The sequence below is a fragment of the Urocampus carinirostris genome, chromosome 7 (genome assembly GCF_059441175.1).
Source record: "Urocampus carinirostris isolate Australia breed hairy pipefish chromosome 7, RoL_Ucar_1.0, whole genome shotgun sequence".
Classification (NCBI taxonomy): domain Eukaryota; kingdom Metazoa; phylum Chordata; class Actinopteri; order Syngnathiformes; family Syngnathidae; genus Urocampus; species Urocampus carinirostris.
The window spans coordinates 13692817-13745410 of record NC_142355.1 but is presented as its reverse complement, the minus strand read 5'-3'; the positions used below and the strand labels follow the sequence as shown (position 1 = coordinate 13745410).

Here is a 52594-nt window from a genome sequence, read left to right as displayed (position 1 = left end):
AACAGAAATACTGTAGAAAATACTACTATAGATATACGACATAAATACTACGATAATACTAAAAAACACAACTACAGTAATACTACAACACTTAATATCAAATTTAGAGCCTGAAACAGGGACCTATTATATTATTTGTCTTTAGTTGTGAACGTTTCAAAATAATTTGACGAGACTAATCTTATTAAAAGGAAATACAACGTATAGATGTCTTCGTGTATATCTAAAGAAATTGATAGGTAAAAAATTTTACCCACTGCAGCCCCTCCACTCCCAAATAGTTGCCCACGATGGTAGCTGCCAGAAGATGGCAGCATTGTTGTCCCGTCGTGTCGGTGCGATTAGAAGAAGATTAAAAGCAACAACGAAGAAGATTATGAACCCAAAGCGCCAAACCTCAACTAAGGTAAACAGAAAGCAATCTAGTCAAAGTTTTGTAATAATTTGTGTGACATTTTCGTTAATTTTTAAATATATATACATATTTAATTTTACATGATAAAAACGTGGTGAGTTGTTCTTTTTTAACAACGAATAACAACGTAACTAGATAAAACGACAATTATTTCCGTCAGTGGTATGGTATTTTTTCCCTTTCCAACGTATTTGATTTTCGAAAAATACATTTTATATAGATCGTTGACATTGTCTTTACTTAGCTGTCATTGCACGTTTATTAACTAAAAAGTGAAAATGAGATTGTCTTAAATAGCTTAACTCAGAATCGTTATACCGTTTTTAAACTTCAAAGTTTGTCCTAACATGCTGTTATCTTCCATTTTATACCAATTACCTTACCACCTAAGATATGTATTTTTACTACGAATCTTACTCTGTCATTTTATAGCATATTAACAAACATCTATTTTTTAATGAAAACTACGATATTCAGGAAAACGAAGTACAGTACAGAACTGTACTGCTCAAAGTTGATCGTTCATTGGTTATTTATGTCACATTAGTGCCATCTGCTGGACACTTGCGGTAACACCAGGTTTGATGTGCGGTTGCAATAATGTCTAGAAATCTCCCAAAAATGTATCCACAAAAAATATCAAAAATGTTAACACGTTTTTCATAATTTAGCAGTGATTTTTTTGGGGCCTGTTAAATCTTTAAGTTTGATAAACATTCCCAATGTCTAAATGATGTACTTAAGAATCTCTCGCATTGAATTAAACATGTCATAATTATTAATATTTCGATTTGCTTTCTTTATTTTACTTGTTCAATGTATTCTCTGTATTTCTACAGCACTTTATGTTCCCTTGAACTGGCTTTGTATTATTTTTTAGCTGTTTCATACCGATTTTGTCTGGAATGATACAATGTTTTATAAAATGCGTGAAAAATGCAAAATAAAAAATAATTGTGCATAGCAAAAAATGTCGACTTAAAAAGTCTCAAAGGAAACGTGTGTATTCTTTATTGCCCCCATAATTACTCTACAACAGATAATAATGACTCCTAAAAAAGGAAAATAAATGAACTATTTTATATATATATATATATATATATATATATATATATATATATATATATATATATATATATATATGTGAATGTAAAGGTGCATTTTTTTAAGATTCTCATAGGTTGAGAAATTTCCCCTTGTTATATCCAACCTGAGCCTCACTTGGAGGGAGCTGACATTATTATCGGCCATTTTGCTGTTTAGTGCGACATGGAGCACATCAACCAGGACATTAATAAAAGAATTGCATCCATTCAGCGTACCTTGGATTTCTCACTTGCCGGTAAGATTGCTTGGTTGTGTGATTCCTCTGTCTCTCTCAGTCTCTCTCTCTCCCTCTGTCTATCTCTCGCTCTGTCTCTCTCTTTCCCTTTGTCTCTCTCTTTCTGTCACTTTCTGTCTCTCTCTTTTTCTCTCTGTCTCTCTCTTTTTCTCTCTGTCTCTCTCTCTTTCTATCTGTCATACATATATATTTATATTTTATATGCATATCGCCTAGAAATACCTCACAATAAGATGAAAAAACTTAAAGAAGAACTTGATGCAGTTGAGCGACTTTTAATGGAATTTGAACAAAACATTGGCCAACAGAAAGACCAACTAAATCACCTGAAGGTAAGCTGACAACGTCGACTTATCATTGCAACTCTAATACACATGTATTGTTAAAAAAACAAACAAAATAAAGCAGTTCACAGAATTTTCTAGATAATAAATGTCCGCCCCCTAAGAAAACACAAAAATAAAGGCACACCTCCATTAAATATTTCAACTACAAATTTGCTGCCTATATTGATACATGAGACCTCACTATATAAATAAGTGAATAACTAAAAGCAGTTTAAAAAAAATCAGGTGCTCTTTGAATCGTTAGGTAGCAGATTCTCTAAAATATTATCAGTAAATATGACCATCGTTTTAAAACTGTTAACACATATTGTATATCGAGCCAGCCTTTAAATTTCCAGTGTTTCGAACCTTTTGAAATAACATATTTTTGAAAGCGGCTGTAAAGAATTTAGACGCCAACTTTCATCGTTCGATTTCGTATAGTTGATGCGAGATGTTGAAAATACATATTTCAAGCCCCTAATTTTGGTCATTTTGAAATCATCCTAACTTTCAACATTTTGAGATGGGCTCAACCCTGGACATGCCAAGCTTTAACAATATAGGATACAGCGTTTTCATGAGGTCTTTGTGACTGATTGGGCCTTGTCTGTGTAGTCAGTGTTGGGTGTGTTACTGAAAACCAGTTATCGGTAACTAGTTGCTTCATTTAAAAACTAACTCCATTACCACCCAGATTTTTAGCACAAAAATTGGTGCTTTACTGTGAAAGTAGCTATCAAGTTACAAATGACCCTACATAGTCACAGATAGGAAGGTGCATAATAAAGTAAGTTGAAGAAAATGTCTACACCAGCCTTCTTATTTCTTGGCTTGTGCATTTGTGAGTGCTTGCAAACAAACACTAAGCCGAGACACTCCATGTGCATTTTGTCTCTGGGCTTCAAACCACTCGAATATCTCCTCCCTTTCTGGGTACTGTTTGTATGGTTGGCATTAGGTTTATTTTCAGTGATGTATCCTTTTTCCGTCATCTGACGTTTTCATCTAAATTAAACAATCTTTCTGCTTCCAGGTCACTTATTTCTTCAGCTGCCTTTATCGCTTTTAGCTTGGAGTCAGCAGCAAAAAAGTATAAATTAAAAGACCAAAACTAGGCACACTTATACCGTAAAATCAGTGCTCACGTTTGCCCCATTGATTTCCTGTTTGTTGTTCCTGTATAAGCAAACCCCTTCCCCAGGTTCTGCGTTCCATTCGCTACTGTTGACGCACGACCATGTATGCGCATATGAGCTAACCTAATTTCAATATTTTAATTTCTAGTTCTAAATTCATCTTTGATCCGAGTATATATGGTAGGGAGAATATCTCCATTAGGAGAAATTCTGTGTTCTCAACTCTGTGCTTGAGACGGCTTTGCCATAAATTCAAATGGAAAATGTTTATTGTCTGTATTCAGTTGTACTTTGTAGGTAAACATTAACGTGCGTACCCTTCACGTAACGGAGAGTTGTATGTGAGAACGCAATTACTAAAGGAGTAGCTGCCAATCACAGAAGACTGCAAGTAAAGATCTACATTTAATAATAAGCAGAGTTACGAACCTTGTACTATAGATAATAGTGGTATAAAATTGTATTTATAACGTGTTACAGTACTCGTTACGGAAGAAAGTAATCGTCTTCCAGTAACACGCTCCTTTGTAATATGTAGTCCTAGCACTGCCCCTCCCCCAGAAGGATTAACAATTACGAAAATTAATGAACTATAAATGCTTAATTTATATATTGTTGATTCTGATTTCTTTTTCAGGATCTTGAGGATTTGTTCCAGGATAATTTAGAGTGTCTTCAACATCTTCAGAACAACAAACCTTCTCTAATGCCTCTTAAGTCTTTGAATAAGTGAGGAAAACATGTTGTTATTTGCAGTTACACACAAAACCGCTCAATCTCACTGGTTTACCAAAAATACAACACTGGACTCATGCTCGAGTTGAAGAAGGCAAGAAATTAGTCATGTCCATCCCACCTGAAACGTCGCAGTTCTGACCTCAAGCAAATGCACAAAAAAACACATTTATTAGATAAGGTGGATTGTTTCAATCCCTGTTGTTGAAAGGAGAGTCTTAAAACTCGCTCTGATCCAATGTCGGACTATGTTGCTTTGCAGTTTAGTTATTGTGTTTTAACTTATTGAACAGTATCTCACATATAGGTACCGTTAAAACTTAAGATTTGAAAGCTCCAAAAGATTCAATTTAAATCATTTGTCTAGTTTAAATTTAGAAATCAATTCTCCCCCAATCACAAACTTTTTCTGGATTATCTTAGTTTCAAATTGTGACTTACATTCATAATGTAAGATGGTTTTATAACCTGTTTATCTTATTTTAGAGAACATGAAGAACCAATTATCAACCAAAACAAATCCCAAGATGTGGAACGCAACCAGCAAGAAATTGGCAAAAGCAAAATGAAAAGCTTTGAAAAGGAGATGCCGTTCATAACTCTGGCAGAATTTGAAAGTATCCCTCAGTAAGTACTTTATACCTTTAACTGTCCATCTTTGCATTGCACATCCAAATACAATATTTTCTTTCTCTGCTCTGTCCATTTTCAACCTTAGTTGTCCAAAACTGTCCTTTAGACATTTTAGTTAGAACACACAGTATTCTAATTCTAATAATTATTTTTCTTCTTTTTTCGTAAGAAATTGTTTGTCAGCTTTCTGCATGAGTTACTCTGGTGAGCTCTTGGGGGATATGGCGGATAATGTCTAATCGTAATAATTGTACCGATTATGAGCCATGTTCCTTGTATGACGTCAGCCAGTTACAGCCAGGCGTCTTAAAGATGTATGAGGTACACAACTTGCACAGTAATCCGCACAAACCCCGTGTAAGTTTTTGGCACGTGAAAGAGTTTATGATATGCATTTCTAAACTAACTCATGTTATTACTGTGCTGTTATTACCAGGTTGATTATTGAAAGTAGGGTTGAATAGACTCAGTCAACCACTACAAAATAATTTTGCTAGAAAATCACAATAACCCAGCACTGGTGAGCTATTTTCTGAGGACCTGTTCACACACATATTTTCACGGTTCTCGGATCCCTTTAGCGCCACTGTCGTCGGGGCACCGCCCCCTGTGGCGTGTCTTGGGCAAAGTACAGCCTGGCTGCGCCAATCCCTCTCCAGGCTGTTTTGCTCCCCCACATCAATCAGATAGTAACGGTGTCTATAGTTACTTGATCTGACTTGGATACAGCACCTTTATCATCTGGTCGCCGTTTGTTTTTTTCCCGACGTAAAGCTTCATCCAGCTCCTAGGAGATGTGCCGGACATCGGAATTGACGGGCAGCAGCGTGTGACAATACTGATAATATATCTTGAATCCATTTTTTTAATACACAATGTATCACTTGTGGCTTTCATATTACATGTTGAAATAATATGAATGTATTTTTTTCCTCAAATGACATAAAAACACCAATTTAGATCACACTTCCAGACTGAAGACTACTTTTGTGTTCTTCCTTTCTCAGGTACATGAGGGGAAGGGTGTCACATGACCAAGTCAACACAGCAGTGAAGAAATTTAATACAGCTCTTTCTGGTAAATATAAAATCCTTCACCAGTCTGTGAAAACACTGAACAACCATGGACGCAAGCTGTACCAGCGCTTCAAGGATGAAGAGACAAAAGACACCAAAGGTGAGGTTTTCAAAAGTCCTTTGAGCATTACTTAGTACCTGACAGGAATACACAAGAGGAGTATAAGAATGTTGGGAATGGACAATAATCTCATGACACACCTGTTAGAGTAGGTTTTTTTTAATGAATTTACCATTATGCGAACTGACATATTAAACATAATCTCTCCTCCAGTTTTCCCACCTGGGAATTAAAAAGACCTGATGCTTCAGCTTTTTGAAAGCAAATATATCATCAAATCATGGTGTTCACCAACTCAAAGCATTTTTGTTTAGTATTGCAAAAGAAATGCAACTGCTGTTTAATACAGTGCAGTCAAAAAGGAGACATTTCAATAAATATTACCACCATCTAAAAAAATCAGGACGAGATGTCTGTAAAAAATACATTTTATTTTTTTAGTTTGAAATGAAATCCACTTTTTAAGTGGACATTTTTATCCATTTTTGTGTTTTTTTCTGAATATTATTTATATCTTATTTGAGACATCTCAGTCTTGAGAAATTTGTTTTTTCTTTTTAAGATAGTGCTGCCATGTTACTTTTGTTTTTGTGTGACATGTTCAAAGTCCTAAAAGGTCCACTTCCTTCTCTTCTCATGCATTAAAAAAAAATCCCATTATAAATCATTTAACTGCTTTGGACCACCCAGCTGTCGTGCCGCCCTATACAAGTCGTATTCGTGATAAATAATCAAAACATCAACTAAATATGTGAGTAAGAAGATCATATTAACAGTTTAACAATTACACACTCCAGAAGGCCATCCGCATTGCAATTTAAGTAAAACATTTCGCATTTAGTTTGATTTACTTTCCAATTATGACAAATCGAGGGTTTGATTCGGATTCATGCTCAAAATCTAAGTGGCTTTCAGATGTGTACTTCTTCCTGACATTGACTTGAGCTGTCTCTGATTGTTTTATGTTCCAGGTCAATATTTTGTGGTGGATGAGGATTTTCGCGAATTTTCTCAGATGAAGGTGGACAAGAGATTTCAGGGAATCCTGAATATGTTGCGACACTGCCAGCGCCTGCGAGAGTTGCGGGGAGGAGGCCACACTCGTTATTTGTTATTATGAATGACACGTTTTTGTTGAAATTTGTTATTCCTACGTTTTCTTTGTACCTGTGTGTAGTGTTAGTGTTGTAGGGTAGTGAGTCAGAATGTTGCAGCCTTTTTATGTTTTTATCACTCAAGTCCGAGCTGAAGTTGAAAGAACGACTTTCAGATGTGAACAATTTCTTTCATGATTAAAGTCTTAAATCGTAAAAAGAAACGCTCACAAAATTAACAAAATACACGCATGAAAAACGTGTGAGGCTGTGTGGTCTACTGCGCAATATGACATATGAGGTAATAAGAGGGATTATTACACTATTTCCAGGCCTTTCCTAATCAGGGAACATTTACCTTATGAATAACGGGCACTTTACAGTACTTGCCACATGGTCATTCATTTGTATGTTTTAAGTGTTGGCTCCTATAAGCGCTTCGCGAGACATGACATGTTAATTCAATTAACTGTTGCTGTTTTCGTTTTATACACAAGATGGCAGCAAGCTTTTACCACCCTTCTCGTTTGAAAAGACTGCAATGTCCGTTTTTAATGGCTGCATGGTCAGAGAATGTATTTTGCGTGACAACTTTATTGCTTTGAGGCGATTCAGCGACTAGTGGACTAACGGAAGTGGGTTTTTTTTTTAATGCCCAACTGCCCACTATATGAAGACAGGCATACAATTGTAAAGCAAGCACCTTTTATGTGTAGTTTTGATCATAAAATTCAAACAATAGTTCTAAAAGAATTAAGACAGTTCTATTCTACATTTTTTTTAAAATCAATACTCAACTACCGAGTAGTAAGATAACTAGGTATCATTGCCACTAATATTTAAACTTTGCTTGGCTGATGTTTTAATAAAGAGAAACCAGTTAGTTGCTCATTTTAGTTGGTAGATCCAGCTTCAGGCCTCCATTGAGTGACTTAGTCGAATGGACAAGCTTCGTATTCTACGGCGAGCTCAAGTGGTGAGCGATTATAGAAGTCACTTTGAAAGTGCTCTATGGAATTGGACACCTTTCTACTGGCTGGTGCCATCTTTTGGCTTGAGTCATTATTGTGAATAAAATTATGACTCGCAACACGTGGTAAGATTTCTCTCCTGGCTTTGATCACCGGCAAAACATACATAAAATGCGACAGAAACAAAATGAAAATAAATCCAAACAGCTTGCCAACATCATTTTTGCCGTTCCATGTATTCTGTTACTCTCCAAGCATGCACAAAATTTAGTAATTTTATTCATATTTAGTTTATTTTGTCTTTCATTAGCATATTTGGTATTGGAGTAATCCAAAAGTAATTGAAAGTAATCCAGTTGAAGTAACCCTACCCAACCCTGCTCGTGAGTAATACCAGTATCCAGACGAGTGGTGTGTAATGATTTTACTCTCACAAACCTCCGTTTACAAAATGCGGAAGTACTTTTATTTTTACGTGTTTTTTTAAACGACTTCCGGTCGCACGTCATGTAATTAATTTGAACTTAGTGCAGCTCGCTGTCAGTGGCGAAAAGCAGCGTGCCTTTCCTCCGAGGATGAATTAACGTTACCACCGCGAAATTTCGTGTTCCGGGGATAAACAAGCCATTTGGAAGTTTTGTTTCAAAAAATAGCTTTATGAAAGTTGAAATTATTTTAAAATAAAATATAACATTTGATTTACCTCGTGTAGAAAGTAAAATTATCACTGGATAAGCGCGACGAAGTTGCAGGGTTATTTTTTTTCTCAACCAAGGTAAGATTTGTAAATGTCGTGTTTCTCGTGGTGTTGTTTAAGAATACTAGAGACATGTTGTATTTTCAAAACAACAAACGTTTTACAGATAAATGGCAATGTTTATATTTGTGAACATGTTTATTACGTCTGCGTACGCACGTGGGACCAATATTACATTCAATTTTCAAGTCAAACGTTTACTGACACCCCGTCGTATATATATTAATATGTGTTAGAAGGAAAATACTGCTATTGTGTAGATTCCAGCCAGTACCAACATGTTTATATAAAACGTATTTATCCATATTGTATTTGAAGACAAGTGCGGAGCTTCAAATTCTTACGTCCACAGTAAAACATTTGCAGTAGAAATAGAAGGGCAAATGGATAATGTGTTGCACCAAATACATTTTAGAATACAACAACATACAGTACTATTTATCAAGGGTTAGTTTTCAGCATCTGTCATGTTTATTGTATATTGGATTGTATGTGACCTTTTTTATCTTTTCATCCCACTGTTATGTTAATAATCCCTATTGCAGGGGGTTTTCAACCTTTTTGACTCAACCATTAAAGCAAAATATATGTATTTTTTTTTCCCACTCTCAAGCAGCTGAATTTGTGCAGGAATTTTAAATTAGTTTCCCATCTTCCCAACTGTAATTTCTAGAATGTTATGGGTCCTATGCCCTCACTGTGCATGCGAGAGCCACATTACATATTTTTAGACACATTTCAACCAAACCGCCAAAAATACTTTTCAGACAAGCGATAATTCTTAACCACATTTGATTTCACTGTGTGTTGTTCACTGAGGAAATTTATGAAATAATGATAATGCCAGAGCCTGTGTCCCATATGAACAAATACACCACCTTGTCCCCGTCCCTCTGTAACTTAACTCCATCAGTGCCTTAACTTATAAATATCATTCCCGAACAATTGTCCCTGAGTGTCAACACCTAACAATATATTTGTTGTTTTATTTAAAACAAATCTATATTACTGGCTTTGGTGCTACTGATCAGTAACTATTACGCCTCTGGGAATTGTTTCACTATTATAAATCGCCACTGAATGGCGTTCATCAGATTTATGTTCACACATCGAGGAGCCCCCACTTCTTGTTACTAAGCTTCCATTATCCAGCGATTGAGAGTGTAAAGGCAGCCTCCGAGTGACCAAAATCGTGTGATCAAAAAAAAGGTGCCTTGTGTTTATGGAAAGCATTGTGTATATTTTGGAGAACTGAAGTTAAAAGTTCTGCTTGAAATGCAACGTTTCACAAAAAGCCAGTGTTCTCCAAAGTTTCATTATGCATTCTTTTTATTTAAAACAAACTAAGCAATGTTCAATTGTTGTTTTATTCTGATGAAAGATAAGGATTCAAGCTTTCATCTGATATGACCTATGTCTATATTGCTGCAGAACTAAATTTGGTAGGCTTTAAAAAACGAGTCAAAGTAGCAATAATTGGCTGGCACCTGCACTTCCCATCTGAGAGAAACGTCTGGCATTGAATGAGTTAAGATTGTTTATGTTACATGCCGCAGAGGACGTTGGGCGAGTGTGTCCATAGATCCACCCACGTCTACCTCTTTCCCAATCAAATAGCTCTGGGTGCTTGGCTGGAGTTTTTGGCTTTTTGCAGTTTTTTCTGTGGGTTTTCATCACAAAGTGTCCCAACAGTAAACCTACATTGTTAAATGAGCTTCCATATACAGGATTCAACAGAGACATATAGCCAAAACCGAGTCGGTTGGTGTAACACCATGACTGTAAACTGTAGTTAGGACTTTTCCCTGTATATTCTGGACCAAACCTAACATTAGTCTAACACCTCCGCTTTGGATACACTACAATTGGAATGATATAAAGAATATTAACACGGCTCTTATTTTAACTCAGAGACAGACGTGTTAATGAAAAGGGGCATGTCTGGCTCGCGGAACACACGTTCAACGACCTCTGCCCTATTGTGTACTGTTAAGCCGTTAACCTCACTCTCATTCAAATGGGGGATATAGGGTTAGTGCAAGTATTTTTGTAAGGTGCATTTCTTCAGTGCTTCTGCTTATAAAAACACTACTTACTACCAGGGTGACATCACATAAGGAGGTTCATGTCGGTTATGACACATTCTGTAACCAAGCAACAAATAGCATCCTTTTGGCGGGCAGTACTGTGAACAGATCCACCCCGCGGAGATGACGTGATGGGTTGGTTGCAAGCTGAAGCCATTTATTTGGAAGAAAAAAGGTTTTTAAATAAAGCAAAAGTATCCTTTCTCTCCCCCACAATTTTTATTGGCTTTATTATTTTAGAGGCTTTGTCTTGGCCAGGTACAGCAGATTACGCATGTGACATATTGTTTACAAATAGCGACTCAGTCTCTAGATGGCTTCAGTGACCTCCACCAGGGTCGTGCTGCTTGGCCACATCTGTTTTTTGCGTGTGTGTGCATGTGTGTGTTTTTTTTCTTTATTCGTTTTGACTTTTTTATATAAAACTCTTCGATTGATTAAAAAAAAAGCGTACATTTAACTTGTATTTTAATTAGGTTTTTCAACTTCACTGGTAACACAATTTAATTCACAATGTCATATTTTGAGCTGTCATCTTTTTTGTATTGTGTCACATACATCACTTGTAATTTGATCTCCAACAAGCTCTCTTTTATAGCAAAGTATATGCGTAAAAACTGTAAAATGCATTTGTCCCGATAACTGATTAATAGTACTAAGAGGAGGCAGATAACTCATATTTGAAGCCAACATTCATTTGCTGTAAAAGCTTAAAAAATGGTGTAAGACATTTTTAATGATGCAAAAAGAAACAAAGAATATTTCTTTTAAACTCCCAAAAAACTTTAATAGCACTCGGAAACCTATTACAGTAAATAAATAAGAATTTCAACGTAACTAACATGACTAATCTTTTACCTAAAAACCAAAAACTAACAGTGCAGGAAATAAAATTAGGCTAAGCAGCAACTCGTATAAAGGTACCAAAAAACTTAAATATCTCCCTGATTTCTTTTAACAATAAATAGATAAAGAAATAAAAATGTCAATAAAACCTAGATGACTTAAATTAACTTAAAACAAAACGTGCAAAAGGCAATCAAAATTTGAGTGGAGCTGATTGAAAAATGTGGGCACTCCTGTTTTAGAGCCAGATTGACTAACTAAACTTTATGCTATCTCTTAAACACACACGTTTTTCTACCACAGACTTTTTAAAATCTCAATATTAGAAGCGGCTTGATTCACACTTAGACATAGATAGATAGATAGATACTTTATTCATCCCCATAGGGAAATTCACACTTCCAGCAGTCTACCCTGTTGTTTATTAACAGCTGAACATGATGCCCTAGGGGTGCTTGTAGCGAAGTGGATGACGTCACGCCAGTCCAAAATTTCGACATCCCTGCGGCAGATGGAAAACTTTTCTTTGTGAAAATCCAGGGATACACCACCTCGTGTTAGCAAGTCCGCCTCCTCTCCGATTCTCCCCGGTTTTCGTGTCTCTGTCATGTCGGACATGTCGGGAGTCAGCAGCATTAGAAGTCGAGAAAGCTTTTCCTTTAGTAGCTTATCCAATAAGAAGCTTGTTGCAGCCCTAATATGAACCAACACCTTGATTTGTGTAATCATTTTTTATGCGCAAGTTTCAACAAACCACGGCCCACAAAACTGGGCCATTCGGCTTCTTTTTTCATAAAGCTAAATGATTGAAATTGCATAGGTCGACGTGGTCTTTTTTTTTACTAATGTATTACCAAGGAATTGGATTCAAGACAGTATAGGAAGACACAAAATCAAATCAATCATATGTTTTTGTCCTGGTCCGGATAGGAAACAAGAACAATATGGATTTTGCGATACGGCTTATTTAATGACTGACCTACTTAAAAAAGTTTTGAATCCCGCCCGATATCAAAACAAATTTTTCTATTTGTGATCCTCAGGGTGATTAGTATCGCCAGGCGATGGCCTACACTTTAGGCTCGGCACCTGAAAGCCAATCGCGTGGCGTGGGACCACAGCGTTGTGTCACAAGGGTGGAGCTTTCGGTTACTGCTGCCAATCTTCTCGACCGTGACGTCGCCTCCAAGTCGGACCCGTTCTGTGTTCTATTCCATGAAGTAGATGGAAACTGGGTGGAGGTAAGACTGGGTGCTCACTGAAAGGGGGGAAATTCTTGCAGTGTTGGCCAGACTAGTTCTGAGCCAAGACATCTTCGATATACTCACACTATATGAATGGCACCAGATGGTATTACATACATTATGTACCTTCTGCTAGCTCATAAAAGGGCATTTGATTTTTCCTAGTGTTCACGCTGTAGAGCAGGGTGTCAAACTCATTTAGCTCGGGGGCTTCATGGCAGAAAAAAACGTGGGCCGGACTAGTGAATTAATGTCATAAAAGGTGTGCGTTGGCTGGAGGGCTCGGGGTCTTTTGGGAGGCTCAAAGTTCAATTATGATTCAGGGATGTAAGATTAGATTATAAACGATCAATCAGGTTGGTTTTTTTCTCGATATTCCTTAAATGAGATTTAATCTCTTGTAGTGTTTATCAACTCTGCATTTGTAAAGAAAAAATCCTAAATTTTTCAGTGAGTACTATAACTCATATACTCTCACATCCAAAATAAGCCATTATTTTATTATCACTGCATTCAGTAATCAAAGAACCAAACATAGATAACCTAAATTGGTTATAATTTACCTAAAAACATCATTAGCCTTCGTAGAATACCAACAGAATGTGCACTGCAAGAAAAAACATCTTTCTAAGAACATTTCTCATTTTTAGTCAAATAATACCAATGTGCCTAATTTTTGACAATATAACTTAAAAAAAGTAGTTAAAAACAGTAAGAATCTTCGGGAAAAATCTTCTCAAGGTTATGTTCCGTTGATGTTTTATCTACGCTGTTCCCAAGCCAACAAATAACAAGTTTTAGAACAACAAAAATAATTTTCTCTTAAAAGGTCATTGTGTATTATTGGTCAATAAATGTATCTTATTATGGCCGCACGTATTCAACAACTTTTGTCACTTACAATACTTGGTTTAAACACCAATTTTAACCAAATAATTAGAGGTACTCATTACGCACTTGTGTGCATCATACTTGAATAAATATTTTTTTCTTCTTTTAATTCCAGGTAGCAAAAAAGTAGGTCTTCAAAATAGAGTCTGAAAATAAATGAGCAGTTCCTTCAAAGGTATTATTATAGAACAAGGGCTGTAGAAATTCACCTGTGCAAAAACAAATGTGTTCTTAAAAAAATGTTTTTATACATCAACAGTGCCATCAAAAGGGCGTCCATAAGTTGATTGTAAATCTATTACATGGATAAACATTTAAAACTAAAGGAACACTTTAGGTAAAAAGAGTAATGTTTTACTTACGATAGTCTCGTCATGTTGCTTAACCCTTGCTTGAGGAAATCAAGTCAAGTCATGTTTATTTATATAGCTACTAAAAAAGTCACGTACCGTTGCACAGACCGCCATTACACCGTCCCCTGATCTGAAACCTACAAATGTATCTTTATATAATCAGTGTTAATTTGGTAACGGACGAAAGCTGCACAATGTAATCTTTCACTTCCGCACTATCACTCAGAAATGTGCTTGTTTACAAACATCATTTACATTTGTGTCCCCTTTAAGTGTTTGAGATCCCTTCCCTTCCCCTGATTGTTTATAATTGACCTAAATATTGAAGGAGTTATAAATGAAGGATTCTAAAGTCATGCCGTGATGAATAGGCACTTAATTACGGGACTATCATTACTAATTAATGCATACCTCGCCTTATACTGGAACAACGAAATAAACGGGGCAAACATGAGCACAGAATTTAGGGTAAAAGGGTGCTGAATTTTGTTTATGTTGACAATGAAACTAAAGACATATCAAATCTAAATATGGTATAAAGTGTCCCACCTTATCTAATTGTAGTCAAATTTCCATATACGTTTTTTTGTTTATTCAAGCAAGTCTACATGGGTCTGACCTCTTGGCTTGAATCAGACTCACTGACTAAGTTTTTTTGCATGCACGGGTCTCCCACCAAACCAGCAGCTACCATAATTTGGGAGTATAATCCCCAATATTATTTAGATGATAGATGCTTGTCTGTGGTTAGCAGTCTGTTAGTATCATTCTAATTTCTCTTTTTGCTTCTGAGGATAGGCACTGACCTTGGGGAAACTTTGACTCAAGTGAACAAATGTGGTCTGGCAAAACGGGGGAAGAACCCCATTACCCAACTAAGCCCTCCCTTCATTATTTTCTGCCCTTCTTAGAATGCTAAATTGATGAGGGTAGCATCACATTGCTCCATCTGCCTTTTACCTCTGCTAGTTTCCTGACTATTTGAGTCAGCTAGTAGTCGAAAATATGCGAAAATGGCCTAAGTTCTATGAACATTTATACTGAAAAGCACACACGCATACACGCACACAAACACACACACTAAAAAAAAGGAGCAATGATGCTATGAGAAAAACCAAAATAACCCAAAACAAAACCAAAAAAAACTGGAAGTTCTGCATGGCACCACATGGAAAGGACCCTCTTGAGTCTTCTGGAAAGCGGCGCTTTGAATAGAAATGACATGGAGTAAGCTATAAGAGGATTTCCAGCACCCTGCAGCATGACAAAGTAGCTTTTTGCACATCAGCCTCAAAGCTGAGACGCCAGAGTTGCACACTTGCATTGGTCCTCCCCCATCCCACATTCTACATCATTGTCCCCAAATCTAAATGTGGGTCTCATTAGGTGATTATATGTGACCTGCCATCTATAGAGCTCATTTTCTCACACAGAGCCACATATGGTAGGCAAAAGTTTATACGTGATCAAAAGCAGGAAGAACAGTGGGAAATTGATGGTGTTGAATGCTCAATGGAGATGACAATTGGTGATCACAAAGGGTTTTTTATTTCTATTTTAGATTCCTTTTATTTTTGACTCCATGTGCAAACAATTAGGAAGCATTAATTCTGTTGCCTGAGCTTTTATGATTTGCAGTAATCACACACTAGATTGTATGTTTGTTTCTGTTTGCGCCTGCCTGATCTTGCGTAGGTGTGAGACCTTAGTAGTAGCTAGCTTACGGTCAGCGGGGCATGTGGCTCTGATGAAAAATTGCCTTTGGTTGCTATGGTAACAGATGGAGAAACTAAATAAGCCGAGTGCCCCTAAATTGTAGTCCAAACCTTCTAATGGATGCTAGCCACAGAGCTCACAGTTTAACATATGCAGCGGTTCACACCCGTTAATCCCTACAGTCAGCTTCCGTTGTCTCCATTTTTTGCGCTAATTGTTTTCTTTGCCCGTTTGCTTCCCTTTTTACGAGTTGATCCATCTTTGTTTGTGAGTTGCAGCAGGAGTGAGACTCAGCCAAGTCCATTGGGGGAAAATAAATAGCTCCAAATGCAAAGAGTGTGAAAGCAAACTAAAAAAAGCAAGAAATGGTAAAGTGATGAATGTGTTGTGAAGCGAATACGAAGGATAAAAAGAGTGCAGTGTGAAAAGACTCAGGTGGTCAGCCCAATATGTGCGTAAATACCATTTGATATGAAGATGCTCAGTCTTAAAAGGTGGCAAATGGAACAATATTTTTATCCTCTTTACTGAAATAATACATATTTAAGGGAACTATGTAGTTTATCTACAGCACTTTGTTCTTTTTCTTTCAATGGTGTTCTTTTTCTTTCATGGTCACATTCCAAATAACTAAAATCTTGATTTTCCTCAATCAACCTGGACATTTAAGATTTCAAACCATTTTACAAGGAATGAATAAATTCCACTCAGCAATGAGTTAAAACAACTTTTCTCTCAGTCTGTACTTACGCCTGGACTGTGCAAGTCACTTTGAGCAGGATCTCACATGTTAATTTCACTTATGTCCGCTGATTCGCATAGATTAATATAATTTGACCACTCGGTATTGGGTTCATGGGTTCATCCAAACAGCAAACCTTAACACTCTCAACTGATATCAACTGTTTTGAAACACCCTGTAAGATAAGAGAAAATAATTGGAATTGCATATTTCAATTTTCCTGGAAAATGTTTGGAAAAATAATTTGATGGAATGCTACGCTTTTATTAAATATAGTTAAATCAAGTTATGTCAATATTTGTATTCAGCTATGGATTTTACATTTTTATTTTTGAACGCAATCTCCACAAAAGACAAGATGCTGACCTTTTCCGATGGTGCATAAACACATAATGCAACTTGACTCAGTTGTGAATGTTGCACAGTGAGGCTATGAGTCATGTAACGATGAGGGAAAATAACATGAGTCTTGAAAACACCCACGCACTTCTGTCTGTTTGGTTTTTAGATGGCATTTTTCGGCCCTTTAGTACTTGAAGCCCGAGACAAAATCAGCAGTGTTAATTTGCATTATGAAGTGTAAGCTGTTTTCTTCAATACCGTTTCATTGAGGAGTTGACCACTAAAAAATACAAATTGGATTAATTAGTTCTTTCACAAATCCCACCTTGTTATTACTGTTTTTTGTCTGTTTGAGGCTTTTCACTTAGGCACAGCTAAAAAAACATCAATGACTAATTAAAATAAAGAAACACATTTTACATAAACATAAACATAAAGGAAGTAGGATTAAGCTAAAGACTTTAAGTGCCTAACCCTATTCCATTTTCTCCTTGCAGGTAAGACATATTCAAAATTAAAACAAAAAAACAGAATCTTGTCCCACAAATGGGAAATTCGAAAACATTTCAGACCTACTATTGTATCACACACACTTACCTTTTGAAAATCCGTGTTTAAAATTAAAGAGAGTTCTCTTGTGTTTCAGCTTGGCCGGACGGAAACTGCAGTTAATAACTTGAACCCAGTTTTTGGAGTGAAGTTCCAGGTGGACTACCACTTTGAAGAAATTCAGAAGCTTCGCTTTGCCATGTTTGATGAAGACAAGTGTACCACACAGCTCTATGAGCACGATTTCTTGGGGGAATACGTTTGCACACTTGGCGTTGTAAGTATGATTCTTTTGTCTTTCAGACATCAAATTATTGTGTAATCATTCATGCTGCATTGTTGTTACACTTTCACTAGATTGTGTCCAATAAGAAACTTCATCGGCCGTTGATCTTAGCCAATGGGAAGCCTGCTGGTAAAGGATCCATAACTGTGAGAACTGCATTTGGTTTTCAATAGTGTTCAGTCTTTAGTGTGGGATGACTATCTTATTACCGTAAATTCCGGATTATAAGGCGCACCTGATTATAAGCCGCACCCCCCACATTTCGGAAGGAAAACCGATTTAGTACATACACAAGCCGCACCGGTATATTAGCCGCATGCACCCACATTACAAAAAGGGGTTATTTTTGATTGAACAATTTTAATGGGGGGGATTTTGTATAGATTTATTGTTTCTTTTTTCTTTACCAATTATCCATTATCCATTATATCATAATACACTTCAAAGCCAATAGGCCAAGACACTTGCTCTCAGCAAAGAGGCTGAGTCAAGGTCTTAGCCAAACTGGGGGGTTTTGGGGTTTTTAAGGGTTATTGTTCTATCTTCGTTATTCATTATCCATTATCCGTTATCGGTCAGTTCATAATACACATACCGACACAGTCCAAAACCCACAGCCGGCGAATTGATCGGAAAATGATACCGGTAGTTATCATTTGATGCAGACCTGCAAAGTCCGGGTACCCGTTGAAAGTAATCCATGGAAAAAAAAGTGTATATTTCCAAAGGTAAGGGTGGGAAAAATATACCGGTATATCCACTATTGTCTCCCGCGTCCACAATCACTCACCTTTACCCGTCCCCACTTTCCATCAGCCCGCGTTTGCTCCGCCATTTCTTTCTTATTTGCTCGTGAAAAACATCAGCAAGTGTCTCAAATAAATACAAATAAATACATTACAAAAATATACAGTTGCAAATACATATTATACATGGTTACACATATTTACAAAGAAAGACGGTACACCGAGAGAGTTTTCAAAGCTTTAATAATAATAATAATCTAATTTTCATCCCAAACCGTGCCTGTGAAAGGTACCAACGCGCTACTAATAACACGCTCGCAACGCGTCATGCGTATCTGTTAAAAAAAGCCATACCGTAATTGCGAAATTCACGGTTAACCGTCCTCATCTTTCTCCTTATAACTGCCGCCATCAAGGGCGACTTCCTCATTATCGGAAACAACCTTTGTCAGACTGACAATTCGTACGCAAACTAAGAGGATGCCGTCAACCTCGGCGCATATATTCCACCGGTCTAAATCTTACCTTTTGTACTCGAGTGCCGCTGGTGGCAGTTAGAAAAATTACATAAATTGGCCGCTTCACTGAATAAGCTGCAGGGCTGAACATTTGGGAAAAAAGTAGCGGCTTATAGTCTGGAATTTACGGTAGTTTGCAGTAATTGTTTGAAATACATCTTCTGTGTATGTTACCGTAAATCCCAGACCAGGAGCCGCTACTTTTTTTGCTACATTTTAAACACTGCAACTTTAAATACGGTGCGGTTTCTTATTCTTTTTCCCCGTGGTAGCACCCATAAAAACAGCGAGCTGGTCTTTTCCACAATGCATGCACTCTTAATACGCCTGGAAACATTTATGACGCCATTCGAGAGAAATTAGTTTATATTTTTGGCAGCACTGTTCGCAAAAATACATAATGGGATAAAACGGAAGGTTTGACAGTACATTATTCAATATTTACAACATACAATATTTCAACTTTTTCACCCAAAAACCAAGTCCTCAATTTATAAATCTGAATTGAACAGCAGTGGATTTTATCCATCAAAAATGCTATGCTTCTCCATCCGTTCATCCGCGTCAATGTCAGCTCGCTGAAGTTTCCTTTAATCCCCGAGGAACAATGACAGGTGAATGCAATTTGGTCCGGTACCGCAGAAACCACTAATGACAAAAACTCAATGGCACTATTTACCACTGTTTGGTTGCCCTGGCACTGTCGTCTAGAAATACAGGGCTCACATTTCATGCAACTCAGCCCTCCTTCGCATTTTCTCTCTGCACAGTAGTAAATATGTGCTCTTCTATGTAATAACAATCTTGAATGGTCACATTATCCGAAAAATGACCTAGGCAAATTCGGGCCGGAGAGGCAAACGGCGCAGCTGAAAACAGCAGTCCATTTTCATGGCTGTTTAAGCCTTCGTCTTAAAATCCGGTGTGGCTTTTACAAAGACAAAATTGCATTTCGTTATTAAAATAGAGCTTGCTGCTTTTAATCAGGTGCACTTTATACTCAAGGATTTACGGTATACTGTAATATTATTATAGGTTACAGCCCAGGAACTGTCTGACAACAGAATCATCACTTTGACACTGAGTGGGCGTAAACTGGACAAGAAGGTAGGTAGAGTCTTCTCATGCAAATGCAAACATGCTCATATTAAGAGTGCTACAGGAAAAACAAGACTAGATTTTACTCATAGAAATCAATTGAAACAGGATGGGGATAGTTTAAAATCCTCGTTACGTGAAGAGGAATAAATCACATTTACTTTCATTGTTGTGGTTTTTCAGAGTAGTGTAACATAATTCATTAGATTTGTACCAGAACATCTGAAGTGGTACACATGAATTTATATCCTTCATTTGCAAGCAGTCATGTTTTAAATACACAATGTTTTTCCGTGTGTGTGTGTGTGTGCCCGGTAAACCTAAAGGAGTCAGTCACATTATAATAAGCTCTCGTTTTCTCTTTAGTGAACCTCACGCTTTTACTCTTACCGTACAACATACCGTACAAGGCCAAGAACACAATAACTAATCTAACCATAGTGTAAAAGAAAACTACAATTTCCAGTGGTGCTCTGAAATTAACATCTAGGGTCAAAACCAAAAACTGATCATGTGTAATACTTGTGTGTGTGTATATATATATATATATATATATATATATATATATATATATATATATATAATTCCTTTTTTAAAATCTATTTTCATTCTTTTTACACCAGCAAAGTTGTCCACTGGTCAGTGACCGTCGGTACTCTGCATTTTGACACATAGGACGTTATCAAATAATTTAAAAGGGCGGCTTTTTAAACAGATGAGATCTACATGGTGGAGAAAGGACAGAATGCCAGACTGCAAACAAAATGCTCTAAATGTGGCCAACTTTATAGTGTGTGCTGATAGAGGTTTAATTAATATTGTTATGCTTCCCCTGTTGTCTGTTTAACACTTGGTTCCCATCTTTGTCTCTTTAGTCTCTTTTCTCCTTCTGCATGCTCTTGTTGCAACAAGAAAATTGGTAGCTACCAATGCAGTCGGAAACAAACTGAACAGACTAGTTTAAGAGTTTTTTTTCTTATGTTATTTTCAGTGGGATAAAATCACAGTAAACAATTAACCAGGGTAGCGGGTTGGTGAGACGCATCAGGCTATACTAAAGGAAACAGTTTAACCTTGAGTAGATTTTTCTTTTCAATCAGAACTTGCAATGCTATTAAAAGAAAGTAGCAAAGGTTTTCCCTGGAAAGGCTTGAAGAAAACAAGACTATTCACATTTTGTCTACCGATTTGTTTTGCATAAATACAGACGGGAGAAGAAAATCACATCAGAGCTAGATTTCATTCTTTTCAGTTTGCTGGTTTTGAACTGAAAAAAGGTGATGACTTGTTCTTACTGTTTTGCAGGACTTCTTTGGGAAGTCGGACCCTTATTTGGAATTTCACAAACAAGGAGAAGATGACAAATGGATGCTCGTGCACAGGACTGAGGCGAGTACTCGCATCAGTTTGCATTTGTTCATTGAAAAACTCAAAGTATTTACTGGTAAATGATTCTGTTGTGGGTGCTACTTGATACTGTTAAAAAAAATTCCTGCCCTGTATGTCTGTCACTCAAGGTCATCAAGAACACTTTAGACCCCTCATGGAAACAGTTTACCGTGCCTCTTGTTTCTCTCTGTAACGGTGATGTGAACAGAAGCATCAAGGTCAGTTTCATGTATTCTTCTTTCATTAAACATTGCACTGCATTTGCACGCATTGACAACCCAGACTTTCCATGAGGCACATCTAAATACAGAAAATAAACCTTTACTACTCTACTGTGCAAGATATTGATTGACTCAAAGTCCCAGTGTGTAAAGTATAGCAACCCCTAGTCGTGTAAAAATATTCCATTAATTTAAACAAAAGGGAATCGCACTTCCCAGTCTCCCTGGTAAGGTCTTTTCAGGGGTACTGGAAAGAAGGGTCCATCAGGAAGTTGAATGTCAGGATTCAGGAGGAGTAGTGTGGTTTTCGTCTGGGACGTGGAACAGTGGACCAGCTCTACACCCTCTGCAGGGTCCTCAAGGATGCATGCGAGATTGTCCATCCGGTCTACATGTGTTTTGCAGACTTGGAGAAGACATTCGAACATCTTTCTCGGGGGGCTTCCGGAGTACAGTACCGGACAGTCTTATCCAGGCTGTTTAGTCCCTTTATGACCGGTGCCACAGTTTGGTCGGATATGCTGGCAGTAAGTTGGATTCGTTTGATGTCAGCTTGCATATTTAACTTTGGAAATGAGATCCTAACCCAGGTGGAAGAGTACAAGTATCTCTAGGTCTTGTTCACGAGCGAGGGTAAGATTGATTGGGAGAGCAACCGGCAAATTGGTGCGAAGTCTGCAGTCTTGCGCACCCTGTACCGGTCTGTCGCGGTAAAGAAGGAGCTGAGCCCAAAGGCAAAGCTCTTGATTTACCCGAAGATCTACATTACCCTCTCCTTTGGTCACAAATTGTAGGTAATGACCAGAAGAACAAGAACCCGGGTACAACCAGCTGAAATGAGTTTCCTCTGCAGGGTGGCTGGGGTCTCCCTTAGAGATAGGGTGAGAAGCTTAGTCATCAGGGCCAGACTCAGTGGAGAGCTGCTGCTCCTCCACGTTGAAGGGAACCAGCTGTGAGGTGGCTCGGGCATCTGGTAAAGATGCCTCCTGGACTCCTTCCTCGTGCGGTCTTCTATGCATATCTTACCAGGGGGTGGCGCCGGGGACGACATAGGACACGCTGGCAGGACTACGTCTTTACCTTTAAAGGCCTCGGGATCCATTTGGATGAGATCGACAAAGTAGTTGGGAATAGGGAGTTCTGGGCTTCCCTGCTGAGCCTGCTGGCTCTGCAATCTGACATTAGCTGAAATGAAAACTAAGCACCTCTGCATGGATTACAATCAATGATGTATTTGTTCTGCACGATAACAGGTGCTGTGTTATGATTATGATAATGATGGTGGTCATGATTTCATTGGAGAATACCAAACAACTGTGGCCAAGATGAGTGAGGCTCAGAACTCAGTCCAGGTAATATTGTTTTTATTGTTTTATTGCAACGTAATTCCAAAACCATTATGTTTACATTTTTTATCTTTGATTGCAATGTTAGTTTATGTCAGTGAAATGATTCTTCAGATTTTTTATTTGTAAAAAGGTATTGAGGTATACATCTCGGGATGATGTTATCCGATTTTGGAAATGCGCTCTGGGGTAATTTTGAGTGCACTACAGTTTTCTGCACCTTAGTACGCTCTACACAATGGCCTGATCGCTAAAGAGTGCACTATATGGGGGACGAGTGTGCAGTTTCGGACACCGCTAATGTAACCTTTTCGGAATTTTCCTTTTTTTTTGTTTCCAACTGAATATGTCTTGACAGTTGCTCAGGGCTCAAGCAATCACGGCTCCCCTGTTTTGTTTTGATTTTAGGACGAGCTATGATTGGTTGTTACCAGAGTCGACAGTAACTGTATTGTTTATTTGATTCGACAGCAGGAAGCAAAATGACCAAAAGTACCTAAACCCTTTTTTTTCCCCCACAATTTTAAAAATATTGGTTAAATAACTGAGAAAAATCACACCTTAAATGAACAAACAATGTTCTATTTGCATATCAAACAATTTGGCTTATGTTTCCTTGCTTTTTTGTTGTAGAAAATTCAATTTAATTCATCATTTTAAAAATGACTAAGAAACTGGTAAATTGTGAATTGGAAAGTATTTACTTAGTGGTAAATTGCTTCTTCGTCGTATCGTAATTAGGTAATCCTTTGTTAACTTACACTTCCCCTGTCACAAAAAAAGGTTTTTCGTGCAAAGAAAAAATAATGTGATTAAAAAAACGCAGTAAAATGGAAGCTGATTGTCGGTGAAACAACAAGTTGTAATCTGAGGACAGTGGGACAATCGTGAGGCTCACAATCAAGTAATCAGACCATTGTGTGATAGCTTCTAATAATTAACAGTCTAATAATTAACAGTCACTCACACAAATTGAGAGTAGCACACTTTAACAAATCAAACAAAGTGAAACCCCTTGAAAATGTTCTGGTCACCGTGGCAACATGTTTTTAAGTTAGTTTGCAGTCCCAATGGCTTTCTGAATGTAAAATAAACACAATCTGCAATCACTTAATACACAAAATAAAATAGAGCTACAGTAAATGTGAATGTCCATGGACAGAACAATATTGTGTAAAACCCAAACCTCAAGGCTCTAGCATACATGGGTTTCCCGATTTGTTTCCTTCAATGGTCATGTTCATGACACTCTTTCGTTTATCTACATTAAAAGTGAAATGTAAAAAATGATAAATTGCTGTTTTGCAGTAAGGGTGCAACCAATAATTATTTGAATAATTGATGAATTGTTTGACTCTTTTCCTGAAAGATCAAACCGTATTAAAAAAAAATCTTTGTTTTCTCCTCCACTCAATTTTTGAAATGTCAAACGGAATATTCTATAATTTAAAACAATGAAATAAATCACAGTGTTTGAATCTAGACACCTGCAAATATGCTAAATATTTTTTGTATAAAGTGCAAAAAAAGAAAGGCTTTTTAAAAAAAAAAAATCTTTTATGCTGTGCATGAATAAAAAGCCACAAAAAAACTCCAAATTAGGGGTTGCTTGCATTTATATCAAAATTGCATCTCTTTAAAGATGTTTTCTTAACTCCTGGCTATACAGGCAACTTATTGTACATTGAATGTTTTTATACTTTCATTTGCATTTTGGTGGCAGAAAGGTTTTATAAAAATACATTTGGATTTGGATCAAGATGACCTAGTGCGTTAAAGTACGGTCTAGGAGCGCTCTCTGCCCGACTAAAGTGCTACTGCAAGTTTGTTGCCAGATCAAGACCAAAGTCAATGCACTCCCTTATTTGCATTGATTAAAATCACGCGCCACAAAAAGTCAATGAGGAAATTTGTTTCCAAAGCGATTCTAATTGATTTTATCAATCACTATTGCAGCCTTAGTTTGCAGTACATTTCATTTTTGTAGTGTTTTATAATCTTGTGCATTGTGTCTTATACTGTTATCGTGCCAGTAATAACTTATTTAAGGATTACTGCCAATAATGCTTCCTGTCCTCAGTGAAGCACACCTAACTTTACTCATTAAAGTCAGTTCCGTTTTCATACCAGCTCAAATGTTCAGCCAGCTCTCTGGCGCTGCATATCGCAATGGACGAGTCTCCGCCATCTGTCTCAATTTCTTTTGTACGTACCCAGCTTTGTTCTTTATCACTTTTTTTCCTCCGTTCCCATCCGCCATGTTAAGTCTCTGGGTCTTTTTGATCTTCCAGTTGCCATGACGGACTGATTTTGGCTGTTTGTTGGTGTTGACGAATGTCTTTCCCCTTAGCGAGTTCATTGGTTCTGGATACAGAAAAGGCAGGTTTTCAAATAGAGGCTGAAAACATAATAGCAGTTCCTTCGAAGGTTTTATTTTCAGAAAATGTTTTGTGCATAAATGAGCTGGCAGACAATGGCTCTAGCAATTTATTTGTGCAAAGACTGTGTTTTACCATTATTCTTATATAGAAAGGACAGTCCGTGAGCTGATTGAAAATCTATTGCAGAACTAAACATAGTTGAATGGAGCACTAATCTACTGATGACCGCCTGGTTATCTTAGGAGGAATGGTACTCAAGCTTAACCCTTAATGAAGATATCAGTTGTAATTTGTTAAGATGGACAAAAGCTAAACTTTGCTTGGTGTAAGCTTCTCAAAAATGTGCTTGTTTAAACATCTCCCCAGGAACTGGAGTAAATGTTTCCTGTCTTTCATTGTGTGTGTGCAAAAGGAAGTAAGGGGATATAATACAAAACAGAAATGAAGGAACATAATTGCGAAAAAAATAAATGAAGAAGTTTTAAACGAAAATATCATGATTAAATATGGGCAGTAACATATTTAAATATTACAACAATGGCCATTCAGTTGTGATTTTATGATACGAAAATTGACAAACCTTAATCTTATCTCAACAAATATATATGTTTTTTTTTTCCGACTAAAATATTCAGCTGATTCTTGGAAAGCAGTATTCACATTTTACATATAATTAGCATAATTATGCATAGTTGAGTGCACAATATCGTGAGTTTTAAATGTTAATGTTTTATTCAACGTCAACATTATTCAACCATCCCTTTCTAATACCACTTCATGGTTGTGGATGGCTTAAACATTTAAAAATATATTGATGATAATGATGTCTGGGCTAATGTTAAAAACAGTATTTCATTCAAGCCGATGATTACTATTAATGTGTGTGGATTTTTTTATCGTGTGGGTTTGAAATCTGTGCTAAGATGTTGAATTTGCCATTCATGCTTTATTTCAAGATAACGTTAAAATTACCATCCTCTGTGTGTACGTGCCTTTGTTTGTGTATGAGCATGTGCAGCAGAGGGACAACGTGACTTGTTATCCCACTGAGCATGTTCACACTTGCCAATGGTGTGTGTCTAAAAAGAGCTCACGAGAGAAGACAGACTACATGAGCGATGGAGAGGACTAAGGTCCACTGACTCCCTTTGAGTCTTTTTAGTGTGTTGTTTAGATGCATTTTGAAAAAAAAAATCCTCTGTTAATGTATAGTATTCCTATTTGACATCCTCAGCACATCGTGGGTATTTTCCATTAATTGGTTTCATGGATAAACACATACTTCACAGAAATACGGAATCCCTTTACAATTGCCAGTTCACTCAAACCAATTGAAAAGCGGCCTTTTGTATCCTAGGTGCTAATTGGCAGTTGGAAAGCAGCATCCTTCAGTGTTGGATGTTTTTTTGCTAGTATTGACTACGTTTACATACAGGGAATAGTCCAACTGGAATCAGAATTCGGTTATTTTGTAGCTTACATGGCATTTAACAAAATATCCGTCTTGGGGATGTTACTGAAAAATTAGTTACAGTTCTTTGTACCGTATTGCACTGTGATTAGATGCTGTTTGTAGTACATCGACCTGTGGAAGCAGTGAACTGTTCATATTTCTCGGCGTGTTAACTCTTGAGCGCTTGCAAACTGACACTTAACAGACACTCCATATCAGTTTTGTCTCTGGGCTTCAAACCACTTGAATATCTCGACTGACTAAGACGTTCTCTTTATTTTTCTCCAGGCATGGCTTGTTGCAATGATTAAAAGACCAAAATTCCACACACGTTTACCGTAACTTCTGTGCTTACCTTTGCCTGATTGATTTCCAGTTGGTTTATTGTTCATTTATAGGCTATGCTCCCTTCCCCACGCGCTGGCTACCATTCGCTATTGGTGATACACAGCCAAATATGTGCATTTAAGCATGTACCACCCTATTTTAAGCATTTCATTTTATAGTTATAAATGTTGGATCGAGTATTTACAGTAGGTAGAATATCTCGGGAAATCCAGTGTTCTCATGCTCTGCTTGAGAGTGAGTTACCATTACTGTATTCAGTTTTACCTTGTATGTGAACATCTACACACACACACCTTTCAGGCACCATTGACATCATTACACAAATTGACTACTTTTTGCATTTAACAAAGGATGATTCCATTCATGTGACTCACCAAAATCAAGGAGGTACAATACTTGTCTTGTTTCGTTGCTACGTCCTTTTTGTGTACAAGTTGTAGAAGTACAAGTGCCTTTCCAGAAGCATGGACTTTATATTGATGGATACAACTGCCATTTCCACTGTGAGGGCAGAAGATGAAATGGAAATGCCCCAGAGAAATCAACCAATAAACATGATGCTTTTAGCGAGTAAGCCAGAGTTTGCATGTATAATTCGGTTCTGTACAAGCCCACCGTGCTTTGCAAAGTGTTTATGAATCAGATCTCCTTTAATTTTTGCACCTGTGCATTGACATAATGTTAAATCAGCTGTATGGAAATTTCTTATGTTGCAGGTTGAAGTATATGTGCATTTCTTAGATTATCTTTCTTTATCTTTCTTCGGGTTTGGGTTGGTGTTTGTTGTTCTTACTTTAACCATTTTTTTACTACACCTACAAATAGAAAGAGAAAAAAGTGTAGGGAGCAGCATGAAGTTACTATCCACCACACCCCAGTGGCCACCAGTTCATTCTACCTTATCTGTTCTGCCTTGAACAGCTTTGCTAAAAGTAATATAAAGGCAGATAGGCGTGGTGGGAAAAAAAATTGTAAGGGCTCTTTGAACTCAGTTGGGAATCGTTTTCACATACTTAATAGAGAAAATATTTAACTTTCAATGTTTTTTATGGACACCTCAAACAACATACCCCACCTTTAAGAATTTTCAATATGTCTTTAAATATTTTCCAGGTGGAATTCGAATGCATCAACCCAAAGAAACAAAAGAAAAAGAAGAATTATAAAAACTCTGGCGTTATTATCCTCAAATCCTGTAAGGTAAGACTATGATAGCTTATTATTTCTCACTATCAATAAAGTTACAGCAATTAAAGAGTCTAAAATAAAATAACAAAACAACTTTGAGCATTAATGTTTTTGGTTAACAGGAATTCCCCGACTAAAAGCAGCTACTTTTTTGCTACATTTTGAACACAACGCGGCTTACTTTTTGGGTCTTCGTGGTGGCGCAGCGGAAAATGTTGAGCTGCTCTTTTTCACAATACATTAGCTCTAAATTCAAAAACCCTGCGGTGATGTCTGGAAACAGTTATGACGCCTTTAGAGAAAAATGAGTGTCATGTTGTTGCAATCATTATTTATATAATACATATCAGGAGCAAAACGGGATGCTTGACAATACTTTGTTCAATATTTTCAACATACTCATGATATTTTAACGTTTTCACCCACAGTTCAAGTAATCAATTCATACATCCGAACTGAAGAGCAGTGGAGGTTATCCATCAAAAACGCGTCCCTTCTCTTTCCGTATCATTGCTGTCAATGTCGCTGAAGTGTCCTTTAATCCTTGAAGACGATAACAAGTGAACTTGGTCCATAACTGCAGAAAAGACCAATGACATCACAAAAAGAGATGTCTGTGTTGCAATCTGCCACTATTCTCCACAGCATTGTTTCCCTGATGCTGTTGCCTGGAAATATAGGGCTCACATTTTACGTGACGCGCACCTTTTTCGTGTTTTCTTTCGGTGCAGGAGAAAATATGTGGTTGTCTTTGTACTTGTTATCTTGAATGGTCACAATTTTTAAAAACACGTGAGGTAAACAACTCAAAGCAGAACTAAAAACTGCATCAGGTGTGCGGGGGCAAACCCCCCTTGCCTTTTTGCTGCCAAAAGCGTTGACGCCAAATTCCGCACACCATTGACGTAAGATGTGCACCATGCCAAAATGTAAGAAATTAACACGTATTGGTCCATTTTTATGGCTGTTTAATGCACATGCAAGATTACAGAACATATGTAGATCGCAGTTATATTTGTGGATCTGCAAAAGACATGATTCACACAAGGTTACTTCTTTTAATGGTACTGGAGAATTAAAAAATTATCTTTGAAAGTCCTTAAAAAGTGCTTGAATTTGGTTGCAAAAAAGATGTATGTATATTGTCATCAAACAATAATATGTACAAATGAATACATTAAATGTAGAAAATATTCTATTTTATTTTGTGAATGGTTTACTACAGTATATGACTTTTGTGTCTCTAGATAACAAGGGACTACACGTTCCTGGATTACATCCTTGGAGGATGCCAACTGATGTTTACTGTGAGTTTCATTGCAATGCCTTTGACGTATTGTAACGAGTCGACAAGTAATGGTCATGAGTCAGGATCATTCAACAATTTACAATGAACGATAAGAAAGAGCTTTCTCACAGACACCTAACTTGAAATATACTGTATCTACTCGCATATAAGCCGACCCCCTGAAATTACTTTAAAATATCTGCAAAAAGAGACAAAAAAAACCTGTACCTGTGGAAGTGGTGAACTCTTCATATTTCTGGGCTGGCACAATCTTGAGAGCTTTCAAACAAACTTAACAGAGACAGTCTATATCCATTTTGTCACACTTTCCTTCACCTATTCTGGGTTCTGTCCAGGATGTTTTTTACTTTTCTCCGGGCATAGTGTATTGCAAAAACAATTATACAAATAAAAAGACCTCTTACTGTAAATTCTGGGCTCAGGTTTCCCGCATTGATTTAGTTGTTTCTGTATAAAGCACGCCCCTTCCCACACGCTGCTTGCTATATGCTACCAGTGACACAGAACCAAATACGCGCATTTAAACTGACCCCCTGATTTCAGTGTTTTATTTTGGAGTGGTAAATACGGCTTAGATGCGAGTATATGCGGTACGGAGGATATCTCCTTGAGGAGAATTTCTGCGTCCCTATACTCCCTGCTTGAGACAGCGCAACTGTATAAGTAACACTTTGTTTTTAGATTTGAACACGCACACCCTTCTCAAGTGTTGTTGGCAGATTAAGGGTTGTATGTTGCATCAGGAACAGTTTGTGATCGGAGGAAGTCGTCAGTCACAATTTGCTTTTAATATGTAACGGAGCAACGCACCATGTTGTAATATTTCAGTATGTCACAAAACTGAGTACACCCCTCACATTTCTGCAGAGATTTCATTGTTAAGTTCATTGGAACATCACTGAAGAAACAAACGTAGCATTGATACAACAAAAAGAAGCCTGTCAACAAAGGTCATGGCTTACTGAAAAGATGTACTCTGGTCTGATAAAAAAGGATTAATTTATTTAGCTCAGATGGTGTGAAGCATGTGTGGTGGCAACCAAGTGAGGAGTACAAACTTGTTTGTGTCGTGCCTAAAGTCAAGCATGGTGTTGGGAATGTCATAGTTTGGGCTGCATGAGCGCAACTGGAGTTGGGGAGTTGCATTCCATTTAGGAAAACAGCCTGACAATGACCCCAAATACACGTCTAAGATAACCTAGGCTTTTCTAAAGGAGCTAAGGGGAAAGGCGATGGACTTGCCAAGCATGTCTCCAGATTTAAACCCAATAGAACATCTTTGGGGCATCCTCAAGCGAAAGATGGAGAAGCACAAAATCTCAAACATCCACCAGCTCTGTCATGGAGGAGTGGAAGAGCATTCCTGTGGTAATTTCTAAGGCTCTGGCGATGTCCATGGCTTGGAGGATTAAAGTGGTTCTGCAAATCATTTTGGCCACACACAATTTTGAACTTCAGGGTGTACTCACTTTTGTTACCAGGGGTTTAGCTACTAATGGCTATATTTTGAGGCAAAAAAATTTTTTACACTGCAATATAAGTTTTAGAAAGACTATCTTTTATTGTGTCACAGCAATGTTTTATACAGTATTGTTCAGTTAAACATTATGAGAAAATCTCTGCAAAATGTATTAACGTGTTACAGTACTCTTTACCTAGAGACGTAATTGCGTTCCAGAAACACATTCCTTTGTAACGCGTTAGTCCCAACTCTGGTCATGGGTTATATCAGATTTTTTTCTGATTACAAACAATCAATCTAGATAGTTATCATCCTTAAAGAATATTACTTTAAAAAAAAAAAAAAAAAAAAAACCTTTTGAAGGCAGAGCAAGGAGTTATAAACCCTGTCCTCATCTTTTATTTTTTGTCACACAGCTTTAAAGGGTTGCATTTACTTGTTTGCATGCTGTATTCTCCTTACTAAACCATCCACAAATGCAGATAATCTATTTTACACCGCATTTCTTCTGCAGCAGTATAAACACTTTACAAACATCCAGCTCACCCGCGAAATATGATTTTCCCATCAGCCGGCAATACACACATTTATTGATTTTAAACTAAAGACTGCCATTACATTTTGAATATTTTCACACTTTCCTCACCAAATCACACTTAGACACGCTGGGATTCCTGCTGAATCTTATTATCACTTCATCATATTCTGTAGAATATGCGTTCATAGATGTCGCTAACGCACGAGGAGACAAAGACGCGCACACATGCTGTAGGCACGCACATACAGATTGAGCTGTTCTGTGGTGTTCAATCATACTTAGAATGACTCTAATCCTAATCTTCAGGATGGAAAACACCCCTTTTCCCCATGCCTGCAGGGCTTTAGGGAACGGCAACATTTCTTGGTAACATTCCAAAAGTTTACCCTATGGATTGCCTTTTTGGAATAGGAACGTCCTACTTTTGGCATACAATATTTTTTTTACAGTTACCCTTAAATTCTGATCTACCAACTGCTACTTTTATGCTTCATTTTAAACACTGTAGCTTTAACGACAGTGTGGTTTATTCTTTATTTTTTTAACGGGAAATATATTTTGCCCAGGAACAGTAGTCCAATAAAAAAATGATTAGTTCAGAGTCCAATTATATTGCATGGTAAATCACAACTTTCTTTGTAAAGCAGTTGTTTGTGCTAACGCATCAATATCAACATGGACAATACTTGAAGGAAAGTAAATGATGGGGTGTTATAGTTAAAAGCCATCACCCTGTCAGTTGAAGAAGCAAAACAGAAACAAAACGGGGTGTTTGACGGTATATAATTAAATATTGACTATGTGTTAACTTTTTCACCCACATATCAAGTCTTCAATTGTATACAATTTTTACATCTGAATAATTTTGTCTAATACCGAGGAAACCACCAATAATGATAACAATACAAAACCATGTCTGTGTTGCAATCTGGCACCATTCTTTACAGTATGGGTACCCTGGCACTGTCATCTAGAAAAATACGACTCACATTTAATGCGACGCAGCTTTCATTCGCAGTTTCTTTTGGCGTAGTTGGCTGTGTTTGTTTTTGTAAGCACTTTGGTAGTCTCCATCTTGAATGGTGACTTGATATGAAAACACATCATGTAAACAACTTATAGTATAGCTGAAAACAGCGTCAGGTGTGCTGGGGCATGGTACTGTTGGGGAACTGCATCAATGCAAAATTTCCCACGCAGTTGGCTCCAGGTGCGCGCCGGGATTAAAATGTAAAAAATGTATTCTTTTTTTATGTCCGTTTAAGCCTGCAGGTTAAAATCCGGTGCGGTCAAACCAAATTGAGTTTAGTTCTTAAATTTGAGCGTCTAGCAGTTGACTTAAGCATCATAGTGTACCATAAATTCCGGACTACAGAGCGCACATGATTAAAAGCCGCACGACTGAATTTGGGAAACAAAGTCAATTTTGTCTTCGTAAGACCTGCACCGGATTTTAAGACGCCGGCTTAAAAAGCCATAAAAGTGAAATAATACACGTCCATTTCTTTTTCATTTGAGTAGATACCCAAAATATGAATATAAGACATTATTGGATTTTGAACTTCCAAGGAGGACAGGCAGAGAAGCCTTCAACCAGTCCTAAAACCCCATTCCCTGAGCTCTTTCTTTTGCAGTGAATCTCCTTGGTTACAAAAACAGATCCGCCCCAAACGGAGTGGAAATCAAAGAACAGCAACAAGATTGGCCGATAGTGACAACGATTTAAACGGTTCATAATAGTCAAAACAACAAACTGACATCCCATTAAATCTTCTTTGCAGGTTGTCACTATTAAAAACAGAAAAAACTAGGACATTTCAATGTTCCAACATGAGAAAATACAGGACTATCTAAAACAAATACAACAAACATTGTGAATTTATTTCAAACCAACTGAAATATTGCTAGCCTTATATTGTTTTATTATTGCTGATTATGTGTTAATACCTACCAGTGTACAAATTCATGATATTTTATTATTCTTACTTTTGAGATGGGATATTTGAGTTTTTGCCATAATCATCAATATTTAGATAATATAACACTTGCAATATTTTAGTTGATTTGTAAAAATCCAGAATGTATAACATTTTTGTTTTTTAATGTCATCATAGAAAATAAAGAATTACATCACTATATTTACATTTTCAGAGAGAGTCCTGTATACTTATTATTAAAGCAGTAAATATTTCCTTATGTACTGCCAGCGCAGCTTTAGGACTGTTCCACAATTAGAACTCTAAAGTAGTTTTCAACACTATTGCTTGAAGAAGGAAGTGATTGTGCGCCATGCTATGTTTAGCGTATTTTGTGCTAACAATTACAAATAGCTTGAGGCTATAAACGGGTTGGAAACAGAATGTTGTGATCGCCCACTGGCACACTCATCAAAGTAATAAAAGAGATAACTGATGGAAGGAAAATACTATAATTGCTCGTGCGATGCAATGTACGGCAACTGAGTTCACCAGATGGCGTAAAAGTATCCAGGCATATACACAAAAGGCAATTTAGCTAATGTTCAATTGTCTGGGTTGCATTCATATTTTTAACCACCGATGCGTTCACATTTAACAATCATTTTATTTAGATGTATTTATTTAGAACAGATTCTAAATGGCACATTTTGGGAATTCCGTTATTTAATGATTAGGACATTTCCTAGGAAAAACCCGATCAGGATTGATCGATCCTATTGCGTATTTAGTTGGATTTAATCAATACCAATCTACCCAGTATCGCCCACCCCTACAGAGAATATAACGTCAGTTTTTCAAAATACTACGCACGTTAGCTGCAGTGACTTAGATGTGCCACTAGATGACACTGAGAAGATATCATTTAACCGAATAATTATTCTATATACAGTAATCCCACTCTGTGTCTGTGCTTTGTCATTTCATTGTATTTATTGTCATTGATATCAATGTATTGTGCATTGTGTTCTGCAGCTGACAGTACACAGCAAATGCTATCATGGAGGTAGATTGTGTGCTTGCAAAATTTGGGTTGGCTTGGCATTCCACCTACATTGCAAGACAAAACGCTTTTCTAATATGAGGGTTGAATGATTTAAAACAATTGTAAGAATGCGTGTTTTTTGTTTTTCGCCTGAAATAATAAACATTTTCTAGGTTGGGAAGGTTAAGTTAAAACCTTTGCAAACTAAATTGACTACTAGATTTAAGAGGAATTAACCACACCACATCCTTATCAGAAATGTATAGAAAATAACAATATACTGGCAACTACAGTTATTCTTACTCTCCCGATGACTGAAAAACTGCTCAGATACTTGACAACAACAAACATCTTGCAGATAATTATCAATTTATTGTCACAATGGTTAAAAAACACTGGATTAGACAAGCTCGCACTTGCGCAGACTGTTGATTAAACCTGACAGGAGTTCCAAATGAGCCTGCTTCATGAAAATGATCTTAACAATGTATGGTATTGTTGTTCTTTTCATGTTTTATCCCTTAGGTCGGTATAGATTTCACAGCATCTAATGGGGACCCAAGGGAGCCTTCTTCGCTCCACTACATTAACCCACTGGGAAGTAATGAGTATCTTGCCGCTATTTTAGCTGTTGGACAAATTATACAGGACTATGACACGTAAGTATTTCCTAAGGAGATGTTAATCACATGGCTGGTAGTATGTAGGTTTTGTGTGTTTACGATAGAAAAGATTGATTACTCAGTGCTACCAAATACTACGATCTCCCGTGTTTTAGTTACCGTAGTGACGGCGCAAGTAGTCAGAAGACATTTTGGCAATCCTGGCCAACACAAGTTAAAAAGCTTTGTATTACAGTGTTTGTACGGGTGTTTGAAATCCTAGGAAATGCTTGAATTTTAATGTTGCGTTTGTAAGGTTTGAAAACTGCTTGAATTTTGGGTGAAATGCTTGTAAATGCTTGAAATTGTTGCCATGTTTCTCTGCAGTCAGACTTAAGGGTCAGATCTGGCCTAAAAAAAATGAACCCGACCCAGCCTTACCCAGACCAACTAACTTAATTTGCTGGACTGAACCTGAGGTCGTGAGAAGTTATTTATGTTAACAAGTTAAAGCCTGTCTTTTGTATCGAAATCTACGTTAGACAAGACTGTATAAACATTTACATCTTTTATAATTGTTTGTCTACATTAATGGGAAATATTCCATCATTGATGGATTTTTTTAAGAGCTGACAAGAAGGCAGTTTGTCATAAAGAGGTTTTATTTTATTTTATTTATTTTATATACACATGGTTTTAGTATACATTTTTTGTAAACATATATTTATAAAAAAAAAAAATGTCAGCAAGGAAAAAGCCCAGCCTGCCCCGGATATAATGATTGACATTTTAGGCCCAATCTGGGCCAAAATTCAAGTTTGCTTGGACTCACACTTGAGATCTTACCTCGGTAATGAAAGTCCTTAAAACGTGCTTGAATGTGCCCATGAAACATGTATACAAACCCTGGTATAAATATTAAATAATTAGCACAATTGTGCTTGTCATAAATGTGAAAAAAAACAAAAAACTGTCAGGACCAGAAGGGAATCAGGACCCAATTGCGTAACGTTTACCACAAGTTTTATTGAAGGAAAGTGGAAGGGCTGCGCGCACGATCTGGTGTTTGGTGGACACGGGAAGCAAGTCGTTCTCGCACTCGGATTGTGAATCGAAGACGGAAGTGGATCTTCCGTAGTGAGCGATGGCGATGTCAGGGTTGGAAAAACAGGTCGGTAGCCGGGACAGGGAGAGCAAAAGCGCGTTCGGAGATGGAAACGAGTCGTAAGCCAGGACGGGAGAGTAGAAGTAGTCGGGATCAAAACAGGTCGTAGCCGGAGATAAACGGGAGCAAAAACGGGACAGGCGGGAGTCAAAAAAGGCTTGCCTTGAATAAACAGGTTCGCAGACGGACTGGCAACAGGAGATTGACGGGACTGGGTTTAAATAGGGACAGGGAGCCAATCAGAGCCTGCAGCGGTTGGCTGGCACAGGTGAGTAATCATGACACATACTGACCTGGAAGAATGCCAATGAACAATAATAGCAGATGAGCTTAGTGTATCTCTACACAAACGCACACACACATACACACAAAATACCTGAAATTGGGTGTTAAATGTAAAATAAATATGCATAATAAATAACTCAGTTTAACATGTATTTGCTAATATGTTGTTATGGTTTCCTCCTCAGTGACAAAATGTTTCCTGCTCTGGGTTTCGGAGCCCAGCTCCCACCTGACTGGAAGGTAGATGTCAATTTTTGGTAAAAAAACAAATGGTTTATCAGGATTGCCATCATAGTCGAATAGCAGTGTGCGAGGATATGCACAAACACACATAAATCGATTGAAAGGTAGATGTGAATTTCTGATGAAAAAAAGATCATTTATGATGATCGCCTTCATACTCTAATAGCGGTGGACGATGATGTGCACAAACACATAAAACTGTTATACTTGCATATTCACATCACCCGTCTGTGTTGCCATGGCACTGCTCTGATGAAAAGGACGAAGAAGAGAAGAGCTTGAATGGGCACAAACACAGTGGGAAGTGCTACTACTTGAGAAATAAAGCCAAGTTTTACCCCTGAAGGAAAAAATTGCAGTACAAGCTTGAGTTTTTCTCTTTGTGTGTTTTTAGGTATCGCATGAATTTGCCATCAACTTTAACCCAACGAACCCTTTCTGCTCAGGTATGTTAAAAACGCTGTTCTTTCATGAATTGAAACGTCGGTGAGACATTATGTATCTGTGTAAGTTTGTCTTTTGCAAAAGAGATAGACCCTGACATGAAAAGCAATTCTCCTTCTAATGCCGATCCAATACTGAAGTTTCCTGGTCTATCCTCCTTAGGTGTGGAAGGCATTGCTCAGGCTTACTCTGCTTGTCTCCCCCACATCCGTTTTTACGGGCCAACCAACTTTGCTCCAATTATCAACCATGTTGCCCGTTTTGCAGCCCAGGCCCTGGAACAAGAAAAAGCAGCGGTATGTAACTACAGCAAATTCCTTTTACGACCATACAGAACCGTAATTCTGAACAGAACGAATGTTAAATTGTTCAATTTTGGTTTGACTTTCAAAATGTTTACTTGCAGCGAATTGTCAAAATATTGCCATTACAACGATATCTCGGTTATCGTGGTTAATGGGGACCAGAAGTATCCGCAGAAAGTGAAAATTTGTGAAGTAGCGTTGCACTTACATAAATCCCCTGAAGGGTCAAATTGACTTGAGATTATATCCCTACCGACTGAGAGCATACGACTGTAAAAAAATAACAACTATAGATGTACAAATAAAAGCACAGAACACAGAATTGCAGTTGAATGAATTATCTTTATTGTCATTATACAAAAGTACAACAAAATTGGAGGGCTTTTCCTTTCAGAGTAAGGAAGAGATTTAGAGAGCGGCTGGCTAGCTGCAGGCTAGCATCGGTTATCTTCGAGTAGAGCCAGGTCCCCGCGCTGATTAAAATATGACTATCGGGAATGTAGCGGTTTCCGAAAAGTTGTAGCTCCAGGTCATCCGTGTTACGGCTTATGAATTTGCCGTTGGTAAGATACAGGCTCGGCAGGTTGTTACATAGCCTAGCTGCAGTAGGCCGGATCTGCAACCTCTTTATGGCCTCCTCCCCTGACGCCACCTTAGTCGCTTCCCGAACCTGATAATAATCCACGGAGCACCCGCTGGTGATCAACATTTCTTTGCGCTGTTATGACTTTCCTCAGAAATCGATTTAATTGATACATTTATTTTCAATGTAACGCGCCGTTTAAAACTAGACGTCGCCACGTTTCTCAGTTTGATTTGGTTGCCACATTGACTTGCGCGCCCGCCCGGCTGTTCAACTGCCACCATAAAGCGGCCCCTCACAGTCACGCACACAGGTTGTCACGCCCACTCAACACATACACATATAATCTGCCCCCTTGATAAGATTTTCCGAGTGTTGTCTGCCACAGAACACAATGCACGATATGTTGATATCAACGACACTAAAGACAATTTAATTCAAAATCTGCAAAGCGGTAAACCAGAAAAAAGTGCAGAGTAAAACAATAATAATGATAACACAATCATCTCTTGTCACTGTTAGTATCAACAGATTTTGCTGCGCGGTCTGAAAAAAAACAAACAAATTCTGATCTCTATCGAATTCATGTTAAGTCTAAAATTGAGTGCCTGGATTAGAGAAAAATGATATATGGCCTCTTGAGTATTTGTTTTGATTAGTTTTCTTTCAGTAAGGGTAAATGGATGCGTATTTAAAGTAAAAGGCATCCGTCATAGCAATTGAATCTCAAATCTTGTTTCTAAGGGAGGGGACAGAACATAACATTTCCAATTTTCCCAGTGAACCTGTGATTGTTTGTATTCACAGAAATTAATTGTTTAATGATTAAATAAATGACAAATGGTGTTGTAAGTATACGCACTAGGACAGTATTTAGTACGTGGTGTGACTCTTTCACTTAAGCACCATCAGGAAAAATATGGCACATGCTTAAAAAGGCCAAAATGTGTTTCCTGTGCCTCAATCTGTGTTTCCATAGCAACTACATAGGCATCTTGTAGGAAAAACACAACGGCAATGAGAACTGCCATGTATCGATGCGTGTGAGGGTGTTGTTGTAAGGTCATGAGCTAGCAGCCACACACAAAGTAAGACAACACACTACCGAGCAAATACATCTGCTGACGGGCTCTTACCAACAAAATAACAATTCTAAAATTGTCTCAACAAAATAGTGATATTTTTCATCTACATTTTCAAAGACTGTAGTGATAAAATTACAGTTTGTCCAAAAGTGGTTGGTGTCAGGCGAATGAGGGGAGCCGAATCGATTTTCTAGAAATCGGGGGTCAAATCAACAAGTGCAGAATCTAAACCTTATACAGAAAAACACTGCGTTTTCATTTCCAGGACCACCGATTTGAGTCCGTTAAATCAAGTGTGTAGTATTATCTGTCTCACCGTCTCTCTCGAAAAGACCGCATGAATGGAGTAGCGATTTGACGAGTCACCATGGCAACGGTGTAGCTGAGGGACGCATTTTTGACTCCTCCTGGACTAGAAAGCCTGCTTATAAGGAGCCCTGGATGCGACTTGAAAAAATAAGAAAGCAAAATAGATCACAACAGGGTGTACAATATAATCTTGCTTGTGTACAATCCTGCTCACAGATGATAAAGTCTTCTTGTTTTTCACAGCACATAAATTCTGGATGGAATTGACAGAAGTATTCAGCATCCTTTTTTACATTTTTAATGGAAAAATCCGAACAAGTTAACATTTTATTGACTAAAAATTTCGCACTACAAGCTGCTCCCGTTTTGCTCAATTTTAAACAATGAGGCTTATTTTTTTTTAGCAGCACCAATGAAAACACCTAGCTGCTCTTTTCCATAACACATGCGCTTTAGAAAAAAAACACTGCGCTCACGTCTAGAAATATTTGGAATTAGTCAAGATTAATCATATAATACATAACAGAAGCAAAATGGAAGCTTAGACAGTACTTTTTTCAATATTTACAATATACGATATTACAACTTTTTTGTCCACACATCAAGTCCTCAATTTATATATTCTGATTGAACATCAGTGGAAGTCATCTATCAAAAACGCTACACTTCTCTTTCCGTATCATCGGCGTATATGTCAGGTTGTTGAAGTGTCCTTTAATCCTCGAGGAACACGAACAAGCAAATGCAATTTAGTCCATTACTGCAGCAACCACAAGTGACAACATCACAAAAAGTCATGTCTGTGTTGCTATCTGGCACTATTCTCCACAGTATGGTTGCAATGGCACTGTGAGCTACAAATATAGGGCTCACATTTTACCCGACGCATACCTCGTTTGCGTTTTCTTTCAGCGCAGTAGTAAATATGTGCTTGTTTTTGTATTTGGCATCTTAAATGGTAACATGATCGGAAAACGTGACGTAAACCACTCTGAGCAAACTAAGTGACAAACTATTCATAAATAGCAGACAAATGATTATATATCATTTAAACTAGTCTGAAGATTTAGAATCAACATATTGACACTTTATATTTATTTATTTTTGTGCGTGAATAGGTTTTGGTTGTGTTTCCATTATGTATAGTTGTATCCTCTAAATCAGTGGTAGGAAAACTTGTATGTAAACTATACTGTGGACCATTTCATGGTTTGACAATATTTTCAAAGCCCGGCCCGAGGGCTGCATTATACATGTTAGTACTTTTTCCTAAAACAATAATAATGATAATAATAACATCAATTATAACATTAATATTCTTAACAACATTAATAATAAGAGTGTAAATCCACTGTGTTGTCATGTGAAACATTTAGATTTCAAATCAAAATCAAAATAATTCATTTTCCAATCAGATTATCCTAACGAGGGTCGCTGTGGTGCTTAGCCCATCCCAGCCATGTTTTTGGAATGGGGGAAAAAAACGGAGTGCCTGAGGGCACTGGGAGAACATGCAAACTCCACACAAGGAGGCTGGTAGCTGGAAATGAACCCGGGACCTCTGAACTGTGAGGCAGACGTGCTAACATCAACACACTCTGGTTGCTGTCAAAACGTTTAACGCAAAATATCTCGTCGATCTGTGTGCCAGGTAATTAATTTTAACTTTGCTGGGTTCAAAATTAAAATTAAAAACACACTAAATGGACCAACCACGGGAAAAGCGTGTTGATATTATGTGGTTTATGATTCGTGTTCTTGACTTGGGGTTCAATGCATCCTTTAACTTTATTTCCAAAAGGTTTTTCCATAGTGGCAAGCCCCTGTTCAAGTTAGGTCTGAAATTTAGCAGTGTCAGTAAAACAACAACAGATAAAAAATAATGGAACCTGAGGTAAGTTTGGGCTAAAAAAAATCCAACCCCTAGCCGAACCAGCCAGCGGGTGGTACAGCCCAGCCAGAGTCCGATTAAAAACACTTGATTTGCGTGATTTAGCCCGAAGCAAACTCGAATTCTTATGTTTTATCTGTGAGGACACAGGAGGATGAAGTGTGATTTGGGCCGGGCACACAGAATCAGATTGTCCACAATGAAAAAGAAACGGATCAATGACGGGTGTTTCATGATTCACCGATTAATGAAAAAGGAACACTTGTTTATTTTTGAATTCAGGGAAGAACCAAAATGGCATTGGATACAACTGTATTTCAATAACATTTTGTCACTTCCGTAAACAAGCAGTGGCACTTAGGGCCCCGGTGCTGTGGAATGCTATGCCCCCTGAGATCCGATCTGCAACCTCAGTGGAACTGTTTAAATCTAGGCTTAAACACACTTCTATTCTATAGCTTATGAATGACCTTAATTTAACCTTGACAATATCTGTGTATAGCAAACATCCATTGCAGCCTGGTCATTCAGAAAGAGGGATTAGCTCATGTGCAGTCCCTTCTCAAGGTTTCTTCATTTTCCTAATGTTGAGGTTTTTGAGTTTGTCCTTGCCCTCATGTAGGTTTTAGATCAGGGGATGTGTAATAATAGCCTGTAGTTTGCGATAATCTTTGGTCTGTGCAGCCCTTTGAGACTTCTTGTGATTAAGGCCATCACAAATAAACATGACTTGACTTTTTAAAGTGATAGCTACATCTAGTGGTAGTTAACAATACTGTACCTACCTTGAATCGCACCACAAGAAGGATAATTAAAAAAGAAAAAAAAAGTCAGCAACAGAGAAATGCGGCCCGAAACTGAACTTGATGATTTCTGGCCTTAGCTCTAAATGGAACTTATTTTTCTTCCTGTTTGGCCCGGTAACAAATTACCCACAGTCCACTACTGTTCCATGGCCCACTGGTTGCTGACCACTGCTCTAAATGTTCATTTGAAGCCAACTAATGCAAATGTCTGAATAATCTTACTTCTCAAATGAGATTTTAGCCCCGTTTTTGTAAAAATACACCCATGATAAATACAATACAATAACCGATGAGGTCTTGTTTCTTTACTGCAAGCTAGATTTAGTAAACCAAAAAAAAAACAGACATACAAAATCCTTTTTTTAATGTTTAGTGTTTGTTTACAATTACTATAACATTTAACAGATTCTGTTAAGATGTCTCCAAAAAGTAGTGTTGGAAACTGTTAAAGTCAATCATTATTATGACTATTTAGTGGCTATATTTGCACAGATACAATACATGTATATAGTTTAAACTTACATGATGGTGGAAGCAAAAAACTCACGCCCTACTTGGCTGACGTCCCGAACAGAGAGAGGGGAGTGTTTATTCACGTCAGAGGAAACAGTTGACAAGAACACGATTTCAAAATAAAAGAATACAAGATTGATAAAAGTACAAGAGATATAATTACACTCATTGTTGAAACGTTACTTTATGTGTGTGTTTGTATGAGAAACATTGTTTTTATATTTAGTAATATAAAAACAAGCTAATTACCTTGAGACAGAAAATCAAGAGATTTACATTGAAAACCTGACAGAAACAAATTTCTCCTCTAGAAGGGCGTCATAAGTGTTTCAGACGTCACCATGGGGTTTTGTATTTAGAACACATGCGCTGTGGAATAGGGCAGCTTGCCATTTTCCGCACACTTGAGGAACTTGGCAAAAGAGCACCAAAATGATCAAACACTTGATATCCGGCGCTGCGCCGTTTCCCTCCATGAAGTGCCTGCACACAGCTGACGCCAAAAGCAAAATACCGATCGACAACAGTTGGCGTCAGGTGTGCGCAGGAAATAACAAACTCGAGTGATTCTGTGGAAAGGATGCGTCAATCAGAAGTTTCAATGTGTAACTCGAGTGTTTCCTTTTGTCTGTAAATCATCTTTTGAGCGTGCAGCAGTACTTCACCCTCCTCATCATAACGGACGGCGTCATCAGCGACATGGACGAAACGCGCCATTCCGTGGTTCAAGCCTCTAAGCTGCCCATGTCCATCATTATCATCGGCGTGGGGAACGCCGACTTTGCCGCCATGGAGTTTTTAGACGGGGATGCCAGCGTCTTGCGCTCAGACACGGGCGAAGAGGCCGTTCGAGACATCGTGCAGTTCGTCCCCTTCAGAGACTTTCGCAATGTGAGTATGGCAATCCCTCACTGTATCGCGGTTTAGATACTTTGAAGATTTTCACTCTGCATTGTGTTCTGCTGCAGACAACATATAACAAATGATATCACAGTGGTAGGTTGCGCAGGGCTTTGTGTGCGTGAGTGTGTGTTGTGAGCACTGTTCCCTCTAAGCTGCGCACCTGCGCAATCGCGCACTGCTCGCACATTCTCAACGCACAAGAAAATCTAGCCAGCGCACAAAAATGAGGGCTCAAAATGACTAAGAAGCGACTTAAGTCAAAGTTACAGTGCATAAAGGTAAAATTACAAGGGTTCCCCTGACGATGTATCCTAAATGCTGTATTTTGAAGTCGAGTCGAAGTAGAACAAAGTTGAGTAAAGTTAGTAGAGTTTGTCGAGAACCGGCTTCTTCGGCTCGGCTCACTAAAAGGAACCGGCTATTTCGGGTCCTAAATGGCTCTTCAGGTTGTTTTTGCTTCTTTAATCCCAACATGACCAAATATTATGTAAAATTATGCACAAAATGACTTAAAGGAAGGGGGGAATGGAATAAAAAAGAAAAAAATACCAAAATGAAAAAGTAGTGAAAAGCTGAGAAAAAGAGAAACAAAAGGAAGAGAAAAAAGAAGGAAAATTTTAGAAAAAAGCCAGAAAAAAAGAAAAGAAAGAAATGTAGGAAAAAAGTAAATAGAGAACAAAAAGAAAAAAGTAACAGCCCGGAAAAAATAAACAATGAGATTTAAAGGAATTTTAAAAAAGTAGAAAAAAAACATGGAAAAAAGAAGAAAAAGTTTGTGTTGCATTCAAATAATTTCCAATTATATCAAGTGAATCTTGTTGCCAACATTGTACTTCTACTAAAAAATGTTATTAAGTACAGTTCTGTATCTTACAACCAAGTAAATAAGCCCCCAAAAATGTTAATATTATGTGACAAAAGATATCAGAAAATAAAAAGAAATGGCTATCTTGTGAATGAATTGTAAGAACAAACAACGTTTCTAGGCCGTACAACCTTTGCAATAGTACATGAGTCAATTCGTTCAAAAGAGAAAAATAATTTTGCATTGCCGGAAACTCAGCAAAATGTAACTTGATGTCAAGTTTGGGACATGTTTGATAATGATTTAGTTGCCACACTTGGGATTGCTGTTGCTCACTGTTGTTTCAAGCGTTGTTCACCGACTTTGTGTGAACGCTCAGACCCGTGGAAAATTAGAGGGAACATTGGTTGTGAGTGAGTGTGACTGCGTGCGTAACTGTGATAGGCTGATATATAGCGTCAGTCAAAAAGCGGGGAGGGCGATTGATTCAATGTGTCGACCAAAACAAACCGCCAAGCACAGGGGCAGCTAGTATTTTAATGGCTCGTTAAATTGAGAAAGAAATTCATCAATGAAATCGTACTCTGGGGGAAGTCAGAAGAACGCAAGGAAATTCTGATCACTAGCAGGTGCTACATGGATTTTTATTGGGTCTGAGATCCAATTGCGGCGGTGCTGGGAGAGAAAGCAAAAGCGAGGCTAGAGGTCCGGCTACGTAACAACTCAGATAAGCCAGCCCTGTCAAGCCTGTATCTCACCAACACCAAATCCATTACCGATGAAACGGATGACCTGGAGCTACAACTCATTGAAAACCGACTGTTTTATTTTAACCAGCACTTGACTAAATTCGAGGATCCCGGGTGCTAGCGTGCAGCTAACCGGACGCTCACTACGTTGCTTTCTCATATTGAAAGGAAAAGCCCTCCAATTTCTATGCACTATTGTATAAAGACAGTAAAGACTATTTATTCTTGTTCTGCGTTTATTTTTGTTGATTTCCGGTTGTAATTTTGTTACAGTCTTATATATTATGAGATACAGATATCTATCCATCCATCCATCCATCCATTATCTCCACCGCTTATCCTCAGTAAGGTCGCGGAGATGCTGGAGCCCATTCCAGCTATCTTTGGGCAGTGGGTAGGGGACACTTTGAACGGGTTGCCAGCCGGTCGCAGGGCACACAGGGATAGACAATTAGCTCGCTCATTCACACCTAGGGACAATTTGGCCCGGCCAATTAACCTAACATACATGTTTTTGGAATGTGGGAGCAAACGCACGCAAGCACGGGGAGAACATGCAAACTCCATAAAGGGGGTTCGATCTCATGACCTCAGAACTGTGCCGCACACGCTCTAACCACTGTGCCGCCGTGCTGCTACAGCTATATAATGAAAAAATAAATATTTCTACTTTGCGGGTTTTGACTATCGCAGGACTTATTTGGAACGCATGACGGAATATAATTGAGAAGTACTGCGCAAGTGAATTTCCCTTCGGGGACGAATAAAGTATCTATCTATCTATCTATCTATCTATCTAAAGGAAGGTAAAAGCCACATTTTTGCTTTCCAATACTGCCCACAAGATGGCGACCAAATATTTGTGGATAGTTTTGGTCGTACAGTAATTTGTGAATAAAAAACACTAGAGTACAGTACATTTATTTGTTAAACAAACGCTTGAGCATGTAAATAAGGCTTGTTATTTGGATATAATGTATAAATAATATAGTACTCAATAAATAAATAAATGCTTTCACCCGTATCTTAGCCTCCATCTTGTGTCCACAACAGCTGACGGTGTGCCGTGTCCTCATGCTCCCCCCCTCGCCTGATTTATTCTTCCTGTTTAGTCAATCTGTGCTGTCCCATTTTATTGTGATATAGTGCGTTTTTTTGCTCTTTTCCCCATAATAATGGGTCCCAATAAAACGAATGATAAGAAAAAATGGAAAACGGTAAGAACAACTATGGAAACAAAGGAGATGATTGCACAGTACGAGAAGTGTCCGAGTGTCTGCCATCAAAGCACTGTTTGAATCAGAGTTGGGCAACCCAAGTCCTTGGGGGCCGCATGTCCTGTATGTTTCTCTTTTTCAACTCAGGTGATGAAAATTCTCAGTTCGTTAACAAGCTGGCAGGAGCTATCTTCTCTACACTACCATAGCAATCACATTTTTTTTTTACTACCGGGCAGCATTTAAAGACACATAAAGAACACCACAGTAGACATCACTATAGGGTGACGTCTAACCATCCCAAGAACTTTTTGTCGTATTGATACATTTCAGGCTTCAAACTTAAAGCTAAGAAAATGAAAATATTTTCTAAAAATCACCAAAAAGAGACCTGAGGATGGGGTGAGATCCTAAACCTAAAGCAAAATCTATAATGGAATGGTTTAAAACTAACAATAAAAAAGGTGTGAGATAGGCCAAACCAAAGTCCAGACATCAATCGGATAGAGCAGGGGCTAATTGCGGCCCGTGGGGTGATAGATTGAGGCCCCAGCCTTAATATGAAAGGGGACAGTGTGTATTACCAAGCGGATTCTGGTGGGAGAAATATAATTTGTTAAAGAAAACAAATGCTGATTTAAAAAAATAAGCAAATATCAATGAACTATGAAGTAAAGGTCCACGTTTTAAAATACTTTTAGGTAGAGAAACCACGTTGATGGCGCTGACATATTTGTCGGTCATCTTGCTGCTACGGGTACACCAAAAATAAAAGTATTTTTTCCTTTTCTTTTTTTCTTGTTTTTGTCTGGCTTCCCTTTTTTTCCGTTTTTATTCATTTTCTTTTTTTTTTCTTATTTGTCTTGTTTAATCTTCTATCTTTTTTCTTTATTTTTTCACTTTTTTGTCTTTTATTTCCTATTTTCTTATTTATTTTTGTTCTATCTTTTTAAACGGCTCTGCAGTAACAAAGAATGTTGTGGTTTGGTCACCTTATGTCTCTGTATTTTGTCTACTTTCTTTTAAGCACTCAGTTTTGATTGCACGGCACAATAAAGCAACATCTAGTGGTCAAATAATACACACTGTACCACGCAAATTATAGAATAATTTATTACTCACAGTAATTATTGATATGTTATGTTTTTTTTAGATCTTATTTTGTGTAGGATTGAAAAACAGATGCAGACGCTGCCCTACTTGCGAACGATCGTTCGTCAGTTGAATTTGTTCGTAAGTTGCTTCAGTGCTATATTTTGTATGTGTAAGGTTTATAAAAGTATATTTAAGGCTTGTATAAGTAACCTGTATTGTTTTGAAACAGAAAAATAAACATTTCATAAAATAATATGTTCTATAAAGATATACAAGTTGAGTTTAACTTACTTTTGGAAGATGCGCTTCAAGAGGTCCTCCTCCGTGGTAAAGAGTGGCCTAAAAAAAACAAGCCAACCATTTTCTCTACCGCATCAACCTTTCTTATTACACTTTAATTTAAAAAAAAAAAAAAAACGCTCACCTTTCCTTTACACTTTACACCAACTATATTGAATGGATGCATGAGATATCAAACAGTAAAAACGTCAAAGTTCTTAGTGTGCTGGAGATACAGTATAGACAGTATAGAATGTTTACACACGAACCAGGAAGTAGAAGCTTCTTCGGGGTGGATGCTGGGTGAGCTCTTCCAGCGCCACACGGCTGAAAGAAGCACTACCATAATGTGCTGTACTCGGAAAAATGTGCACTCAATACACAATCTAACTCACAGCAATGTCCGGATATTTTTCGACATCCTGAAAAAAATGTTCGTATCTACTGTTTTAGGGAAGCGTCTGTATTTGAGAACAGTGATTTTCTTTTTCTTTTTTAAATCAGAAGTTTTCTTGTGGAAAACTCATTTTGGCCCAACCTCACCTACACCCTAGCTCCGACGCCCCCTTCTTAAAAGTATTAGATATTGTCTGGAGAGCGGGTTATGCGGTTTTGCTTCATTTTTCCCTAAAATATATGGTATGGCTATATCAAAATATTGTGCTATTATGGCTCTTTGTGTCAAAAAGGTTCACGACCCCTTCTAAAGAGCATTAGTGGAAATATCTGAAAAATGCTGTGCACAAACGATCACTAAACCCTAAGGAACTTGAGCTCTTTTGTAAGGAAGAATGGGCAAATGTTTCTGTTTCAAGATGTGTAAAACCTATAGACATACCAGAAAAGACTTGTGGCTGTGATCGTGGTAAAATGAGTTTGTACAAAGTCTTACCTCAAAGGGGCCAATATTTTTGCATCACTTACTTTTTAACACAATTTAAAATGTTTAATCCATTTAGTTTCTTTATTATAGTGTCTCACATGTTGATTGTTGAAAAACTTTTTTTCTATAAGTTGGAAGCTCATTCACACCTAGGGACAATTTGGACCGGCCAATCCACCTGAAATGCATGTCTTTGGAATGTGGGAGGAAACCGGAGTGCCCGGAGGAAACCCACGCAAGCACGGGGCTCCAGCACCCCCGCGACCCTACTGAGGATAAGCGGTGCAGCTAATGAGATGAGAAGTTTGAAGCTTGAAATACGAGAATATGTCAAAAAGTTCTCAGGGGCCAATACTTTTGCAAGGCACTGTATGTGCATTGAAAATCCTTACATTAAAGCATCTAAGTCAAACAATCAACAGCACTATTTTTATCTGTCCTTTTCATTCAGGCACCCAAGGAGACCCTCGCCAAGTCTGTCCTAGCAGAGCTGCCTCAGCAGGTCACTCAGTACTTTAAACAGCGGAACCTCCCGCCTGCTAACCCGGCCCCAGAGTGAGACGACTGAGAGAGAAGATGGCAGCTCGCACTGTAAAATAGTTTTTTCCGTTCCTGACAGCCTGTGCCGATTCGAAACGCGCGAGTGGCCGCCGGCGCTTGCCTCGAGTGGGGACGGATCCTCGTCATCATTCCGGTCGTTTTTTTTTCTCTTAAAGGAGGTTTGTGAATTTTGAGAGAACAAGCGAGGGTTTTGTTTCCTGGGGTTTTCAGGTGGAGTGACGGAAAACCTGCAACCTTTTTTAAAGAAGGAAGCGTTTTGGTTTTTTTTTTTGCTGAGGACGTCTCGTGATTGATGTGCTTTGTATGGAGTGGTTGTGCAGTGCAGTTGGGGCAGAAGGCGACATTTGTGCTGGAGCCGGCTGACTCCCTCCCCGACGTGTCGTGAGAAGTTTGACCCTCGTGTTGTGTTAGGAACCGGTACCACTAATCGTTTTGACTCGTGGTCTAACCGGCCCTCATCACAAAAAACGTCATTCAATATCGTTTATTGAACATCCTAACAAACAGGGTTGGGTAGGGTTACTTTAACCTGATTACTCTCAATTACTTTTAGATTACTCCAATACCTAATATGCTAATAAATAACGGAATACATGGAACAACAAAAAAAGCTGTTAGGATTTATTTTCATTTTGTTTTTGTCGCATTATATGTTAGTTTTGCCGGAGATCAAAGAGATCAAAGCCAGGAGAGAAAGCTTACCACGTGTTGTGAGTCATAATTTCATTCATATTTAGTTTCTTTTGTCTTTTATTAGCTTATTTGGTATTGGAGTAATCCAAAAGTAATTGAAAGTAATCAAGTTAAAGTAACCCTACCCAACCCTGCTAACAAACATATGCATCCGTAAATGTATATTCCCGATTTAATGGCCCCTGAGATGCTAGATTAGGCCTCTCAAATATTAGATAGAAGACTTGGCTGACCCACTAGGTTGCTCCGACTTTTCTTGCTTTGGCGTCTTGCATTCATTATCCAGTTTTAACCAGTTAAAAAACATTGAGTCTCACATAGTGACATGGAAGCCAAGACAGTATAAGACTAGGCACCATCTTAAATGAGACAGACGTCTTCCGCGTCATGCTAAAAAAGGATTCACAGCTGTGTACTCAATCTTTCTGGCAACCAGTATATAGATAAAAGAGAATATGATTATTTCTTCTTGGATTTAAGAACATTTCCAAGAAACATCAGTTATTATATTTTTTCACTTTAATAATTAAGACCCTAACACCACATTCAGGTTCAACTATAGTAAATACTCAAATTAAGAGAGACTGCATCAATGGTTGTTGAATTTGCGAAGAGGATAGGGAGAGAAGCCTTCAGATAAGAAATTCCTATCCGTCCTATCTGAGCCCTTTTTCAGTGCCGTATTTTCCGGACGATAAGGCGCATGTAAAAACTACTAATTGGCCAGAAATTTGTCAATGCACCTTATATAACGTATAACACAGTGGATAAGATTGGAAACACATACAGTATGTATAAGCGTGCATTACTAAACGAGGCTATAGAATATACTTCAGGTTTACCGTATATTTCCGTATCCGAGCAATGATTGATCAATCAAATATCCTCACTGGTCCAACTCGCGATTCATTGTATGCAACAATATTCAAACCAGAGTTGTGGCTGTGAGGGCGCCAAAACTTTACCATTATGCCCTTGGTGTTAAAAATGACATATGAAAAGGCATTAGAGCAAATCTTGTTTTCACTGTTTTTAGAATAGAATATGCCTTTACTGTCATTGTTACAACATGGGATATATTGTAACAACGAAATTTTACTCACTCTTCCAGAAATTCTAATTTGCATCGTACATTCTGATAGGTTAACAACCCCTCCACTTCTTTACCTGTGTGTCAACAATGTTGCAAAAGATAGAAACAAAAAATGCGCATTTATTTGATATTCCATTATTTTTCGCTTTATTCAAATCAGAGATTTTTTTTTACTACCAAGATATGCTAAATAACACACAATACCCCTTTAAGAGACACCATGTAATATTGACCACTTGAGGTATTTGTATAGTAGAACTAAAAACCAGTGCTACAAAGCACAAGGGAGAATACAAATTACAGACTTATCGTGACCAAAACCCACCAATTTTCTTCTCAATTTTGGCCCAATTTTACCACGAGCAGCAAGATGGCGGACAATCACGTCAGCTCCCTCTAGGGGGGAGGGTGGGCTCATGTAAAAGAAAAAAAAAGTATTTTTTAAAATACGCATTTATTTGATATTTCATTATTTTTCTCTTTATTCAAATCAGAGATTTTTTTCACCACTAAGACGTGCTCATTAACACACAATGCCCCTTTAAGAGACTGTGTAATATTGACCACTAGATGTCATTGTATTGTACTGTACAACTAAAAACGAGTGCTACAAAGCACAAGGGAGAATACAAACTAGACTTATTGTGACCAAAACCCACCAATTTTCTTCTCAATTTTGGCCCAATTTTACCCCGAGCAGCAAGTTGGCGGACAATCATGTCAGCTCCCTCTAGGGGGGGGCTCATGTAAAAGAAAAAAAAAGTATTTTTTAAAAGGCGCATTTATTTGATATTTCATTATTTTTCTCTTCATTCAAATCATATTTTTTTTTACCACTAAGACGTGCTAAATAACACACAATGCCCCTTTAAGAGACTGTGTGATATTGACCCCTAGATGTCATTGTATTGTACTGTACAACTAAAAACGAGTGCTACAAAGTACAAGGGAGAATACAAACTAGACTTATCGTGACCAAAACCCACCAATTTTCTTCTCAATTTTGGCCCAATTTTACCCCGAGCAGCAAGATGACGGACAATCATGTCAGCTCCGAATAGGTGAACATCATGTTAAATAAAACCTAGGAGTATCTTAAAAAATACACATGTACAATATTTAATGTATTTTTTTGTGTATTTTTAAAATCAATTGTGTTTTTTTAAAGGTTTTACCACGAGGAGGCACTAAATTAGGTACAATATCCTTTTAAAATGAGCAAAATGCTATGCCGTCTATCGAATCGGACTATTTTTCTTTTTTTGAGTACTATTTTTCTTATTTAGCTATAAAAAGATACAAATGTTTTAACGCAAAGCCTACTATAAGGACAGGATATTAAAGAAAAGAAATAAAGCAGTGTTTGCAGGACCACTGAAACAAACACAAGCAAGCCACGAGATGCTGCTCGACTTCACGGGACCAATTTTTCTACTTTTATGGCTTTGGCTCGCCTTGCATGTCGTCAGTCGTTGTCTATATAAGGAGAGAGAAAAAAATCCCATTTTAAATGCATGCATT

At 37.8% G+C, this 52594-nt stretch overlaps 2 protein-coding genes across 4 annotated transcripts; both read left to right on the top strand.

Moving 5' to 3' along the window:
* Positions 1-296: 296 nt before the first annotated feature.
* Positions 297-7085, top strand: ska1 (spindle and kinetochore associated complex subunit 1). Of its 3 annotated transcripts, none has more exons than XM_088339801.1 (7): positions 297-406; positions 1679-1757; positions 1974-2089; positions 3860-3951; positions 4444-4584; positions 5598-5767; positions 6700-7085. In XM_088339801.1, the coding sequence occupies exons 1-7, from the start codon at positions 308-310 to the stop codon at positions 6846-6848; spliced, it is 846 nt and encodes a 281-aa protein (XP_088195927.1). In that variant the 5' UTR covers positions 297-307; the 3' UTR covers positions 6849-7085. The 3 variants fall into 3 exon arrangements, with proteins under 3 accessions (XP_088195927.1, XP_088195929.1, XP_088195928.1); XM_088339803.1 differs by having other exon boundaries at positions 348-406; positions 1586-1757; XM_088339802.1 differs by lacking the exon at positions 297-406 and adding an exon at positions 430-509.
* A 1249-nt stretch (positions 7086-8334) lies between these two features.
* Positions 8335-51183, top strand: cpne2 (copine II). The gene is made up of 16 exons (XM_088339804.1): positions 8335-8568; positions 12527-12724; positions 17418-17597; positions 17678-17752; positions 19906-19977; positions 21274-21357; positions 21486-21575; positions 22832-22930; positions 28220-28306; positions 29542-29601; positions 35090-35223; positions 36802-36856; positions 37254-37305; positions 37466-37599; positions 43450-43686; positions 49178-51183. The coding sequence occupies exons 2-16, from the start codon at positions 12548-12550 to the stop codon at positions 49283-49285; spliced, it is 1644 nt and encodes a 547-aa protein (XP_088195930.1). The 5' UTR covers positions 8335-8568; positions 12527-12547; the 3' UTR covers positions 49286-51183.
* The last annotated feature ends 1411 nt before the right edge of the window (positions 51184-52594 follow it).

Coding starts and splice junctions, on each gene's coding strand:
- ska1 (XM_088339801.1), top strand. CDS start 308: ATGGCAGCATTGTTGTCCCGTCGTGTCGGTGCGATTAGAAGAAGATTA. Junction 1,758..1,973: donor CTTGGATTTCTCACTTGCCG/GTAAGATTGCTT, acceptor CATATCGCCTAG/AAATACCTCACAATAAGATG. Junction 4,585..5,597: donor GAATTTGAAAGTATCCCTCA/GTAAGTACTTTA, acceptor TTCCTTTCTCAG/GTACATGAGGGGAAGGGTGT.
- cpne2 (XM_088339804.1), top strand. CDS start 12,548: ATGGCCTACACTTTAGGCTCGGCACCTGAAAGCCAATCGCGTGGCGTG. Junction 36,857..37,253: donor AGCTCCCACCTGACTGGAAG/GTAGATGTCAAT, acceptor GTGTGTTTTTAG/GTATCGCATGAATTTGCCAT. Junction 43,687..49,177: donor CCTTCAGAGACTTTCGCAAT/GTGAGTATGGCA, acceptor CTTTTCATTCAG/GCACCCAAGGAGACCCTCGC.